Raw genomic sequence first — 63,273 nt, 5'->3', positions numbered from 1 at the left:
TAGGCTGCAGTCCGTTATGTTTATAATGTGTTTTTCCCTACTCATGCACATATCATATAAATTAAGTGAAGCCTCATCAATGGCATGTTCTATATATAATGGAACGTTTTATTTAATCACCCACATATATGATTCATTTTCATTTAATTCACCACAAAAACAAACTGAATTATTCATTTTCAGATTATTATGCATTCATGGAAGGTTTGTTCTCAAAAGTTCATATATTAGTCCTCAGCATCCATGTGTCTCCTTTTCTGTTCCTGAACACCTTCATACTTCTATTAACATATTTACTGACAAAACTGACATAAAAATTATAATTAAACTTTATCTGGAGTACTTGTGCACAATACACATTTCTTATTATTAAGCCTAAAATGTGTTTTAAAGTATCTTCTGATGAAGATTTTGTGATCTTTGAATAATATTGGTCTTTAAATGCAACATATTTATAGTCTACTGTACCTGAAGTATACCTGCAATAGTTCCACTTTAGCACAATCAATCATACAGTACTTCAGAATTTCTTTAGCTGGACATCAGTACTACTTCTGCACAATTAAAGTGCATTAAGTACAATATTAGTCGTTTCAGTTTAGCAGACTTTTTTTAGTATACTAAATGTACAATTGCATTACATTATTTGAAACAGTATAAAGCAATTCTAGCACAGCAGCAATGCTCTCTTTCTATCAACAACGCAGTTTAAGACATTCCCACCTAATCATAAATAATACAGGAGGAAACACCGGTTCTTTTAAGAAAAGTCACAGTGTTGTGATTAAGGATATGTTAGACCTCAGTGTTATGAACTACTATGAAACCAGGTCTCAGTTGTAGCGATATTGATGATACATCAGTCACAACAACAAGATTCCCTTATAAAGACTTTTTCTATAATTAGTACAGCCCCTATAATTTCCCATGAGCCTAAATGCTAGTAACACGGAGGGTCCCCAGAACATAGCGCCATTCCAATCAATAAGTCTCCACACCTGCCCTGATCACCAACAGTAATAAAAAAATGATTTATTTTAGTAACGTATTAGAAATATAATTTTCTTACCTATTACTCTAACAGACGCTGCACACTCTTGGACTGGGTCTTGATATTTGGAAGCCATCAGTATTAGGAAACTGACATCAAGCAGAGTCCGTGCAGCAACTAGACAGTTCTCTGAGTGGATGGGGTCATTGGGAAACGGGACAGTGGTTATTAATTAAACTATCTATCTGTTTCTCTTCATGAGAACTAGCCATCCCTCCCTCTCACATCAGCTCCAAACTTTAGCTTACAGGCCTACAAATGCAGCATTACCTCCTTAGTAAGAGATATCAGTACAGCACACCCTTCTTCCAATGCATTCCCCAAAGATGCACACACACATACCCTAAAACTCATGTAAACATAATTATTACTCAATGATGCTAGTCTCTCGTGTGATTTAAAGCGTTTGGACAGAAATACACCAGCTCTGCTTTAGCTCATCACTGAAAACTTTGATATCTGATACTTGTCTTTGAATAATGAGCTTGACTTTGTTAGTTTAGTTCAAAAATTATGCTTTTTGGTTACAGTACATATTGTGGGATATTAGTGTGTTTAATGTGGAGCTGAAAAGAAATGGAACCTTCTTCAGGGTCTGATTAATTGCCCAATAATCAGTTCCTGCAACCTGGCTCATGTTGTTATAAACGGGGATGATGACACATTTTGCAACACATGGCAGGCTGACATTAGTGGCAGTTCCTAGAATTAAGCTTTAAATTATCTGTTGCATAGAGTGCTACTTAAGAAACTCCCAAATAAACAGTTAAAAAGATATGATTGTCTCATTTGTGTTCCTAACTTTGAAATTGTAAGAGTATGTTATTTTAGATAAAAGGTTTAAAATCTTCATTCGGTAAAGGATTTTTAGTAATACTTCATGATTGTTATAGTAATATATAAATATTTATAAAATGTAATAACACAACTTATAATACTTGTTCATTCTAATGAATTGTTATTTTTTGGGGGGAGGGGGTAGAACTGGCAATCGTAAAATGTTTTGCACTTTTTGTGCTATGTGGGATCCTCTAAATAAATAAAAACAAAATTGACAAAAGCATATTTTTAATCACTGAAAAAAAAAACTTAAATAAAATTTAATTTAAATATCTAGATGAATAAACCTAAAGAACATATATAATTCTAGAAATGTTGCCTTGGTTACTAAATACTTTGTTTTTTAATTATATATATTTTTATTACTATTTGGAATACATAGGCAAAAACTGAAGTAACTATCTAAATAGTAGTATTAAAAAAATATTGACAAATAAATTTAATTTAAACTGAAATATATAAAAATAAAAGCTAATTACTATAATTTCAATGATATAAAAAAATGTATGTGTAAAAACACGTCACGTCACATCACAATAACTGATACTAATAATATCAACTCTTGTACCTATCGAGGAAAAACACACACCTTAATTAATATTTAAAATTTTTAATAACTGAATACAAATGATTGGTAACAGACTTAAAAAAAGTACTGAAATTGAACATTGCATGTTTAATTTGTTTGTTTACAGAACCCCTGCCATTTCCTCCTCTAAAACAGTAGCCTAGTTTAATTTTGTTGAAAAAATGAATACAACACTATAAGAAGGTTTTTGCAAAGTTAAAGATTATTGGAGTACAGTTTACACGTAAATACTTTTTCAGGTCAGTCTGCTTCGATTTTCATGTCAAATTCAGTTTTACTTGCTGTTTCTTTGTAATCATTTGTGAAATTCACTCACAATTTCTGAGTGAAAATAGTTTCAAAATCCTACACCATTTTTTCCCCAACGTAAAAATGCATAGATGATATAATGTAATTCTCTATGCCATGACATTTACATGAGTCACACCCCACTTAAAAGATGTAATTTGACCAAAACATGATGAAGACCAGCGTCTCATTGCAGATGTATCTAAAACAAGCTCTTAATCATTTACCGGCTGTTGCTCCATCCACAAAGGGCCCTTCTGAGAGTCCAACATACAGCACTCTGAAATAAACAAAACCTTTGCCGTAGGCTGGCGGCTGTTTGTGGAGCAGACATGCTGAGTTTGGAGGGTGGGGGAGGTATGGATGGCCTTGTGAGACGGACACGTTCATGGCTCCATTAAAAAACTATTATCAAACACTTCAGCTATTTTGTGGTCACACAGCACTACAGTATGTGCATTTTTTAAAAGGACATCCATTATTTGTTTACGAAATGTCATAATGCAATATATTTTACCATCATAGTGAGGTGTCTAAGTGTCCACTGCTTAGTCTTTCTCTATGTGGTTTGATAAACCCAAGCCCAAAGCAAATTAAAAGGTCTGAAATCTAAAACATTCTGAGTAATTACAGATGAAACATTGCATTTCAGAGAAGCTCATGGAGAGTTGCTGTCACCTGAAGCCCCTTTTCTTTGACATCTAGTAGTTAACCTTAAATAAAAAGTGCTTACTGTTTTAGAACCACACATCAAATCATAAAAGCAAGATGTAGAGATAAGACCATCAAACAGTAGTACAAACTGGTAAGAGGCTTCATATCAGCATGTTTAACATGAGCTGTCAAGGACTGTGGCACAAAAAATGCCATTACACAAGGTCTACAACCAACTCGAGGGGCTGAATAAGAACTACACAAAGTTTATGCTTGATTATGTTGGCACTGGAGTGTACATTTTATGATGGCAATAACATTAAATGTTCTTTTTAAACTGGATAAAATAAAATTTGAGGATCGTTAAATATATATATTTTTTTAAATAAAAAAATGGCAACCCATCAGGGTCATTTAATGTGAGTAAAACTGATTTAAAAAAAATAATTCCTTAAAATAAAAAGGAGGGGAAAAATTAATATTCTTAATATTTTAGATTCAATTTGACTTATCCTAAACAAAAAATCGGAAATGTTGCCTTGCGTGACAACTAATCGAAATAAGTGAAAGTTACTAATTGGAAAGAAAAATAAAAATAAAATATATAACTGAACTAAAACCTGCACTAAATTATTTATTAATCTTAAATAGTAATATTAAATAAATTAACAAATAAAACTAATAAAAATTTCAAAAAGCACAAAAAAAGACTAAACAGTTTATTAAAAGTAAAACACAACTGAAAAAATAAAACAATAAAATATAATTCAAAATATTATTAAACTAGTATAGTAATAAAACAACTCAGCCCGTCAGGTTTGTATATTTAGCAGTATAATAATATTTAAATAATAATATCATTGTTTTTTTAAGAATATATGATTATTATAATATTTGTATTATTGTTATATTTTGTTAATATTTAACTGGACCGTTTGTAAAGTGAATTTCTCTTTCTTTTTTCTTTCTTTTTTTTACTTTTTTTATGAAAACTGTTCAGTTTTCTGTGACAAAGTGTTTGTGTTTCATTTCAATGTCATGCCCCAATAAAGAGAATATTTGTTGCCAAGTAGTTCACAAAGCTTTGGGTGGTCTGGCTAATTTGTGGTACATTGTAAAATGCAGCTGTGAACATAGAATAGCGATAACATGAGGGATGTTTACTCATAACTGACAGAAACCAGGAGATTTCTGTCAACAGCTCCCATAATAGACAAAGTGAGCCAATTTAAGCATTCCAGCATAAACTTGCATCTATTCTCTCTGAGAAAGAACATCTCGTGAGTCAGAAGTCTCAGTTACATCTACTTCGATTTCATTTGTTCCACACTCTACTCATTAATAGTGTAAGATGCTATTTAAACAGAAGAGCAGCCACTGCTGTAATCTAATGTATGTGCCAGAGAGAATCAATTATGCATGTTATCTGAGCTATATTAAAACTCTACTATGTCAGCAATATTGTTATCACATATAAATGTTTAAGTAAAAGATCAAATGAAAGATTTTTATTATTATTATTCTCCTCCAAATAAACATTTAAAGAGACATAAGTTACAGGTAAGGTGCACATTTCAAACAATCATCTTGACATCCATGTAAGCAAGGAAGAAGAAAAAATCAGGCACATTGTGGATTGTTTTTTATGATATCCATATTCAATTTTATAAGTACTTAAATGGTTAATTTATACATATCCAACCAAATAGAAACTCCATACGACCTTCTCTACATACACATATGTAAACGATAAATTAACTATGAGATATTAATGGTGGACAAACTGCATTTTTCAAAGGCATTCCACTAAATACATATCCCTTTTCAGACCAATATTAATTTTCATGATAAAACTATATTTTCTGAGATGTGTTAAAGCAAGAGGTTTGTGGAGGCTGCACAACTGCATGCAAGAAAAGCCATGGAGGCATTGAAAATGTTTCTGACTCTTTAACCTGCACTATACGCCTGCTTTCTTTGCATAGCTGACAACAATCAAAACATAAAATCATAAAATAAAGAACTGCTGCATATTCTGTTGTCAGCCTTATAGTAGTATGGTAGACAAAATGTAAAAATAGTATGGTCTGTTTTACTGTGAGGCTTTTCAATGCATTGTTCTATTTGTTTTTTTCTTTGTTGCTAGATCAATTACAGGGTACTCAGTGTCTTAAAAGTGTATGAATGTCATTGCATAGGCACAAAATATCCAATCGAGTGGAATTTATTTTAGAAATATTTAGGAATCTAACTGAAGAAAAAAAAAATAGCTTTATGAGCTTTATGAGAATATTTGCAGTTTTGAAAAAAAGGTCTAGAAACGTTTTTTTTTAGCAAATGCCACATGGTTTGATATTTATTAATGCAATGATATTCAGACAATACGGGGCAGACGTGGCCTAATGGTTAGAGAGTTGGACTCAAAGGTTGTGGGTTCGAGTCTCAGTACTTTGGGAATACTGTAAAAATGTAATCACCAAGGCTGCATTTATCTGATCAAAAATACAGTAAAAACTATTATTTTGCAAAAATAACAAATCGCAATTTAAAGAAAGTAAGTATATATATATATATATATATATATATATATATATATATATATATATATATATATATATATTTTTTTTTTACTGAGTTTACTCCTATGATTTTTAACTCCATTACTCCACTCTTCAGTGCCACATAATCCTTCAGAAATCATTCTTATATGCTGATGGTGAATAAGAAAAACATTCTTTAGTAAATAGAAATTTTGTTTAAAAGAACAGCATTTAATAAAATAGAAATCTTTTGTAGCATTATAAATGTCATTACTGTCACTTTTGACCTATTTAATGCATCCTTGCTGAATAAAAACATGAACTTCTTTAAAAATAATGTACTGACCCTGAACTTTTAAACAGGCAGTGTAGACTGCAGTCGAAACTTCCTTCATTATGTCTGCCTACAGCCGTCAAATTAACTACTCACAGATCATTCTGGTGTGACTGTTCCAGCTTCTAAAGCAGGATGAAATCATAAAGCAAGCCATCCAAAAGATGTCTTCACAACTCAGATATACTGTTGTGTCAAATGTCAGGTGGAATGTCGTAGTCCCAGGATGGCTTACTTAAATAAATACTGCTACACCTCAGCGCTCAGTCTTGAGTGTTTGATCACCAAAATGTCATTGATACTCATTCTGATATTCCCCATTTTCGTAATGATTTGATCCGTGATCTTCATCTGCTTGCATGGTCACCCCTCTCTTCTTCTTCCAGCCTTGCTTGCGGCTTGCGGAGCTTTCTGTGGTTCCATAGGTCTTCTGCTTGGTGGCCAGGGCACTGTCACATTGGGGCTCGGTCTCATCAGCCAGCTCATCTTCCCCGATGATGCCACATTTCTCATCGCTGGTGTTCTCAGGATCAGCCCAGTCCTGCTTCTCACCAGAGGCAAAGATGGCATAGAAGATCACGCCAGTGTAATGCACCATGGAAGCAATCACAAAGACATGCTGCCACTCTAGTCGAGTCTGTTGAGGACAGAGAAAACCGATGAGGATATGCAATATATGTTTGTGTAAATAATAATAATAATAACTTCACTAAACTGTACATACATAATTGCACATAGGCAGCTGTTACCTTAAATATATATTTCTACTTGATCTTACAAATTGAAATATTTTTGCTTTTGTAACCTTTTTTTTACATTATTAAATTTACTAAAATATGATCATTTTGGTTATCTGTGAAAACATTTCTACAGTTGATCACTATAGATCAGTGGTTGTCAACTTTTTTTTCTTTATTTTCTTTAATTTTTTTTTTACTTAAAGGACTCTCATTGATCAAAACAATATTCAAAGGCTCCATGATATAGACTATTTCCAGCATTTCTGTCATAAATTATGACAAAGCTGCTCGTTTTTTAGCAGAAAGAAGGAGTATCGCTTTATTACATTGTATAACCACTATTAACTTTTGGAATTTTCAAGATCTTCAGTTAAAAACAACAGCTATTGAATAGGGGGAAATACATTGTTTTATTTAATTATTTTAATTATATTAAATTTATAGTAATATATTCAATATTGTGTTTTATTATAAATACATTTTCATTTGCATCTTTTAGCATTTAAGAGTTTATTTTAATATATTATAAAACAATTATACATTATAATGTATAATACATAATAATGTATTAATTTAAATAGTTTTTAGTCATCTTGAGGTCCCCTTAAAAGTGTGCTGAGGCCCCCCTAGTTGAGCACCACTGCTATAGATATTCATGTCATGTCAAAAATTCCCCTTATCTAATATTAGGAAAATGACTTCATATTGCAAGAAGGAAGCTATCTGCATGGGATCTCATACATAAAAAAAATCCTTGTGCATTTAGTATTATGTTTTTCTATGTACAAGAATAAGGTGATGAAGTGAATACCTTGTGTTTGGTAAGTGCTCCAACAATGAGGGGGCAAACCATGCCAGACAGGGTACCTACTCCATTAGAGATGCCCATAAGTATACTGGCATAGCGAGGAGCTATGTCCAAATGGTTTACGTTGAATCCTGTGTCACAGAAATACAGAAATACATTTAAGATATTTTCCTGTGTCATTTTAAAAACTAATACTAATACAGGTTGTATCATCATATTCTTTCCACTTTGTTCTTTTACTACAACTGAGTAACCCAAATTATTAATGCTGGAGAGGTGGCATAAGTACAAAGAAAAAGATTACAATCAAACAAAGCCAAATGAAGCAGGAATATGTTGACTGACAATCTGATGACTGACACCTGTCTCATGTGTCACCTGATATCGCAAATCCACTGAAGCCCACTGCCAGGATGAGGAATGAGATGGCCACTGCACGTGTGTGTGAGTACCCGACCACCAGCAGCAACGTGGCCTCCATGCCAAAACCTGTGGACCATGAGAGAAGTTAATGCATGATGTGCTTTAAAAACATAAAAAAGAGTTCAAAAACAACTTTTAAAACTTTTACAAATGCCTCTCACATACAATAATTTTTTGTGTAAACTGTTCCTAATTGTTTTGTTTTTTAAGCCTAATGTGTGTATTTTGGATACCTTCACTTATCCTAATTTAACATGCATATAACTAAGCTGATGGCTCTAAATCAATGGCATGAGCTTGGGACTTTGCATACCTCCACAGTTCATGATTTTGCGCACTGTTGTAGTAGAGAGGATTTTCCTACTCCTCAGATAGTCGGCCAGTTGGCCTCCTATTGGCACAATGATCGTCATCACCATGTGAGGCACCGCTGACAAAATGCCCACCTGTAACAGCCCGACATCATGTAGTTAGCCTATTAGATTGAATTGTACTGTAAAGCACTGGTAGTTAAAATCAAAGATTCTGTAACTCAAAATCCCATCACAGCCCACCTTGCTGATGGGGAAGCCAAAGACCTCTTCAAAGTAAGCTGGCTGACTAATGAGCAGGAGGTAAAAGGTCCAACTACGGCAGAAGTTTGCCACAATAATGGCATAGACAGGCATAGATGTAAAGAATTCACGCCATGGAGTTTTAAATTTCTACAAAGAGAGAAAGAAGAAGTTTTCACAAAGTAGTTTAGGATAATACATGACCATCTTTAACATTAAATGTATTGAATCAAATGCATGAAAGAAGACTTTGGACGACCTCAGTAGTGCTCATTAAACTGGCTCCTTCCCCAATAGAGGTCTCAATGTATGTCCTTTCTTCCTCACTGATGGTGGGATGGATCGCTGGACTGTTATAAGCCAGCAGAAGCCAGAAAATATACCATATTATGCCAAACACACCTGGATATGAGCACAGAACCACACATCTCTGATCATTTTCTGATCATCTGATCTGATCACTTTACACATGAACACTTTCATTCATTCATTCTTCACCAGTACATTTCAAAGGCCTATCCTAAACTCACCATATATATAGAAGACAGAGGGCCAGCCTACATACTGCACTAATATTCCAGCCAGTGGCATGGCTATCACGGCTCCTGCATAAGACCCTGTCAACCAGAACACATACACACACACACACAGGTGTAATTAAGAAAGTTAAATTAAGAGGGAGGACATTAATCAAACTGCAATATTCCCATTACATGACAGTTCAATCATTTGAAGCCATTGTGGGGGATGCCTCATAGCTGCCAGTGGAAAACTGGCATGATTGGTTTGGTTCAGCTTTGAGAGAGCAGAATCAGTGTTGTTCATTTTAATGTAGTAACTTACAAATTAACCTACAGATTCTCATATATTTGGGGGGCTTTTAAGGAATGCTTAATCCAATAATAAAGATTCTGTCATTCACCTAAGTTGTCAAGCTATTAGGACTTTTTAGCAGTAAATAGCAATGCCAGGATTCAAGCCCTTCATCAAACTTGCAGAGTAACAACGTAATCTGCTCAGTGCAGCTACTTCAGACCTCAGCGCAACATGTGCCTCCGCCTGAAGGACAGGCTGGCAGCTGCAGGAAATGAGATTTTAATGAAAAGGTGTCTTAATGTATATTTTATTACTCGGTGCACTTGTAAACCTTCCTGTTTGGCGTAGGCAAGGGTTTTCGAGTGAGGTTTTGAACACAGAAGAGGGTGCTGCTTCATTCGTGTCAACAGAAGAACGCCTCTTTCACATAAAGAAGGTGATGCTGTGTGTAGAGCGTCTTCATTTAGTGGTCACGTCAAGTGCTGTTTGAAGCACAGGTTGTCATGGCACCTGTTTGTTGTGAAAGATGGCTGTTTTAATGCATTTGAGGGGTAATGAGCATTGGAATATAGAGCAACAGACGAATGGTCAATTGGACATTAACTTAAATTGAGAATGATTTTTAAGAATCTATGTCTTGAGTGTTTACTTCTACTGCAGACACCGGTACAGACAGATTTGTATATGGAAGCATTAAATTTAGTATTGAAAGGAAAAGCAGTGAGTGATGAACATCAGGACAGTAAAATATTTTTTTATTTTTAAGTCATATTTTCTGACAGTTATATTGTTATGTTCGTTTTTATGATTGAATCACTTTATCATTTATTAAAATGATTCATTAAAAAACTGATTCATTTGATAAATAAACAAGTGAACCAGCTTAATTCAGAACTGCTCACTACTTTTACTATTCCTGCTTTAGAAATATATGGTAAAATGGTAAGAGCTAGTATGCGGTTGCAAATTCAGCATGTGGTTCTATGCGAATAACTCACTGAATCATTCACTCGAACGATTTGTTCAAACACTGCTTCAGATTTTCTTTAAAGCTATTTTGCTGGTAAAGATAAATACAATGGTAAAGTAAATATATTAAGTGTTTTTTGTAATGTCTGTTTTGTTACGTCTCCTAACCTTTTCAACAAAATATTTGGTCACAAACCTACTCACCACAGAATGAGGTAGTAGCCAGACGGCTTCTTTCCAAAGGAGGAGCCCATTTACTCCACATTCCATGGCAGGCTGGATATGTGACACCCTGAGAACATAATGCACGGTTAGTAGCTTAGTATCTGCTTTCTTTCTTTCTTTCTTTTTAATCAAAATGGGTAATCCTATAGTGACCAATTAATACTTAAAGGAATAGTTCACTCATAACAGTTCAAGTCAGTGTAGGCATTCTTTTCCCTTTTGCGTCTTAACTAAAGAATAAAGTGATGGGTTTGTAATGACATGCAAATTAGTAAATATTGACTGAATTGTCAACAGATTACCAGATTACTGCTTTAAATACACTAAGCATTAGCATACCATTGAAAATAAATATGTAAAATGTAAAGTTATGTCTCAAAAAGTAAATATTTTATGACATGTCTGAAGATGACTGGTCACTGGCGGCCGCTCACCTCCACCAGTCCCTGTAAGATTCGCACAAACAGGACACAGCCATAGTGAACCCTGGCAGCTGATGGAATAAACATGTTTAGGAGTGACGTCAAGAAAATAGCTGCTCCGAACACCCTGAGAAACAGTTCAGAGACATTTGGTAATATTAGTTAATTCTGTTATCATGGATTCCATTTGAAGCAATATAAAAGCGATGCGGTCTTTAATAACTTAGGTTTACATAATCAAGGTTTTGTGGAAAAGCATACACACTCCACACTCGGGATAGCACTTTATTATATGCACTTTATTTTAATGTGTCTTTGTTACAGTGTAATTATACATACATATAAGTACTGAGTAATATTAATTAACTACTGTAACATGGTTAGGGTTTCGATTTAGGTTTGGCTTAGGGTTACTTGCACGTAATTATGCATAATTAATTATTATTATAATAGCAAGAACATGTAACGTGTAACAAGGACACCTTTAAATAAAGTGTTACCGTTATTTTAATAACTGAATTGAATAACACTAACATCAGTTCTCATTCTGACATTAAAACATGATGCAACAGAGCCATGATGTAAAATCAAAATGCATTAGAATTGCATGGAATTGCATGAAACACAAGTGCAACATCCTATTCAATGAATATTAGTGATGTACTAAAATAACTAAACTGAAATAAAAATGAATAACAACTTATAAAAAAACAAAAATGTCAAAGCACACAACAAAATTACTAAAACATTTACTCAAATTACATTGAAAACAGAAAATATGCACACACAAAAAAACTAATAATAAAATATTTGGTAACACTTTATAATAACTGCACACTATTAATAATTAATTAAGCATTAGTAAACAGATAATTCATAATTTATAAAGCATTAATGGACAGTAATAAGCAGTTTATAAATACAGATATAAATGTTTTATTCTTGATTTAAAAGCATATCTATAATGTGTTTAATAATTGTATTTTCATACTTTATTCATGATCAATTTATCATTTCTCAATGAAGTATAGCATTATTTACAAACCAGTTATTTAGGAGTTGCCAGTGATTCATAAGATCACAAGAAATGAAGTAAATTCAGGTAGTTATAAAGCATTTAGTAGTGGTCAGTTAACTATTTATGTGAGCTCATCTAAAGTGAGGAATAGTTATGCCTTGTAAAGCATTTATAAAGGATATTTAAAGGCTGTTATCTTCTAAAAAAAAAAAAACAGAAACAAACACAACACAGTGATACAGAACGTATAAATATGAACAGCCTTTAAATCTCATTTGTAAAAGCTTTACAAGGCATAAATAGTCCTCACTTTAGATGAGCTCACAAAAATAGTTAACTAACAACTACATATGTTTTATAACTACCTGAATTAACCCTGAATTACAGTAGAAATACATGTTAATAAACCATTTATTAACACTATAAGTAACTATTACTATATGTCTGAATAAAAAGATGTATGAATGCACATTTAAATAATTTATTAATCATTTACTTACAATTTCTAAGTGATCTTATGAACCACTGACAACTCCTTAATAACTGGTGTGTAAATAATGCTATACATAATTTAGAAATGATCAATTGATCATTAATAAAGTATGAAAAAACAATTATAAAATACATTATAGATATGCTTTTAAATCAGGTATAAAGCATTTATATCTGTATTTATAAACTGCTTATAAATGTTTATTCATGCTTAATAAATGATTAATTAACTGTTTCCTAATGCTTAACTAATGATTAATAGCATGCAGTTATTATAAAGTGTTACCATGTTTATACAATCCACAGTGGTATCTCAATTATACTAAAACAACACTGTTCTTATGGAACAGATTTTATTTAGCATTTACAGTGGCATGAGTTCAATTTATGATCTTTCATAACCATTTGCAAATTTGACTGGATATCCAACTGGATTGGACTGATCAAAATAAGACATTTTTACCTTTTAAATACATTTTTGCTAATTAATGATCAAAGGTACATTTGATAGATAAGAAAATGCTAGATTTTTTTTTATTCAAAATGTACTTCCCTGAAAAACCCCATCAGTTTGAAAAGGCGTGATGCTACCTAGTGTAGCTACATCACCGGATCACACAGAAAAGAGTTATTTTGGTTCATTCAGTTGTACTTTATCTCCATTTAATCCATCAATCTACTTCCCCTTTTTCCCTCAAAACAGTGTGTAAGTGACACTTGTAATATTCCAGTGGCTGGTGTTTCAGTGAGAGATCTACTGCTGGATCTTTCATTATTAATTCTGTCAGCCACGTGTCCTCTTTTCCTGTGAGGCTTTTATTACAAGACAGCTATCGCCCTTCTAATCAACACAAGGCACAAATTTAACCCTCACAGCCCTGACCGCTGCACTCGTCTGTTCCCTTGGGTCTTCAAACACCTTTCAACAGTGAATGTGATATGAGAGCTATAATATGGCACATACTTCTGCCTTCCAACCGTGGCATGGAGCCTCACCTGTTAGCTGCTAGTTTGTTAGAGATGAAACCTCCAGGGATTTGAGTAACAATGTAGCCCCAGAAAAAAGAGCCATGTATCAATCCCACTGTCTCTGGATCCCAATTAAACTCCGCTGGCTGAAGGAGACAAGAATTAGAGGATACCACGTTATATCATTTATAAAAGACAGAAAATAATAATAATACAAAAAACTTTTGTAGACACATTTCTGTGCATATATAAATTATTTATCACAAGACATGAATAGTTAAATTACCCTTTGAATATGTGTGTGTGTGTGTGTGTGTGTGTGTGTGTGTGTGTGTGTGTGTGTGTGTGTGTGTGTGTGTGTGTGTGTGCTTGTGTGTATGTGTGTGAGTTGTGTAATCCTCCCAATATGTCTTATAACAGGAAATTACAGAAAATTTTGGCCAACTACCAAAAAAGTCACTGATGACAATTCAAGTCAGAACAAAAGAAGATAATCGGCTCTTTGACCTTGAAAGTCAAACGGACTATCTTATATATATACACCTATATACCTTTAGATATGCCCATAATTTAATACAATAATAATTTATATAATTTTATAAATATAATAATTTCTAAATGTATTGCATGTTGCATATTTTAAATGTTGTATGTTGTAAAATGAAAAATTATCTATAATGTATAGATTTGCATATATACAGTCTTAAAGGGATAGTTCACCCCAAAATGAAAATGTTGTCCTCATGTCCTCACCCTCATTTTGTTCCATGACTCCCATTAACCTCCTTTTTTTTTTTTTTTTTTTTTTTCATATTGTGGAAGTCGATAGATACTGGCAACAGTTCTTCAAAATATCTTTTGTGTGTGTGTTCAACAGAAGAAAGACAATCACACAGGTTTGGGACAACATGAGGGTGAGTAAATGATGCCAACATTTTCAATTTTGGGTAAACTATCCCTTTACCTTTGGTATTTTGAAAACCCCTTGTTCTAACTTAAAAAGAGATGAGTGCATGAGAATGGTCATATGGCATTTTCAGTTTATATGTTCCAAGTTTCACCTGCATGACGGCAGTCCCATTGATGTAGACAGTGTTGTTGTTAACCATTTCTACAATGGCTACACCGAGGTTGCAGCGGATGCCAAACGAGATGCAAAAGCCAAGGCCGCTGAGGATGGCGATGATGTAACGTTTGGGGAGGCCAAAGCAGCCACAATCGAAAATAGGTGGGCTGCGATTAGGGGCCGCCACTGGTCGACCATCTTCTGTCAGCTCAATGTTGTCCTCTTCAGCCACATTAGAGCCATCGATTTTCCTACCATAGGTTAAGAATTTGCTTTAGAAATGGCTTGCAGTGGTCAAAAAGAACAAAATAATAATTATATGACTCCATAACTGATGTATAAACCACAACTGGGCCTCTTTTTGGATTGCAAATGTATCTTTAGATTCATTTAGATTCAGTGCTGTTTGCAAGTGGTATACTCATATTTCTGAGTGATGGGTGGACTCAGTTAGAAAGGGGGCCAGAAAAGGTTGCCAGAGTGTGGCAATTGAAAAGGTCACATTGCGTTTGGTGCTCCCTCCATCTCACTGCACGCACCTGTTCCATTACTGAACCTGCATCTTTCCTCTCATCCTCCACCTCACAGGAATTACTTTCATCTGTCTATTTTGAAATGCACACCTGAGTTCTTCCACATACACAGGAAGGAGCCCACTAAAAGCTGTATACTGGAGGTTTGTGAATGGAGGATCAAGAGGAATCATTTCAAGAGCCTGTTCCTGATCTCTGTGAAGCATTATTGTTGCACATTTGAGGTGAAGTCCTGGTCTGGTACACTCTTGAAATCACACAAATAATTTTTTTCTATTGTAAACAATCAGATTAGTAAAAAACATTGTTTCCATATGTTGTTTATCTTTTCCATATCTTTGATTTTAGTAACAGCATGAATCCAGACTGTATAGATTTGTTTAAAATTTCCATAAGATAAAAAAAGGTTAAAGTCAAAAATAACCAATGAATTAAAAGATGTTATCACCTAAACATCACAAAGCCAAGGATTAACATCAACCACTAAAGATTTTACATAATAATGACCCAGTCATGTCACTTTTTACCACAAGAAAAGTAAAAAAAATAATAATAATAATTCCTATTTTATGAATATAAAATCTATTTTTAATAATATTTGTTGCTTCTGGAAATGGCATTGCTCTTAAGCAAATATTATAATACTCTACTTTGTCTTAAACAAATGATGGTGCATTTTATATCTGCTTTTATTCACAAATCTAAATTAAATCATTTGCAATTTAAACACTGAAAAATTAAGTCATTTTTAGAGGTAGGAATGAGAATAAATATTGCATGACTTGTTAAATTATTTAGTGTGCACCCATATATTAATTTTCCCTCTCTATAGTTCTACAAGCTCTAAAAGATTTCATGTCAATATTACAGACACAGGAAATTATTTACATTATCTCACATATAAAGCTGTCTAATGTGCAAGAAATATGTGACATGTATTAGGCTCTAATGTGAAATCTTAAGGTTTTTACTCTCTCCAGATGTATTAGATATTAAATATGTATGGAAAGACCTAGAAAACTAAATAACATTTTTAAATTACTGGCCAAGATACAAAATGAAAATATTAGGTTTGTTCCTGTTAATGTAGTGATATTTCAAGATGCCCATACAAGCAATGATATCCTGTGGCAACATTTAGATATGTATATTTATATAAAAATGCATGTAAGATTTAAGATTTGCTTTGTGTAGAAATACTCTGAAAACTGTTTTTGCAAACATTAAAATATAATATAATCTTTCATAAAATTATACCAGCATCTCTCATCACAATTCTTTGAAAACATAATATAACTCTATATATTGTTCTATATATTCGATTTTATAGTCTTGTACTTTATATGTATAATAAATAAATATATATATATATATATATATATATATATATATATATATATATATATATACATCACAGTCTATTCTTTGCCATTCCTTTTTCAATTATATTTTATGTGGAATATTATTTCTCCCAAAAATTAGCAGCTCAATAAATTTTAAGTTGATTTCACAATTCTAAATCACTTCCCATAATTTAATTCAATTTAATTAAATACCAAAAGCATGATGCAGCACATATATGCAAGCAATCTCCTCATATCTTCCACTTAGTGCTTAGACTCCAGTTCAACTGCCTTCACACTTACTTCTGCAGGTTCCCCAGAGAGTCGCCAACATTGTTCTTCAACTCCTCCTTCCCTGGTTTAAACCTCTCCTTTAGACCCGCAAACCCCCCCAGTGGCATTTCTCCTTCCCTTGCTCTTCTGTCCCTCAAACACTTGTCTTCTCACTCTTCTGCTTTTGCAGAAAAAAAGGAGCAGGATATCCACTAGGCGCTGGTGTGCATCCTCTCCTGTGCTGGACTGAGATGGTCTAGGTGTGCTGGAGGGGAGGAGGAGAGATGCTGAGCCAGAGACGGAACAGAGAGAATGAAGAGGAGGGACTTTAGTTTGGACGGTCTGGGTACAATACTTCATGCGGTTTGGGCTGAGAACATCCAGAAACAAGGCACTAGTTGAAAATGGGGTGAATCCGGTCTTTGGTTCAGTGTATCGGCATTGGGAAAGTTATGCTGGCATACATCAATAATGGAAACTCCGGCGTTCTCCTCTGCTCCCTCACAGACAGTGACAGAAGATGCCAAACACCTGCCTCTTCTCCAACCCCTCCCTTCTTGGTCTTACCCATACGAAAGCAGGGCAAAGAGAGTGACTAGCAGAATTCATTAAATATTGACAGCGAAGTCAAGGATCGCAGGCTCAGGGTTGTATGATATGAGCAGGTGTAACAAGACACTGCGTCTTCTAGTCCCAGTCTAACCCTTATCCCGAGGAACAGTTCTTGGGGTTCATGGATCAAACGTATTACCGTCAACAACCAGAAACTGACATAAAGGTTCAAACTGTGAGGGCCGTTGCACTGTAGCTGATGCACAAAAGTCACACTTGCAATTTAATTCTATTGCTTTTAGAAGTAAAGGGCTGCACCTTTTCCCCGTGAAAGCCTCTTTTACGCAATAATCATCAAAAATGCAGTGTGCTTTAAAAATTCAGATATTGAGGTCTAAAAAATTCATTGGTAGTCTGCACGGCTCGCAGGCTGTGTTTCACTGATGCCTGTTATAGAGCCTCAATAGTATGTTTGAATAAAATCTGAACCTTCCTCAATGAAGGTCTGCCATTCGGTGCAAGGGCCTGAATAACTGAGAGAAACAAGGACTTAGTATTTTCCACAATCAAAATGAAGATATGCATCATGCAAATTAAGGTTCTTGACCTACAAAATGTGAAGCAAAATAATAATAATTATACTAATAACAATAAAAAATATATAAAATATAATTATAATAAAAATGTAATGTTAAAGTGTTGGTTTGGAATAAACTCTACACTGTGGGTTGGTTTAACACCTGCAATTTTAATTTACGGTAGAGTGGGGGAAAACGCCCCCTACTGTTTTTCCCCAAAATAACCACTGGATAAAGTCAAGATACATTTTTGTTGTAACAAGAGTGATGTTGAAGTATTCATCATGAAGCTTACACTGCTGATATATACCTGAGAGAAAATGGATTCCACAGTAAATTATCTCATTCTCAACTGAAGGAAAAAATGCTGTGGAATATCACAGTTTATATGATATGAGAATAGTAAGGCCTGTAGATATTAAGTTTAGATACTATGTTATAAAAAAAAATAGATTTTTTTTTCAAAGCCATTGTTTTTCCATCAAATGTATTTTAACTAGTTTGATGAATACAAATATTTGGAATTTAATAAATTACTCGAAGTTAGCATCAGGTAGCTAGTTAGCTTGCCAGATAGCATAAGCTAAAACATTTTTGTAATTCAGAATATTTTGAAATTGATAATTATAGTATATATTATTAATATTAAGCTAAAACTGCCTGTACTCTGGTTTTGCTGTAAATGTATAAAGCAAATTGTTTGTCAGTCTAGGGGCATTTTATCCCACCAAGTCACATACTTTTTTTAATCTGCTGATTTAAAAAAAAAAAAAAAAAAATTATGAAAAGGTGCCACATCACTGACCCATAAACTTTTATTAAAGTTGTATATTACATATCGATAGTATTGTATCTTAAAAGCAAAGACTGGTCCAAGGCACTTCTGTTTTTAAAGAGTAGAGTGACATCTAGTGGATCACAGGAGCCAATGTGCAGCTGCCAATGTGATTTAAAATGTAAACATCACACACACACACGTATGTAAATCTTTGCTGCCCAGCCTGTTTTCCTCTTTGCTAATGCATCATACAGGTCGAATTAATGGAGCAGTCGCCACATAAAGTATTCAACTACATTATTGAATATTATGTTTTCTGTTTGTAATATCTTTCCGTGTGAGTTTGCTTTTCCTGTTTCTCAGTTTCCACAACTTATGCTTATGGTTGTATGATTCTCAGGGTTTATGATTCGTCATTATGAGGGCTTTTTAAAAAATAACAATAATTAGTATAGAAATAAGGGAAGCTGAGCAAATGTATATTGAAAACATTTGAATGACTTCTCTAAAACTGGAAATAATCCTTTTTTTAAATCACTTATAAGCTACTTCTGTGTTTCATAGAAATACAGTGTTAATAATAAAACATTGCTTTTCAAAGCACAGTTGTGTTGTTATAATACAGTCCGTTGCAGCTACATTAATGAGATTAGATTACCTGCGATCTTTAGACACCAATATAGGAAAATAAAAATGATTAAGATGCGCAAGTCTTGTCCACTAGCTGGCGATAGTGTTTGTCTTTTTCTTTCAGAGTTGGTTACTCAAAAGTTTCGATGCAAACAGGTGAAAGTAATCAGGACAGATAAAAAGTTTTTGGATTCAACCAGCATATATATATATATATATATATATATATATATATATATATATATATATATATATATATATAAAATAAAAAATATTAAAAAAAAAAAAAAAATTGCAAAGACACATTCATAAAATGTACCCATACAATATATCAAACAGAAAAGAGACCATACATTTACAATGGTGATTAAAGTCAGTATAAAAACAGATGCCACTTTTGAGAACAGTCTTTTTTTTTTTTTTTTTTTTCACGTGACAAAAAATACATATACAGTTTCTCTAAGCAAAATAATTAAAGGCCGCCATTGTGGTTTATGGACCAATATACTTATTATTTAAAAGTTATTATCATTAAATTAATAAAAGAAGGATAGCGTAATTCAGTTTAGTCTGTTACAACATGAAATAGTTCATGTCTGACTGGCAAGCTTCTTAAAAATAAATATTTAGGCTACCAGTAAAAGTAGTTTCATTTGTACAATATGATCGGTTTACTCAAAATAAACCGGTAAAACTGATTGCCACAACGAATAAAATAATATTTGAAAAGTCATTCACGAAATTTAAAACGTCATTGTGACTTCCTTTTGGAATTATATATATATATATATATATATATATATATATAAAATTATTATTTTTTTTTTTGTAGTCTACTTGACACACATTTACACGGTATGTGTAGCCTAGACTGCAACTGCAAGTATTTCTAAACTATCTGAAATTGTTGAAGACAGACAAATATGGGAATTTTAGAGATACTGAAACAAAATTATTAAGACTAAATCTATTTAAAATATATCAAATATTTTGACACTTTTAAACAAATCAAATAGCCTAATAGTTTTTGGTATGTTTTTTTTTTTTTTTTTTGTAATATAATTTACTTATTTCAACAAATCAAGTACATAGCTCATGCCTCATTATAAGACATAGCCCTATATATATATATATATATATATATATATATATATATATATATATATATATATATATATATATATATATATATATATATATATATATATATATATATATATATATATATATATGATGGTGCACGAACTGAATGCGATCTGGTCGCATTACATTGCTGCAATCGAGAAGATGACTGACCAGCAGCCGTTCCGTTCAGTACCGCATACCGCCATCGCATCGGTGACCGCATTTTTCTCGGCTTGCATAACATATCGCGTGACTTACTAGGTTAGTAACGTGAGGGAACGGACAACAGAGAAGGCGGTGTTGATGGTAGGAGGAGATTGTGCGTCGACGTCTTCCGCGTTTCCCCGGATTTCAACCACTGTCCTGATTCCATCGTGTCTTCTCCTTGCACGTTTTACGCTCAGCCCACCCTCCCAATTGAGTTAGTTGTAAAGAAAAAAAAAACAATTAAATAAATTATACAGGACTCAACGCCCCCCCTTTCCCTTCACCTCTCCTCTTTCTCTCCCCACTTCGCAAATAACTAACATTACCACCGCCTTCGTTCTCCACATGCAGCATCGGAGTCCAGGGCCCCGGCGCACCGGCTCCAGCCATGTCGGCGAGGAATACAGCGGCTGGCGGCGGTGACGGAGCGGTAGGGGAAAAGACAGGTAACTCGCCGCTTAGAACAACAGAATAAACAAGTTAGCCCACCCTCGACGGGTCCGCTTGAAGCGGAGAGAGCTGCTGCAGATTGCGCTGAGTGCCGGTGGAGGAGAGGGAGCTCTCGGTGTTCCCCGCTGATTGGTTTGCACACTCGCGTTCGCAGCGAAACTAGGTCAGTAGTTCAGTAGAAGCGAACTCTAGCAAACACGAGCAGAAGGCGCGTTGGAACCGCTCACAGTGGCATATTTGCGGCTTTAACTCGGCATTTAACCCTATATTCAGTTTTTTATGTGACTGACAAATGCGTTTTTAAGACGTAGTATGTAGTATGTTGGGGTGTAGGTATTTTTAGGAGGCCTTTGGCGGATTGTTTGCCGTCACATTCAGTCAGATGTAGCTATGCTAGGATACTTCTTTATATGTTTTTATTGGTGTATTCGTTGCTACTGTTAACTTTTTCTTTTGTATGTTTTGGGGAACTGTCTTGACATGCTAATTTTTGTTTGTGCCATGTGTTGTTCCTGGTCAAAAGTGACCAAACACCTAAAATATTATTTATATATATATATATATATATATATTAGTAAAATAGACCTGTTTATTTTTATAATTTGTTCAATCATATTTTTTTATTTTGAGAGTATTTTATGATGCTAATTAATATTCATGCAATAATTAGGCTAAATTATAATGTTTTCCCATTTAATTTTATAAATAAAATAATATTTTTGTATTATTTTTCAATTATGGCAGTATTTCATGTTAAAATAGAGACAATTTTTGAAAGGAGAAATTTAGACTTTCTCAAAGTTAACTTTTTGTAAAGGTTTAGATTCTTCTGTTTGAGATGTCAGTTTTTGCTTTTACATTACAAAAACATTTTGCGATACAGGTCAAACCAGAACGCAGAGAAAAACATTTTATTACACACAGCATAAAAATTAAACAAACATGTAACAAAGTGAACTGGAATGCTTTATCAGAGGATAATCAAACTGATTTCAAACTCTTATTTGAGGCTTCTGGAGTGTGTCTGTTTTGCAATCTTGATATTTTAGAGTGTCACCCTTTCTTTGCTGTGCACTATTTTTCTGCATCGATAATGATTTGTAGATTGTACACTCAGAAAATTATCTGTATTTTTATATATTTCCCATTTATTTCCAACGGTGGTCATTTCTGACCATGAACAACAAAGGTATGACATAGCACATAGACAGCTATAAGTAATTGAGTTTCGTACCACTCCGATGAAGTAGCAAAACATTTTTTTATTTTTTTTTATCTAAAATGACAGAACAGCACCACAGGGTTAAATATATTTTTCTAAACCTCCACTGATGATCAAGATAACATTTGATCTCCGAAAAAATGCATCAAATCAATGGTTTATTGTTTTTACCGTCATGGCCAAAAGTTTTGGCAGTGATTTAAATTTTGTGTTTTGCAAAGTTTGCTGCTTAAGCTGTTGTGGTGTTCATTCACATTGCTTCGAGATTGTGTAGAGTGATCAGATGCATTTTAAATGACTACTGAAAAAAATAACTTTTCACAAAAAAAATAATTTCACTGTTTTTGATCCGGACACAAAATGACCAGCTAACATTAATTGACTAATAATATCGGCAGCAAATGGTGAAAGTGTGCATGAGAACTAATTAGGTAAAATCACTAACATACTAATTAGATTGAAAGAGCAGACTGAATGCTATACAAGGAGGGAAGAAGGGCTTCTAGTCATTGTGTTCTTGTTAGCATTTATTACCTCCAAAGAAACGTGCAGCCATCATCGCTTTGCATCAAAATGGCCTCACATGCAAGGAAAATGCTACAAAGAATATTGCACCTGAAAGAACCATTTACCGGATCATCCAGAACTTCGAGGAGAGAGGTTCGACTGCAGTGATAAAATCTTCAGGACATCCCAGAGTGTCTAGCAAATGCTAGGACCGTCTCTCCTGAGGGGTCAGCTACACAATCGTGTCTCCAGCAGCGCAGAGCTTGCTCAGGAATTGCAGCAGGTTGGTGTGAAAGCATCTGCACATGCAGTGACGCCAAGACTTTTGGACAACAGCCTGGTGTGAAGAAGTGCAGCAAAGAAGCCACTTCTCTCCAAGAAAAACCTCAAAGTCGGACTGAAACTGCAGGAAGCGCACAGATTGGAGGGCAGGGGCTGGATTCACAAATAAATTCCACTAAGTTTGTAAGAAAGTTCTTAAGTGCAGTTCTTATAAAATTCTTAAGTTGTCTTATTTGTTTTCTTAAGAAGATAAGTCGTTATCTGAGTAAATACATGATGCACTGATAAACTCGCACTTTATTGTCTTTTAGCACTTCCTGCAGATTACCCTCATAATTAAAATAAGCATGCACATTATTTTCCTCATGAGGTTTACTGGCACTCAGCTATATGTTTCCACTCATTTTTGTGCTCCCATCCCAGTGAACGCTTCAGAAAAACTGGTGCATATCCTATTATGTGTTGCGTAGCTAGTGTTGTTGTAATGCTTAAATATAACAATAAATTTGAAATAACACCAATACATTCATTAAAATAATTATTACTGTTTGGAATTTAAGACAAATCTGGGGCTGTCCTAAATTTTAGAAGTTATTTACGATGATTTTTAAGAAGATTCTTTTCAAGAATTTGAATTCTTTTCAAGCTTTGTCTTAAGGGCAAGAAAAAAAAAGATAAGAATATTCTTAAGAAGATTTTATAGGAATACAAAATATTCTTAACTTTTTTTTTCTCAAGTTAAAAATGAATAAGAAAATGGCAGTTGAGAATAAATTTCTTCAAGAATGTGAATCTGGCCTAAAAGACTGGTGCAAAGTTATTTTCTCTCATGAGGCTCCCTTCTGACTGTTTGGGACATCTGGAAAATCGATTGTTCTGAGAAAAGGTTAATGCTACTGTGACGTGCCAACATTGAAGCATCCTGAGACCATCCATGTGTGGGGTTGCTTTATAATAATAATGTTATAAAAACGTCCTGCAAGAGGAACTTCCTCCAACAATCCATGATCAATTTGGTGGTGATCCATGCAATTTCCAGCATTATGGAGCACCATGTCACATAGCAAGAGTGATAAAGAAGTGGCTCGAAGATCATTACATTGAATTTTTGGATCTGTGGCCAGGCAACTCCCCGGATCTCATTCCCATAGTGAACCTGTGGTCAGTATTCAAAAGTCAAGTGGACAAGCATAAGCCAACAAATTGTGATCAACTCCGGATTTAATAAGGCAAGAATGGGTCGCCATCAGTCAGGATTTATTATATATAATAATGCTTATATGCTTATCATTGTTTTTTTAGTACCATAGACACGTGGGAAAAATATTCTACGAATACTGAAGCAGCAAACTTTGCAAATCACAAAATTTGTCACTGATAAAACTTTTGCTCATGACTGTACACTTGCGTATAATGGTGGAAATGATAAAGAATATTACTGTTCTGTTTTTTATTAATTTTTTTGGTTGTTCAGGTTCCTTAACAAAGTTAGCCACGCTTTTAGTAATTTTGAGTGTAAAATATATAGAAATACAATTAAATATTTATTGTATGTACGGTATGCTCTCAGAATTCTGTTCAACACAAAAACGCAGGAATTATTCATTACAATTGTAGTGACTATTTAGATAATACCTAAATGCTGTTGGGCATACCTGTATATTAAAGGGGTGCTATTACGCTTTTTTCACTTTTTCAACTTTAGTTAGCCTGTAATGTTGCTGTTTGAGCATAAACAGATCAGCGAAGTTACAAAACTCAGTCCAATTTAAAAGGATAGATTTTATTTGACAGAAATCACTTTTCAAAAACTACAATGAACGACTAATTTGTACTACAACGCATATTTTCCTGGATTTGTGATCTCACAAAGATCGACGAATGAGATGCGACCTGGTTGAGCTGCACTAGAGAAGGCAACGGGTGTTTTGACTATGTCGGAGACCACAAGTCTTTCCAAGACAGACGAGCTTAGAGTTGTTACAATCGCCTGCTTTAAATCATGCTCAAATTGATTTGATTATGAGGCAATATTTACACTGAAGCTTGCAGCAGGCTGCTTTGGTAAGAGGCAGAACATTTCCCGACCTGGTGTCTAGTGCCAAGTATAGGTCTCTGCAGGAAAGTAATGGGAGTTACCAGATCAGGGTGTTTTTAGACCATGATACCTGATTGGCTGACGTAATAGTGATGGTAGGTTTAGGGGTGGGGTAAGGTAAGGGGGATCATTTTGATTGCATGATTTAGAAACACCCAGCAGTTTGAAAACACCCACAAGGTCATAAACGCCCACTTTTGCTCTGCAGAGACTTAAGTCTCCCAAGTGCTGTCAATCACAACACTGACTGACCCAGCTAGCCAATCACAGCACAGACTGGCCCAGCTAACCAATCACGACACATCTCGTATTCCAGAATCCGGGCCTTCATTTGATACAGGAACTATTTGAGCCTTTCATGCCAGACAGGGGAGAGAGGTATTGTAATAATGTAAAATATGTGAAAAATAATGTGTTTTTCGAACAACCTAGTATGAGAGCCTGTTCTAGTACACCTCCAAAACATATAGGAGCCAAAACATGAATAAAAATAGTAAACCAACATGAAATGTTATTTAAGATATTTAATCAAATTACTCCTATCATTTATGTATTACCACAAATTTAAATGTGTATCTTTAACACATTGCAATGACCAACTTATCAGAACAAGTATTTTAAGACCTGACAAAATGAACAACTTGCAATTTCAGGTAAGCGAGTCAATTAATCAATTGATCAGATCATAAGTGCTTTAAATTTCCAAAACATCGGTTCACAAGTAATTCGTTCGGAAATCAGAAGTTTTTGGTTCTCAGACATGTATACATTAATGAATGCCAAACTTTTAATTTATGCATTTAGCAGAATAAATCATAATTTATTTTGTTTATTCTTGTTCTTTAATATATGTATTAATATAAACTCTATTGTTCTACTTCAGAAAGTTTATTCTATGTATTAACTTTACTGTATGTATTGTATGTGACAGTCAGTGTTTTTTTTTTTTTTTTGGAGGTTACAAATACATTGTCTAGTACAGATGCCTTTTCCTTCGTGAATTCAGCCTCGTTTTTAATGAGTGAAACTGCCTGCTGTGACGTAAATGGGAATCATAAGCATTGTGAGGTCATAGTGCTGCCTGATCTAGTCTGATTTCTTGTAACGTGACTGTTGTGTAATATGTAGGTCAAACTCGGCACACTTGTAGGCCAGAGCTGTGATGGCCTCCTCTTGCTCGGCGTTCCTTTCTCTCTTCAGCCTAACTCAATCAGTCAACCTTTGCATAACTAGCCTATAAACACTCTGAAACAAAGCTGTTCACTGTTATAGGGGTAGTTGTGCTTTTAATTCTTGTTAAAGTGTGTAACCTAAATCTGCTGTCAGTTTGGTTCGTCTCGTGACAGACTCCCCCCTCCCCCCAACACTGAAAAACGTGACTGGAATTTATGGACTCATCTGGAAAGTATGTCTCTTAGGTAACTGGCCTTTTGGGTTACAGATTCCAGTCCATTCAGTGATAGGTGTTTTTTCAGGTCAATTATTTACTTTCTGACCCGTCTGGTAAATTCTGGCAAAGCTGATAAATAAAATGCACTTGTCCTGGTAAATTATCTGTGGAAATTATTTGTAGGTGGGAAAAGACAGCATTGTATGTTAACACGTTCTTCATTTATTTATTAATGTGAGTCTTACCTCTGATATAAATATATGTTATAACGGAGATTATAAAGTTTATCAATTGCTATTAAAATGTAAAAAATGGAGTAAATAATAATAAAATAATAAAAACATTGAATGAAATTCAAAAGTCTATGCCAGTTTTGCTTATGAGTGGTAAGTAAACGAAGATAGTTTGTTGCACGAGATTGAAACTTATGTTTATGTATCAACTTATGTATCACTTTTATTTTTACATTTAGATAAATCAAGAGACATTAATATTGAATTAACAACAAGTATTTTTTTTCTTTAAAGTGCCACTATTATGCCATTTCTAAGATTCATAATATTGTTTTGGGAGTACAATACGTTTACATGCATGCAATGTCAAAAAACACTTATTTTCTCAGAATATGCATTTAATATCACCTCATTTTCCAACAATTCTTAAACGACTCGTTCAAAGCAGTTCAAAGATTCAATCTCTCTAATCCTATCCTTTCTGTGAGCCTACTCTGCTTTGATTGGTCAGATGGCCCAGTCTGTTGTGATTGGTCTACTGCTTAAAGCATTTGTCGCCCATTGCCATAGTTCCGTTTTTCGCCCCAGTGGAGCCAGCTGGGCCAAATAAACTCAGGCTGAACCGTCTTTCAAGAGCAAGTGTTTTGTGAATTCTGCGTTGAACTCCTCGAGTAAAATGATGGGAACACAAGAAAGATTGAGGAGGTTCTGCTGAGGTACAATGGAAAAAATGAGTTTTAACCACTGATTCTTTACACCCTCATCTTTCGAAAGTGAAAATAAAGCAAATTTACTTTCAGAGCATGGGAAACAGCTTCTTCTCCACATAATGTTAACCACACAAACAGGAAACTGTGTTTTAGGGAGGGTCAAGCTGTTCGCAGCCCTCCAACGTAAAACATTGTGTAAAACAACGTTGCCCTGTGATGTTTAGCCATCACAGAAGTGGGATTTAAAGTACTGATGACTCATTTAGGCTGTTTAGGGTCGATTCTTTTTTTTAGGAGACAATTGTGTTTATTGTGCAACTTTGCAGATTATTTACATTCACATGTAGCCACATTATATACTGCATGAAAGTGAAATGGTATAATAGGGGCATTTTAAATGGGAGAATTATAAGTTTATAGCTTATGTTTGTAGTGGTTATAGCCATTAATTAATTGCCTAATTTTTAAAATAATTAAGTGTTCTTTTAAAGCAGTCAGTTGATAAATTGCCAGCTGCTGAGGCAAGGCACTTTTGTAATTTTTTGGAAAAATGAGGTCACTTGTTTTTTTTTTTTTGTTTTTTTTACTAATTTGTCATGGCTAGAGATTTTTATATTTAAGACAAATTTCTTGAGTGATTCAGTCTAAAACTGAACTGAAAAATAGAACTTATCATGACATTGAGTCATTTTCACTACATTAATATGGAGAAGTCTGAAATTAACATTATTGCTGCGTTGCTTTTGTTGTACAGAAAATCCACCATTCAATGCCACGATGCTTCAACCGAAATCATTTGTGGTTTTTAATAACCTAGACATTAGTAATTGACATTCATGCTTTAGTAAAAGGACAGTACCAGTGCTTAACTATGGGAAGAATGAACATGGTTTTTCATCTGAATCATCAATCATTTGATGTGAAATGTTAAAAAGGCACAATGCCATTGTCAGCTGCACAATTTATTAGCAACCATAGCCATTTCTTTTTTGAGCTTAAACCAATAATGTAAATGCAGACATAATAAATGTAGTATATATTGGTTGTCTTTTTGGAAAAATTGATTGTGATTGGCCAATCGCACAATATTTTTGTATGATAAGTGCCAAACTTGTTTTTAACATAATTTCAGCTGAAATCAATATTTGATGTCTATTTACTCTATATTTCATTTATTATTATATATTTGTTTTTGTAAGTAGCAATTTAAAGGTGCGGTAGGGAACTTTTGACGCTCTAGCGGTTAATAAACAGAACTGCTTGCGTCTTGCAGAAGAACATCGTAGCCGGAACTACTTCTCTCTGTTTATGTCTATGAAGAATCACAAAGGTACTGGGTTAATCCGCCGCGGTACCCCCGAAGCAATCTAAAATAGTCCGAATATAAACACTTATTATAGGTGCACCCTAGTGATTCAGGACAAGCCAAAAACACGGTTTGGAAAATGGATTCATGGTGTACTCGCTTATTATATAAATTTTTCTACATTTTGAACACTAACAAAGTTACGGACCACAGCTCTGATTGGTTGTTTCTTACCGGGAGCGGTCTGTAACTACAAATGGCAATATGACCACTGGGGGGAGCCAGAGGATTTTTTTTCACAGATTATCGGTCTCATATTCTACTGTCAGGACATAATGACAGGTTTAACAAATATGTAAAAAATATATATTTACAAAAGTTACCTACTGCAGCTTTAATAATTAGAATAATCTGCAGTCAGCCAGGCAAAAATAAACACCTCCAGGCTGAAACCAGACCCTCTGCTTTATGTTGACGTCTTTAGTTTAGTGACTGAATGATTGTATGCAATTTCATACTTAAGTTTTTGTGTCACAGATGATAAAATACTTATTTTAAAATAAGTTACAGCAGCTGAGGCGATGTAACTGCTATCGTGATGTCCCATTTTGAAGATAGAGAAGAGGACTGATAGCATGGCGTTATGGGCTGTTTAAGGTCAGGCTGCATATCATAAATCATTCTCTACTCGCAAACCTCATATATGCCTTGGTGAGACATTTAAATAATAGAATTTGCTAGAGCATGCAATAGATCACAGAAAACGCTCTTATAATTTTACAGGAGACATAAGAAATTGTGACATCAGTAGTTACAATTAAACCCTGTATTCAACTATTTGTCCAACATTTCACTTAACAATAAATTTAATACTTAACAAAGAGATGTAAAATACAATTAAAGTGTTGTGCCACAAGTGTGCAAAAGCTAAATTCAGTGGAATCACTGACCTACTTTCACACTCTTTTGTCACGTTTTTTTATTGCACAGCGTTTGACGTAAATAAATTGAGTTTGGACATGTTTCTCGTGCTGCTCTATGGTAACAGCGCAAAGTGTCATGAATATTTACCTCACCCAATGACATGATAATTCATCTCTGTGATAACAAGTAGTGCTCACATCAACTGTCTTTCCAAGTTATTTAGACAGATTATCTATTAACATGTGGGTGCGTATTGCTTTCAAAGACATTTAAAGCGTATAATTACACTTTAAATGCACTTGTTTTGAGAAAGAAGTAGGTAAGGTTCAGGTGTTGAGTGCATGGCTGTAGCCAGGGTTTGGAAATTATTGAGGGGTGGGGTACAAATACAACTCATTTTATCCACAAAATACTTAAGAGACAAACATGTAGATGTTTGTGAAATACCTTTTATCTGTTTTGGGGGGATGAACATTGTACCACAATTATACCATATTTATTGCATCAAAATTAGTTTATACTTTATAGGATGGGGTGGATCATTTTATCAGTTGTTTATTATTCATGCAACAGTACATATAACTGTAATCGTTTTCATCAATAATCATTGCTATATAGATAATAACTTTATCTAGTGCACTTATGAATGCCTGACTTTGTAAAAATGTAACTACTATACTGAATGCAATAGCATAGACTTAAGTTCTTCATGACTAGTGTTTTCACATTTAATTTCATTCTCTAACCCATAGACTAGTGTAGCCTACTTATTTATTATTTATTATTTATTTTATTTAAAGTTTATTTGACGGGGACAAACGCTTAGAACATTGCTTAATAAAATACAAAGTAGATGCCATGCATACAGGTTTATAGCCATGACTAATTTGCAACCCCCGTACCTGTTAAGGCATGTAAAATTCAAACAGAAATTACAGAGTAATTGAATTAAAAATTATAACTATTAAAATACTGTACATACAATAAATACATCCCATACATAAAATAAGATATGGGCTTAAATAGATGTAGAAATCTTTATAAAACAGAGTCTAGACACATTTAACTATATATATATATATATATATATATATATATATATATATATATATATATATATATATATATATATATATATATATATATATATATATATATATATATAGTTATATATATATATATATATATATATATAGTTATATATATATGTGCATGCTATGTCTGTGCACGCTAACATATGCAACTCTATGTTTGTATGCATTGACTGTACAGGATAAAACAAAATGTTCACAGAGTTGTTTCAGTTTCAGCCATTGCTTTAAATGTGTATTAAAAACCTTGAGTTCTGCCAGTGTTTTAATTTCTGCTGAAAATGATGTCTGACCAAATGTTGTTCTACGTTTTGCGGCTATACAGTTTCCACTTGCTGTGCCTCTGGTTCTTATTCCACTCTTTTGTTTCTAAACTAGGATCTAAACACACTAGGATTGTGCAGATAGACAGTAGTATCGTGTATCGCCTTTGACGATAGCAAGATGATTATTATTATTATTCTTATCACCAGGCTAATATTATAATCTAATAATAAATATTGTGGCCATTTTTATTCCATATTTTTTCCTGCGTTTTTACAGTGTTGCATGTTATAACCAATTACACACAATTACGTTGGGTTTATGAATGCAGTGGCCAATCAGAGGCATTCAGATTAGTCATTGTTGAAACACCTGAGCAGTGTTGCCAGGTCCAATGTTTTCCCCTGACATTTGCCTACTTTAACACTTCTGCCGTGGGTTGTTTTTCTTGTCCGCGGGTTGAAGCAACTTCAATAACGTGGTATTTAGCCCCTACGGGATTTTTATAGATGGAAACCCACCATCTACCCCGGAAACACAATTGGGCTGGTTTTGGGGCTGGGTTTCTTGTGAAAAAATGGCATCTAAACAACAAGGTGCCGATGTACATGTGATTTAAATATAGGTTTATTCATCATAATGTGTAGACCGTTTCACTGATTATAATAGGAGTGTTTTTTTTTTAAATGCATTAAGTCACTCTAGACTGAATTTAGTGTTGTTCTGTGATAATGTAACTTTAAATGTTATTTGCTTGTTTTGTGTAGCTGCTTTTTGAATAACCAAGTAAGCATATAATTAGTAACTTACAATGTTTTTATTAAGTTACGTTAAATAAAAATTCACTAATATAAAAATAATTGATATGACATCCATATTCTGCTTGACTAATGTGTTGTTAACAAATAACTCTAACATACATTAGGCTGCTTTTAGTCTTACCCAGATGTTGGTCCACTATCACTATGTTAGGATATGGCCGAGCACTAATGTGTGTACACACGGCAGTCAGAGGAGGATGTGCAGATCCAGTTCAGGGCCTGATGATTAATATAAACCAAAACTGAAATTGAACTGACAATTTTTCTTCCATCATTCATTTGACAAAGTCATTTGCCTTTATATGCAACAATAACTATGAATGCGGTTCAGTGATTTTTGCCAAAAACCAAAAGCCTTTTTAACCAAATGGATGCATGATCTGATCTTAGTTTTTGACAGTGCTGTTTTGTCCTCAATAATGGAGGCTGGATATTATGTAAATATAAATAGATACACCTCTACAAAGGCTTCTTTTAAAGCTTTGTTTGTACAGAAAGCCGAAGACCATACCGTATATTAAAACGAAGTCTTGTACTCCTTGTCTGAGCAGGCCTATAGATGTGCATAAAGGAAGTTCTTGCGAAGGTGAATTAGGTTTTCTGTATTGTGCTCGTGGTCAGAAAGCCTTAATGAGGCAAGTAGTTCACCGTAAAGAACCAGGTGTAAACTGGGTTTCTGGGTTTTAAGATTACACTTTTAAGACTACTTTCACAAGATAAGACATAATTTCCTGTAGTATCACTCTGAATTCACACAAAAATCCTTTGTTTGTGCGCCGATTACAGATGGTCTGATTCTTCAGATGTCTGTTATGAAATCTATTCCACGGTGCCCTGGTTCCAATATGTAGCACATTGTTGTGTTTTGGCACGTTTCTTTTTGTCACTTTACTCTAATAAATCCCTCCCACCATTGGCAGGAGACGCATTAGAGGAAGAACCCCAGGGCCTCTCTGTCTCTCTGTTTGGTTTGATGACCCCCTCCTCAGCCGCCGGCATGGCCTCGGGCATAGAGATGCCCAGGAAACGGAAAGGCAGCATGGACAACCTGTGAGTATATTTATACGTTTACATATTTACATTTGTCTCTAGAAGCTGGCTGGTTGACAAAAAAAAAAGACAGTAACTGTAAATATCACAATATTGTTGTTTTTGTAGTAAGAATAAATTAAAGATTGAATGGTTTATATATTAAACAACAGTTTGGTAATGCATATTTGTATATAATCTATTTATATACATAAATCTTATGCTAAAGAATAAAAAACTATTTTTTAATAATTATTCAGAAAAATTAAAAATAATTACTTAAATGATTGAAAAGTTATTTACATTTATTTGTTCAAGTGTGTGTGTGCGTGCGTGTGTGCATGTAAAATTAATACTGTTATTTGCCATAGACAAGAATGTTAAATTAGTAAAAATTGACATTTCTAATGTTCAAAAGATTTTTCAAATAAATCCTGGTATTTTGAACTTTACATCAAAGAATCCTGGAAAAATATATCACAAAATGTATATTAAGAAAAATAAGAAATCATTCTTGAGGACCAAATCAGCACATTTGAATGATTTCTGATGGATTATATGGAACTGGAGACTGGCGTTATGACTGCTGGAAATTCAGCTTTGGCATTACAGGAATATACTATAATATAAAATAGAAAAATCATTTTAAATTAATAATATTTCACAATTACTGTTTTTACTGAAATAAATGCAGCTTTAAAATTTTAGGTTTTTCATTATTATCTAAAATTGAAATGATTATTCTCAGAAATCATTTATTTTCTCTTTTTATTTGGAACCTGTTTGACACAAATCAAAAGTGATATTTTATTCTAAATAAGTCAGAGTATTGAATAAGTGTGATTTTATTTCTATATATATATTAATATATATATATATATATACACACACTTGCCTGTGACCACCTAGGCTTAATTCTTATTGATGTGACAAGTGATTTTGTACAGCCGTATTATTTGCCTATCTTTGCTGCTTTGATTTTTGCATTAATTCCATGTTTCTTTGTGATTAAAGTAAAATCCTTCCCACATAAATGTCTATGTATGCTATATGTCCTCATACCACCCAGCCCTAGTGTCTTGAAAAAGTTTGTGTGTGGGTAAGAGAATGTAGCACATAAATAGTTGATATTGGTATTTCATAGCTCGTTTGTATGACTAATATCCTCTTGTTTGGCCTGTAGGCCCATGTCCTGCTTTTCTGAATGAGTCTAGATGCGTTGGGAAGGAAAGTGCGTGGTCTGTGTTTAACGTCCTGTGATAATCATGGCAGCATTTCATTCGTCACTTTAATCATCTCGCCGCTTTGTTTCCAGGGAAACAAAATCTGCATCAAATCTAGAGGAGGATATGGAGGACGATCAGGGAAGGTACTGAGCCCATTACTATACTCCGTATGGCTCTCCTTATATTTATTACTTCTAACACATCTGTATGTGTTTTATTATTATGTTTTCTTAGATCGGAAGGAGATGACCAACAATTAAAAATTAAGTGTATCAGGTACTTATTGTCACTAAATGTAATTTAATTTATTAAAATTTAAGTTTAAATGTACATTTATTATTTCATTTGATTTGATTAAATCTGAAGTTTACACTGTCATTGAAACTGAAATCTTCAATTTCATCTTGTAGAGAACCTCACAGTCAGATTGAGAAACGGCGGCGAGATAAGATGAATAACTTGATTGACGAGTTGGCAGCGATGATACCCACCTGTAACCCCATGTCCCGCAAACTTGACAAACTCACTGTGTTACGAATGGCTGTCCAGCACCTCAAATCACTCAAAGGTACCGGACACCTCGCAAATGCCTTAACAATTAGCTAGCATGCACAAAGACTAATATTGGACTTGTAAATGTATTTTTCTTCATGAATTAATTTCTTCATTAGGTCTAAACAAACAGTGATGAATGTTCCTTAATGTATGTGGGGTAATGGAGTGCCTGTTTTTCAGGAGCGACCAGCTCATTTGCAGAAGCCAATTACAAACCTGCTTTCCTCCCAGACGATGAGCTCAAACACCTTGTCCTAAAGGTAAATCAGATCATTTACAGCATTGTGACTTAAAGCTATTTGTTACATAGCAGAATAAACATCAAAACAAATTATTGATGATGTGGGTAGAAGAGGCTCCAAAAATACTGTAGCTTTTGTTAAAACGGGGCAGCTTCACTGTTTGCGATTTTTGAATTTACAACATCAACCCTCTTGTCCAGGCTGCGGATGGATTTCTCTTTGTGGTTGGCTGTGACCGTGGAAAAATAATCTTTGCATCAGAATCAGTTTCAAAAATCCTGAGCTACAGTCGGGTAGGGACAGTTCGACTATATAAAAAAAACTAAACAGAGAATGTTTTATATTAAAGGGACAGTTCAGCCAAAAATGAAAATTAGGCTTCGTTTTACTTGCATTATGTTGTCTACAAAACTAAAGTCAAGCCTTTTAAGCATAATATTTCCAGTTAATAGTAGGTTTTAGGATAAATCAGTCTTGGATGTCCAAACATTACTGTTCATATATTTTGGAGTATTTTAAGGGCTGTTTCAAAAGCTGCATTTGTTTACTTGGTGATAAACGATTAGGTTTATAATGTGACTTGTTAGCATACCATATTAGTTCAATCATGCCTCATTTGAATGGTTTTCTCCGCAGACGGAGTTAATTGGACAGAGCCTGTTTGATTATGTTCATCCAAAGGACATTGGTAAAGTGAAGGAACAGCTGTCCGCCACTGAACTCTACCCACGGGAGCGCCTCATCGACGCCAAAAGTAAACATATTTCGACTGTAATATAATTTTTATTTTTATTTTTCAGTGTTAAGTTTGAGTGCATGTTGAATGCTTTTCTGAAGTGTGCACAATGTACTCAGTCTGCTTAATAAATATACAATATACAGTACAGTTCAAATGTTTGGGGTTTGTAAGATTTTTAAATTCTGAAAGAAGTATCGTATTATCACCATTTATTTGTTCAAAAATAAATTAGAAACGGTAATATTCCTGTAATATTATTAATATTTTAAATGACTGCTTTTTATTTTATTTATATATATATATATATATATATATATATATATATTCCTGTGATGCAAAGCTGAATTGTCAGCAGCCATTACTCTAGTCAGTGTCAGCGGTTTCTGAAGAAATCATATGGTGTTCAAATAACATTTATTATTATTATGATGAACAATGTTGAAAATAATGGTTCTGCTTAATATTTCTGTGGAAACCGTGATACATTCTTGAGTAATATAATGTAATATGTAAAATAATATAATCTTCCGTAACATTATAAATGTCTTTACTGTCACATTTGATCAGTTTGTTGTGTCTTTGTTTAATACAAGTATTCATTTCTTTAAAAGAAAATCTTACCAACCCCAAACCTTTTTTTTATTATTATTAAGTTGGCTTGAAAAAGCCAACTTACTGATCTACTATTTAATCTTATTAAGTTGGCTTGAAAAAGCCAACTTACTGATCTACTATTTAATCTTATTAGTGGTGCTTGCCGGAGGCAAGGCATCACTATTATTATCTCACATACTTATTATTAGTGGTGCTTGCCGGAGGCAAAGCATCACTATTATTATCTCACATACTTATTATTATTCTTATTCTTCTTCCGCCAAAATTTCGGCGCGTAACTAGTCCCGCAGTTTTTGACACAGACCAACGAAACAGGCGTCAAATCGTGCGGCCTAATCGGGAATGGTGTGCTATGACTTTTATAAGCGATCGGGCGTACGATGTTCGTACACCGTGCGAAATAACGGCCGAAAAATCGCATAGACAATGCATTACGGCCAACTTTGACGGATCGTAGCTCCGAGAGAGAAATTCGCAGAAACATGTGAATCACCACATTTGGAGAGGCTATCAGGCTGTGCGAGAACATACCTCGCAGAGGGGTACAAGTTGTACCCCTGGGGCGCTAGAGACCCCCAAAGTTGCCCCATACTAAGTCAATGGTGAGGGATCGCCCATGAAACAATGTATTTTTCCTACTGTGGGAAATTGCATAGGGATATTGCATTGAGCATAACTATGGATCACATAGTCATAGAGACAAGGGGGTGGGCTCATTTGAATCAGGCAACCAATCAGACTCTCGTGATCATTATGAAGCTATCAAGCCACGCCCTAGCAACCATATAGAGCACCATAGCAACAAGCTCCATAGACTTCCATTGAAAAATAAAAAATTAATAACTTTGGATAGAAGTGTCATAGAAACATGAGGGTGGGCTCGTTTGACTCGGGCAGCAAACGACCAATCATGTATCTCCTTCAAGACAACCTAGCCACGCCCTAGCAACCATTAAGAGCTACCTAGCAACCCACAGTATAGAGAGATATCTTAACATCTGAAAGACATAGAAGCATGGGGGTTGGTTTATATTAGCAAGCAACCATTGGAGTATCATCATTGGCAGCTGCCAGGCCACTCCCTAGCAACCAAACACAGTACCCTAGCAACCGTTTTGCAAGATCTATATCTCTGCATCAGAACATCGTAGAGGCATGGGGGTTGGTTTATATTGGCGAGCAGCCTTTGGAGTATCACCATTGGCAGCTGCCAAGCCACTTCATAGCAACCAAACGGAGTACCCTAGCAACCGTTTTGCACGACCTATATCTCTGCATCAGAACATCGTACAGACATGGCGGTTGGATTTTTTGACTCATGCTAGCACACTGGACTTCCAACATGCTAGTCATGCTAGCAGTGATTAGCTACATGCTAATAGTGATTAGCTAGGTGCTCAAATGGGCTAAGAACTCTATAATAACTACATAGTGACCATCTGTGACAACTACCATCCAGCTAGTAACATCATAGCAACCACCCAGGAGACCATAGCAACTGCCTAGCAACCACCCCGGAAACCCTAGCAACCACATAGCAACACCCTAGCAACCGCCCCGATTACCCTAGCAACCACCCCGGGTACCCTAGCAACCACATAGCAACACCCTAGCAACCGCCCCAATCACCCTAGCAACCACCCTGGGTACCTTAGCAACGGCCCTAGCAACCATCACGGGGACCCTAGCAACCGCCCTAGCAACCACCCCGGGTACCCTAGCAACCACATAGCAACACCCTAGCAACCGCCCCAATCACCCTAGCAACCACCCTGGGTACCTTAGCAACGGCCCTAGCAACCATCACGGGGACCCTAGCAACCGCCCTAGCAACCACCCCGGGTACCCTAGCAACCACATAGCAACACCCTAGCAACCACCCCGATTACCCTAGCAACCACCCTGAGTACTCTAGCAACGGCCCTAGCAACCATCATGGGGACCCTAGCAACCGCCCTAGCAACCACCCCGATTACCCTAGCAACCACCCTGAGTACTCTAGCAACGGCCCTAGCAACCATCATGGGGACCCTAGCAACCGCCCTAGCAACCACCCCTGGTACCCTAGCAACCACATAGCAACACCCTAGCAACCACCCCGATTACCCTAGCAACCACCCTGAGTACCCTAGCAATGGCCCTAGCAACCATCATGGGGACCCTAGCAACCGCCCTAGCAACCACCCCGGGTACCCTAGCAACCACACCCTAGCAACAGAGGGGCGAGTTTTGCCACTGCAAGCACCACTCACATTTTCTTCAGGAAATGTACTTATTATTATTATTCTTCCGTACAAATTTCGGCGCGTAACTAGTCCCGCAGTTTTCGTCACAGACCAACGAAACAGGCGTCAAATCGTGCGGCCTATTCGGGAATGGTGTGCTATGACTTTTATAAGCGATCGGGCGTACGATGTTCGTACACCGGGCGAAAAAACGGCCGAAAAATCGCATAGACAATGCATTACGGCCAACTTTGACGAATCGTAGCGCAGAGAGAGAATTTCGCAGAAACATGTGAATCACCACATTTGGAGAGGCTATCAGGCTGTGCGCGATCATACCCCGCAATGGGGTATAAGTTGTACCCCTGGGGCGCAAGAGCCCCCCAAAGTTGCCCCATTCTAAGCCAATGGGGAGGGATCGCCCATGAAACAATGTGTTTTTCCTACTGTGGAAATTACATAGGGATTTTGCATTGAACATAACTATGGATCACATAGTCATAGAGACAAGGGGGTGGGCTCATTTGAATCAGGCAACCAATCAGACTCTCATGATCATTATGAAGCTATCAAGCCACGCCCCTAGCAACCATATAGAGCACCATAGCAACAAGCTCCATAGACTTCCATTGAAAAATATAAAATGAATAACTTTGGATAGAAGTGTCATAGAAACATGAGGGTTGGCTCGTTTGACTCGGGGCAGCAAATGGCCAATCACGAATCACCTTCAACACTTCATAGCCACGCCCTAGCAACCATTTGGACCTCCCTAGCGACCAAAAGCATACAGAGATATCTTCAAATCTGAATATCATAAAGGCATGGGAGTTGGTTTATATCATTCATACTAGCAAGCAGACTTCGGAGTATCATCATTGGCAGCTGCCAGGCCACTCCCTGGCAACCAAACACAGTACCCTAGCAACCGTTTTGCAAGATCTATATCTCTGCATCAGAACATCGTAGAGGCATGGGGGTTGGTTTATATTGGCGAGCAGCCTTTGGAGTATCACCATTGGCAGCTGCCAAGCCACTCCATAGCAACCAAACGGAGTACCCTAGCAACCGTTTTGCACGACCTATATCTCGGCATCAGAACATCGTACAGACATGGCGGTTGGATTTTTTGACTCATGCTAGCACACTGGACTTCCAACATGCTAGTCATGCTAGCAGTGATTAGCTACATGCTAATAGTGATTAGCTAAGTGCTCAAATGGGCTAAGAACTCTATAATAACTACATAGTGACCATCTGTGACAACAGCCAACCACCTAGTAACATCATAGCAACCACCTAGGAGACCATAGCAACTGCCTAGCAACCAGCCAAAACACCCTAGCAACCGCCTAGCAACACCTTAGCAACCACCCCAAGTACCGTAGCAACTGCCTAGCAACCACCCAGGTTACCATAGCAACCGCCCTAGCAACCACCCCGGGTACCCTAGCAACCACATAGCAACACCCTAGCAACCAATCCGATTACCCTAGCAACCACCCTGGGTACCTTAGCAACGGCCCTAGCAACCATCATGGGGACCCTAGCAACCACCCTAGCAACCACCCCGGGTACCCTAGCAACCACATAGCAACACCCTAGCAACCAATCCGATTACCCTAGCAACCACCCTGGGTACCTTAGCAACGGCCCTAGCAACCATCATGGGGACCCTAGCAACCGCCCTAGCAACCACCCCGGGTACCCTAGCAACCACATAGCAACACCCTAGCAACCACCCCGATTACCCTAGCAACCACCCTGGGTACCCTAGCAACGGCCCTAGCAACCATCCTGGGGACCCTAGCAACCACCCAGATTACCCTAGCAACCACCGAGGGTACCTTAGCAACCATCATGGGGACCCTAGCAACCGCCCTAGCAACCACCCAGGGTACCTTAGCAACCACCGTAGCAACCTCATTGCAACAGCCTAGCAACAGAGGGGCGAGTTTTGCCACTGCAAGCACCACTCACATTTTCTTCAGGAAATGTACCTTCTAGTTATTCTTATTCTTCTTCCGCCAAAATTTCGGCGCGTAACTTGTCCCGCAGTTTTTGACACAGACCAACGAAACAGGCGTCAAATCGTGCGGCCTAATCGGGAATGGTGTGCTATGACTTTTATAAGCGATCGGGCGTACGATGTTCGTACACCGGGCGAAAAAACGGGCGAAAAATCGCATAGACAATGCATTACGGCCAACTTTGACGGATCGTAGCTCCGAGAGAGAATTTCGCAGAAACATGTGAATCACCACATTTGGAGAGGCTATCAGGCTGTGCGCGATCATACCCCGCAATGGGGTATAAGTTGTACCCCTGGGGCGCAAGAGCCCCCCAAAGTTGCCCCATACTAAGCCAATGGGGAGGGATCGCCCATGAAACAATGTGTTTTTCCTACTGTGGGAAATTACATAGGGATTTTGCATTGAACATAACTATGGATCACATAGTCATAGAGACAAGGGGGTGGGCTCATTTGAATCAGGCAACCAATCAGTCTCTCATGATCATTATGAAGCTATCAAGCCACGCCCTAGCAACCATATAGAGCATCATAGCAACAAGCTCCATAGACTTCCATTGAAAAAGTTAAAATGAATAACTTTGGATAGAAGTGTCATAGAAACATGAGGGTGGGCTCGTTTGACTCGGGGCGGCAAATGGCCAATCACGAATCACCTTCAGCACTTCATAGCCACGCCCTAGCAACCATTTGGACCTCCCTAGCGACCAAAAGCATAGAGAGATATCTTCAAATCTGAATATCATAAAGGCATGGGGGTTGGTTTATATCATTCATACTAGCAAGCAGACTTCGGAGTATCATCATTGGCAGCTGCCAGGCCACTCCCTAGCAACCAAACACAGTACCCTAGCAACCGTTTTGCAAGATATATATCTCTTCATCAGAACATCGTAGAGGCATGGGGGTTGGTTTATATTGGCGAGCAGCCTTTGGAGTATCACCATTGGCAGCTGCCAAGCCACTCCATAGCAACCAAACGGAGTACCCTAGCAACCGTTTTGCACGACCTATATCTCTGCATCAGAACATCGTACAGACATGGCGGTTGGATTTTTTGACTCATGCTAGCACACTGGACTTCCAACATGCTAGTCATGCTAGCAGTGATTAGCTACATGCTAATAGTGATTAGCTAGGTGCTCAAATGGGCTAAGAACTCTATAATAACTACATAGTGACCATCTGTGACAACTACCAACCACCTAGTAACATCATAGCAACCACCCAGGAGACCATAGCAACTGCCTAGCAACCAGCCAAAACACCCTAGCAACCACCTAGCAACACCTTAGCAACCACCCCAAGTACCGTAGCAACTGCCTAGCAACCACCCAGGTTACCATAGCAACCGCCCTAGCAACCACCCCGGGTACCCTAGCAACCACCCTGGATACCCTAGCAACGGCCCTAGCAACCACCCCGGGTACCCTAGCAACCACATAGCAACACCCTAGCAACCACCCCGATTACCCTAGCAACCACCCTGGGTACCCTAGCAACGGCCCTAGCAACCATCATAGGGACCCTAGCAACCGCTCTAGCAACCACCCCGGGTACCCTAGCAACCACACCCTAGCAACAGAGGGGCGAGTTTTGCCACTGCAAGCACCACTCACATTTTCTTCAGGAAATGTACCTTCTAGTTCTTCTTCTTCTTCTTACTTCTTCCGTACAAAACTTCGGCGCGTAACTCGTCCCGCAGTTTTTGTCACAGACCAACGAAACAGGCGTCAAATCGTGCGCCCTATTGAGGAGAGGTGTGCTATGACTTTTATAAGCGATCGGGCGTACGATGTTCGTACAGCGGGCGAAAAATCGGCCGAAAAACGTCCCATAGGAAATGCATTAAAAAAAAATTTGACGGAGCATAGCTCTGAGAGAGAATTTCGCAGAAACACGTGAATCACCACATTTGGAGAGGCTATCAGGCTGTGCGAGAACATACCCCGCAGTGGGGTATAAGTTGTACCCCTGGGGCGCAAGAGCCCCCCAAATTTGCCCCCAATACAAAGTATAGGGAGGGCTTCTCCAACTATGGGAAATTACATAGGGATTTTGTATTGAACATAACTCTGGATCACAGTGTCATAGAGACAAGGGGGTGGGCTCATTTGAATCAGGCAACCAATCAGTCTCTCAGGATCACTGTAAATCTATCAAGCCACGCCCTAGCAACCATATAGAGCTCCATAGCAACAAGCCCCATAGACTTCCATTGAAAAAGATCAAATTAATAACTTTGGATAGAAGTGTGATAGAAACATGAGGGTGGGCTCGTTTGACTCGGGCAGCAAACGGCCAATCATGTATCTCCTTCAAGACAACCTAGCCACGCCCTAGCAACCATTTAGAGCAACCTAGCAACCCAAAGTATAGAGAGATATCTTAACATCTGAAAGACATAGAAGCATGGGGGTTGGTTCATATTAGCAAGCGACCATTGGAGTATCATCATTGGCAGCTGCCAGGCCACTCCCTAGCAACCAAACACAGTACCCTAGCAACCGTTTTGCAAGATCTATATCTCTGCATCAGAACATCGTACAGACATGGGGGTTGGTTTATATTGGCGAGCAGCCTTTGGAGTATCACCATTGGCAGCTGCCAAGCCACTCCATAGCAACCAAACGGAGTACCCTAGCAACCGTTTTGCACGACCTATATCTCTGCATCAGAACATCGTACAGACATGGCGGTTGGATTTTTTGACTCATGCTAGCACACTGGACTTCCAACATGCTAGTCATGCTAGCAGTGATTAGCTACATGCTAATAGTGATTAGCTAAGTGCTCAAATGGGCTAAGAACTCTATAATAAGTACATAGTGACCATCTGTGACAACTACCAACCACCTAGTAACATCATAGCAACCACCCAGGAGACCATAGCAACAGCCTAGCAACCAGCCAAAACACCCTAGCAACCGCCTAGCAACACCTTAGCAACCACCCCAAGTACCGTAGCAACTGCCTAGCAACCACCCAGGTTACCATAGCAACCGCCCTAGCAACCACCCCGGGTACCCTAGCAACCACATAGCAACACCCTAGCAACCGCCCCAATTACCCTAGCAACCACCCTGGGTACCTTAGCAACGGCCCTAGCAACCATCATGGGGACCCTAGCAAGCGCCCTAGCAACCACCCCGGGTACCCTAGCAACCACATAGCAACACCCTAGCAACCATCCCGATTACCCTAGCAACCACCCTGGGTACCTTAGCAACGGCCCTAGCAACCATCATGGGGACCCTAGCAACCGCCCTAGCAACCACCCCGGGTACCCAAGCAACCACATAGCAACACCCTAGCAACCACCCCGATTACCCTAGCAACCACCCTGAGTACCCTAGCAACAGCCCTAGCAACCATCATGGGGACCCTAGCAAACGCCCTAGCAACCACCCCGGGTACCCTAGCAACCCCATAGCAACACCCTAGCAACCGCCCCGATTACCCTAGCAACCACCCTGGTTACCCTAGCAACTGCCCTAGCAACCATCATAGGGACCCTAGCAACCACCCCGGGTACCCTACCAACCACACCTTAGCAACATAGGGGCAAGTTTTGCCACTGCAAGCACCACTCACATTTTCTTCAGGAAATGTACCTTCTAGTTATGTTGGCTTGGCAACAAGCCAACATACTGTTATGCTATTTAAACTTCTTCTTCTTCTTCTTCTTTTTTTTCTTATTATTATTTTTCTGACAGAAATTCTGAACGCTACTCCTCCTAGGGCTTTAAAGCCACAAGCCCCAAACTCGGCAGACACCTGCGGGATAGAGCGGTGCTGGTTGCTATATCTTTTCAGACTGATCAGACTTAAAGTTTTTTTTTTATTAATTTTTAAATGTCAAATACATTACCCATAGACTTACATTAACTGAGAAAAAATGCGCCCCTAGTTGCAATAACCGAGATTAAAGGGAGGAGTCGGGTTTCGTTTCACTTTTAAACCGGTTAAAAATACCAAGTAAATAATACAATTTCCCTCAAACTGACAAGCTAAACCAACATATCTGATTATTACAGGGGTCAGGGCTCATTAATAATTTATTTCTGGGCAGAGAGCAGTCAGAAAGACGAGAGAAGAATCACTGCTGCTCAGCTCAGTCTGTCTCCACGGAGCTCACAACGAGCGAATTCATTCTAATTTAAGACCTTTTAAAACGGCGATTGCACGCAATCCACACGTTAGAACACACCAAGAGCTAAATTCAGATGTTTCTGAACTGTTTAAAGTAATAACATGATATATTCGCGGCAGCCAAATGTCCGCGAGCTGGCGATGTATTTCTCTGAACACTTGAAGTCCACAGAGAATTTACAGCCTTTCGCATTAAAACACTGCAGCGAAACGGCACAAAACAATTAGAATAATATATTATATGGTTTTAAAGTAGTTTTGGCCACTGTCACGCTGGTCTTAGCTGGTTTCTAACTGAATCATCATGCTGAACGTCACAGATGAGCTCGGGATGTATTCCTCTGAACACTTGAAGTACACATTTACAGCCTTTCACATTAAAACACTGCAGCGAAACGGCACAAAACAATTAGAAGAATATATTACACATATGAAAATGAGTGTTTATATGTGCTTGTGAGATTTCTCTGTCAGGCTTAACGTCCAATTGCTCAGCGTTGCATAACATGGTAAAGCAGGGAGCTACACTGAGACCAAAAGGGTCGCATGCATCACTGATTATTTTTGTACCTACTTATGTGTTATGCTATGATTTAATATGACCATTTATTAAAACAGAAATGTGTATTTTAAGAATACGTTTTATAACGTGCTCCGAGCATTCAACACATCAAGTTGGCTTCAGCCCCGCGCTGCGGGAAACTGAACTGAGCAGCTGATGGCGCGTGTGCACGAGAGAGAGCCGCGCGTATCGCGGACAGGGACAGCAACACTGAACAGAGCTGTCGTTCAGGACGTTCACTTCCTCCTGGACCTGAACGAACAAATTCAAATCGCAGTTTAAATAAACAGAAAAAAGAGCGAAAAGCAAAAGAGCTCAATTCAGCAGCGCGGTGTTGTTCAGGGAGCAAGCAGAGACGCGTCTCAAAGTCTTCTTGCTTTTGTACCGACAACAAATACATACAAAATATGTCGAAATACCCGTGTTGGAAAGTGTGTTCGAATAAGTATGTGGTTATGTCTTAAGTGAAAGTAAAGATTTGCACAAAAAAAAAATCGGATGTGTATCATCATAATGGATGCGTTTGTCTCTTAAAGGGACCGCGCCTAATTTACTAGCTCTGCTGTCAGAGTCTTTAATGTATGAAAATGAAAGTAAATCACTCACTGCTCTTGACTGAATTACCTTGTAGTACAAGAATTTATCCAAAGTCAATCCAAAAATAAGATAGAATTGTTTTACTAGTGGGTGCAGGCCACTAGTTCATTTATGTAAGTGAGTATGGCAAAATAGTGATCTGTGAAATATTATACCCACTAATTCTTCATACAGTAGGCTACCAGTGAAATTGATTTAAAAAAATAATAATTATGGACCTGCCCATGTTTTGCTTAAGTGTTTCTTTCTTTAATTGTTAATGCAACCTTTTCACACCACAGACTGAACCAAATTAAGCATTTTTTGCTTGGTAACTGTTCAACAAAGTATTGATAGTTGTGTAAATATTGTCATACTGACAGTCTGAAGTTTTGGTTGATTCCATTACATATCTTTTTATCAAAGTTATCCGAAATTATCAAGATGAATTTGTTCTGAGTTATTGTCATATATTATTACCAGTTTCTAAACTACAGCAAATAAACTGTGATTATGTGAGAAATGTTGAAGGTGTCTGAATACATTTTGGTTTGATTGTGTATTTTATCTTACAGTGAAGACTATGCAGTGCTATTTTACATTAACAAAAACAAACTTAAAAAAAGTAAACATTATGTAAATAGCACAAATAAATAAATAGAATGAACATACAGTACAAATTAAACAATTTTAAACAGTGTGTAACTGCATCATCTATACAAACCATTGTGCTTGGACCCCTTATGATCTCCTTGATTTAAAATGCATTGTTTCAGTAATCTTGTGTGTCGTTGCCCACAACGCAACGGTGGCAGGACTGTGAAATACATACACGAGAAAAATAGGCATGACTTATTTCACATCCAGCTAGACAACCCTGTCATAGCTGTTATCATAGCCCAGGCTTTTTATTAAAAAAAGAAAACAGCAAGGGAGCATGGAAAAAGACTGTTGCAGGTGTATTTTTTTATGGCATTATTATGTGTATTAATTTTGCAGCGGGGCAACTCAATGTTGGGCACACAAGTACTTTGGCTCTTTTGCTCCATGGCCAAGATGGCCAAGCCAACATCAAAGTTAGTTCACTAACTTTTAATTCTAGTTATTATTATTATTCTTCTGAGCCAAATTTTAAACACTATCTCCTCCTAGAGCTTTCAAGCTAGAACCACCAAACTCGGGTCAGACCTTCAGACTGGTCTGACTCGGGTTGCTATATCTTTTCTAACTGATTCTGCTTATGGTTTTCGTAAACCAGACTACCAAAACCACCTTAAATCCCATAGACTTTCATTGCGGGGGTACAAACTTTTGAAAAATAAGGCTTATAATATATTTAAGCTGTCTACTACCAGGGCAAACCTTAAAAACTCTCTACTGAGAATACAGCTAAAACCAGCCTAAGCTGATCAGTTGTTTTGGCTAGTCTCCCAAACTGGTTTTTAAGTGGTTTTGACCACTCTCACGCTGGTCTTAGCTGGGTTTTAGCTGGTTTTTACTGAATCCACTGTTTTTAGCTGGTTTTTGCCAGATTCGCATAGAAACATGCTAACAACATGCTAGTTACTCACTAATCAGACTAGAAACATACTTCTAACAAGTTTTAAAGTGGTTTTGGCCACTGTCACGCTGGCCTTAGCTGGTCTTAGCTGGTTTTAGGTGGTTTTCTTTACTGAATCAACTGGTTTTAGCTAGATTATCATAGAAACATGTTAATACCATGTTAGTAACTTGCTAATCAGACTAGAAACATACTTCTAACATGGTTTAAAGTGGTTTTGGCCACTGTCAAGCTGGCTTTAGCTGGTCTTAGCTGGTTTAAGGTGGTTTTCTTTAATGAATCAACTGGTTTTAGCTAGATTATCATAAAAACATATTAACAACATGTTAGTAATTTGCTAATCAGTCTAGAAACATACTTCTAACATGGTTTAAAGTGGTTTTGGCCACTGTCAAGCTGGCTTTAGCTGGTCTTAGCTGGTTTTAGGTGGTTTTCTTTACTGAATCAACTGGTTTTAGCTAGATTATCATAGAAACATGTTAACAACATGTTAGTAACTTGATAATCAGACTAGAAACATACTTCTAACATGGTTTAAAGTGGTTTTGGCCACTGTCAAGCTGGCTTTAGCTGGTCTTAGCTGGTTTTAGGTGGTTTTCTTTACTGAATCAACTGGTTTTAACTAGATTATCATAGAAACATGTTAATAACATGCTAGTAACTTGCTAATCAGACTAGAAACATACTTCTAACATGGTTTAAAGTGGTTTTGGCCACTGTCAAGCTGGTCTTAGCTGGTTTCTAACTGAATCAACTGGTTTTAGCTCGATTATCATAGAAACATGTTAGTCACTTGCTAGCCATGCTAGCCACATGCTAGTCACATTTTAATCATGCTAGCAACATGCTAGTTGTATACTAATCATTCTAAAAACATGCTAGAGACATACTAGCAACATGCTAATCATGCTACAAACATGCTAACGACATGCTAGTCACTTGCTAATCATGTTAATAAAATGCTAGCAACATGAAAATCATGCTAGAGACATGCTAGCCACATGCTTATCATGCTACTAAAATGTTAACAACATGCTAATCATGCTACAAACATGCTAGCAACATGCTAATCATGCTAGCAAAATGTTAGCGACATGCTAACAACATGCTAATCATGCTAGAAACATGCTAATCATGCTAGAAACATGCTAACAACATGCTAGAGACATGCTAGCCACATGCTAATCATGCTAGAAACATGTTAGCAACATGCTAATCATGCTACAAACATGCTAGCAACATGTTAATCATGCTAGCAAAATGTTAGCGACATGCTAGCAACATGCTAATCATGCTAGAAACATGCTAACAACATGCTAGAGACATGCTAGCCACATGCTAATCATGCTACTAAAATGTTAACAACATGCTAATCATGCTACAAACATGCTAGCAACATGCTAATCATGCTAGCAAAATGTTAGCGACATGCTAGCAACATGCTAATCATGCTAGAAAAATGCTAACAACATGCTAGAGACATGCTAGCCACATGCTAATCATGCTAGAAACATGTTAGCAACATGCTAATCATGCTACAAACATGCTAGCAACATGCTAATCATGCTAGCAAAATGTTAGCGACATGCTAGCAACATGCTAGTCATGCTAGAAACATGCTAACAACATGCTAGAGACATGCTAGCAACATGCTAATCATGCTAGCAAAATGTTAGCGACATGCTAGCAACATGCTAATCATGCTAGAAAAATGCTAACAACATGCTAGAGACATGCTAGCCACATGCTAATCATGCTAGAAACATGTTAGCAACATGCTAATCATGCTACAAACATGCTAGCAACATGCTAATCATGCTAGCAAAATGTTAGCGACATGCTAGCGACATGCTAGTCATGCTAGAAACATGCTAACAACATGCTAGAGACATGCTAGCCACATGCTAATCATGCTAGAAACATGTTAGCAACATGCTAATCATGCTACAAACATGCTAGCAACATGCTAATCATGCTAGCAAAATGTTAGCGACATGCTAGCAACATGCTAATCATGCTCGAAACATGTTAACAACATGCTAGCCACATGCTAATCATGCTAGAAACATGCTAGCAACATGCTAATCATGCTAGAAACATGCTAGCAAAATGCTAATCATGCTAGCAAAATGTTAGTTACATGCTAACAACATGCTAATCATGCTACAAAAATGCTAGCAACATGCTAGCAACATGCTAATCATACTAGAAACATGTTAGCAAAATGCTAATAATGCTACAAACATGCTAGCGACATGCTAGCAACATGCTAATCATGCTACAAACATATTAGCAACATGCTAATCATGCTAACAAAATGCTAGCGAAATGTTAACAACATGCTAATCATTCTACAAACATGCTAGTGGAATGCTAGCAACATGCTAATCATGCTAGCAAAATGCTAGCAAAATGCTAATCGTGCTACAAACATGCTAACGACATGCTAGTCACTTGCTAATCATGTTAATAAAATGCTAGCAACATGAAAATCATGCTAGAGACATGTTAGCCACATGCTAATCATGCTACTAAAATGTTAACAACATGCTAATCATGCTACAAACATGCTAGCAACATGCTAATCATGCTAGCAAAATGTTAGCGACATACTAGCAACATGCTAATCATGCTCGAAACATGCTAATCATGCTAGAAACATGTTAGCAACATGCTAATAATGCTACAAACATGCTAGCAACATGCTAATCATGTTAGCAAAATGTTAGCGACATGCTAACAACATGTTAATCATGCTAGAAACATGCTAGTCACATGCTAGAAACATGCTAGCAAAATGCTAATCATGCTAAAATCATGCTCTCAACATGCTAGAAACATGTTAACAACTTTGCTAATCATGCTAACGACATGGTAGTCACTTGCTTATAATGCTAGTAATATGTTAATCACTTTCTTTTTTAAACTTCTTAACTTTTCAAACTTTTAAATTTTTAAAACTTTTTAAGCTTTTCAAACTTTCTACATTTTTCTAACTTTCTGGCCAGGCTTTTTCAAGCCAACTTAAAGTTTGAAAACAAACTTTACTATCTAGTTATTATTATTATTCTTCTGAGCCAAATTTTAAACACTATCTCCTCCTAGAGCTTTCAAGCTAGAACCACCAAACTCGGGTCAGACCTTCAGACTGGTCTGACTCGGGTTGCTATATCTTTTCTAACTGATTCTGCTTATGGTTTTCGTAAACCAGACTACCAAAACCACCTTAAATCCCATAGACTTTCATTGCGGGGGTACAAACTTTTGAAAAATAAGGCTTATAATATATTTAAGCTGTCTACTACCAGGGCAAACCTTAAAAACTCTCTACTGAGAATACAGCTAAAACCAGCCTAAGCTGATCAGTTGTTTTGGCTAGTCTCCCAAACTGGTTTTTAAGTGGTTTTGACCACTTTCACGCTGGTCTTAGCTGGGTTTTAGCTGGTTTTTACTGAATCCACTGTTTTTAGCTGGTTTTTGCCAGATTCGCATAGAAACATGCTAACAACATGCTAGTTACTCACTAATCAGACTAGAAACATACTTCTAACAAGTTTTAAAGTGGTTTTGGCCACTGTCACGCTGGCCTTAGCTGGTCTTAGCTGGTTTTAGGTGGTTTTCTTTACTGAATCAACTGGTTTTAGCTAGATTATCATAGAAACATGTTAATACCATGTTAGTAACTTGCTAATCAGACTAGAAACATACTTCTAACATGGTTTAAAGTGGTTTTGGCCACTGTCAAGCTGGCTTTAGCTGGTCTTAGCTGGTTTAAGGTGGTTTTCTTTAATGAATCAACTGGTTTTAGCTAGATTATCATAAAAACATATTAACAACATGTTAGTAATTTGCTAATCAGTCTAGAAACATACTTCTAACATGGTTTAAAGTGGTTTTGGCCACTGTCAAGCTGGCTTTAGCTGGTCTTAGCTGGTTTTAGGTGGTTTTCTTTACTGAATCAACTGGTTTTAGCTAGATTATCATAGAAACATGTTAACAACATGTTAGTAACTTGATAATCAGACTAGAAACATACTTCTAACATGGTTTAAAGTGGTTTTGGCCACTGTCAAGCTGGCTTTAGCTGGTCTTAGCTGGTTTTAGGTGGTTTTCTTTACTGAATCAACTGGTTTTAGCTAGATTATCATAGAAACATGTTAATAACATGCTAGTAACTTGCTAATCAGACTAGAAACATACTTCTAACATGGTTTAAAGTGGTTTTGGCCACTGTCAAGCTGGTCTTAGCTGGTTTCTAACTGAATCAACTGGTTTTAGCTCGATTATCATAGAAACATGTTAACAACATGTTAGTAACTTGATAATCATGTCAAAAACATGCTTTTAACATGGTTTTAAAGTAGTTTCGGCCACTGTCACGCTGGTCTTAGCTGGTTTCTAACTGAATCAACTGGTTTTACCTGGATTAGCATAGAAACATGTTAGTCACTTGCTAGCCATGCTAGCCACATGCTAGTCACATTTTAATCATGCTAGCAACATGCTAGTTGTATACTAATCATTCTAAAAACATGCTAGAGACATACTAGCAACATGCTAATCATGCTACAAACATGCTAACGACATGCTAGTCACTTGCTAATCATGTTAATAAAATGCTAGCAACATGAAAATCATGCTAGAGACATGCTAGCCACATGCTTATCATGCTACTAAAATGTTAACAACATGCTAATCATGCTACAAACATGCTAGCAACATGCTAATCATGCTAGCAAAATGTTAGCAACATGCTAGCAAATGCTAATCATGCTAGAAACATGATAACAACATGCTAGAGACATGCTAGCCACATGCTAATCATGCTAGGAACATGTTAGCAACATGCTAATCATGCTACAAACATGTTAGCAACATGCTAATCATGCTACAAACATGCTAGCAACATGCTAATCATGCTAGCAAAATGTTAGCGACATGCTAGCAACATGCTAATCATGCTAGAAACATGCTAACAACATGCTAGAGACATGCTAGCCACATGCTAATCATGCTAGAAACATGTTAGCAACATGCTAATCATGCTACAAACATGTTAGCAACATGCTAATCATGCTACAAACATGCTTGCAACATGTTAATCATGCTAGCAAAATGTTAGCGACATGCTAGCAACATGCTAATCATGCTAGAAACATGCTAACAACATGCTAGAGACATGCTAGCCACATGCTAATCATGCTACTAAAATGTTAACAACATGCTAATCATGCTACAAACATGCTAGCAACATGCTAATCATGCTAGCAAAATGTTAGCGACATGCTAGCAACATGCTAATCATGCTAGAAACATGCTAACAACATGCTAGCCACATGCTAATCATGCTAGAAACATGTTAGCAAAATGCTAATCATGCTACAAACATGCTAGCAACATGCTAATCATGCTAGCAAAATGTTAGCGACATGCTAGCAACATGCTAATCATGCTAGAAACATGGTAACAACATGCTAGCCACATGCTAATCATGCTAGAAACATGCTAGCAACGTGCTAATCATGCTAGAAACATGCTAGCAACATGCTAATCATGCTAGCAAAATGTTAGTTACATGCTAACAACATGCTAATCATGCTACAAAAATGCTAGCAACATGCTAGCAACATGCTAATCATACTAGAAACATGTTAGCAAAATGCTAATAATGCTACAAACATGCTAGCGACATGCTAGCAACATGCTAATCATGCTACAAACATATTAGCAACATGCTAATCATGCTAACAAAATGCTAGCGAAATGTTAACAACATGCTAATCATGCTACAAACATGTTAGCAACATGCTAATCATGCTAGCAAAATGTTAGCGACATACTAGCAACATGCTAATCATGCTCGAAACATGCTAACAACATGCTAGCCACATGCTAATCATGCTAGAAACATGCTAGTCACATGCTAGAAACATGCTAGCAAAATGCTAATCATGCTAAAATCATGCTCTCAACATGCTAGAAACATGTTAACAACTTTGCTAATCATGCTAACAACATGGTAGTCACTTGCATATAATGCTAGTAATATGTTAATCACTTTCTTTTTTAAACTTCTTAACTTTTCAAACTTTTACATTTTCAAAACTTTTTAAGCTTTTCAAACTTTCTACATTTTTCTAACTTTCTGGCCAGGCTTTTTCAAGCCAACTTAAAGTTTGAAAACAAACTTTACTATCTAGTTATTATTCATTGCTAGTTGATTATTTACTCTCCCAAATGTTTCAAAACCATTTCCTAGCACAAAGCACAATAAATGTAGTCCAGGTTTTCTGAAACCATAGAATTGCTTTTGTTAAAAAAAAAAAAAAAAAAAAACATGTCTTCAACCAGTCTGACTTTCTCTGGTGTTTGTGTGTAGCGGGATTGCAGGTGCAGGCTGAGATCCCCGTCGGAGCAGCTCGACTTTGCTCTGGAGCCCGGCGTTCATTCTTCTGCCGAATGAAGTACAACAAAGTTACCATCAAAGAGGAGAAAGTCTTTCTGGCTGGGGCCTCAAAAAAGAAAGGTCAGGATACAGTCAAGAGCTTAATTAAGTTGCTAAAGATGCTTCTCAAATTCTAATGATGACATTAAGTGAATCAGAAGAGCCTTGTGTTCATGCAATCAAATGCACTGTGATGGAACCTATTACTGACATTTGTTACGATTGCTCTGTAACAAAAAAAGAAAATAGAAGTTAACTAAAAGTTCTATTTCCTTGGCTTCAGACTGGCAATGTCTCTCATCTGGCAGAGAACCAAAGGTCCAAGATTCATTTGTGACGTGGTCTGCATATTTACTCCATTACACATGTCATCTCTTCTTCTTTCTTCTCGCCACATGCAGTGGTTTAAGCTCAGCTTGTGGGATTTCATTCCAACAGCTTTATTCCTACAAAGTTGTTGGATAGTGACTTCACTTTGGAAAGTGTTTTGCTGTGCTGTCTGGACTTGGACAGCATTGACGTTTCTGTTCTTGGTGAGCATGGCCTTTTCCAAACTGCCCAGAGCAGTTAGTTGTTCAGGCAAGCCATGCATTGATTTTTATGCATTGAACATTCATTATAAGCTAGCTTTTCAAAATTACAGTATGTTCAGCATGTTGAGCAAAAGCTTGTATTCAAGCTTTGCTGCATATCACATTTGGCACAGTTTGTGAGGTGTTTGTCAAAGCACGTTTTTAGATTTAAATCAAGCAAAAAAAAAAACGAAAAAGGAATGAAACGTGCACCTTTGTGTTCCTCTTTAACAGCATATGGTGGAACATTTGGCTTGCAGCTCACCTGTAAATTGACTCTGTTTTGATTGACTGTCCCACCAGAGTCACAGCGGTACTGCACTGTGCACTGCACGGGCTACATGCGTACCTGGCCCAAGCGCCAGCTGGGCACGGAGGGGGAGGCTGAGGCGGATAAAGAGAGCTCCCATTTCAGCTGCCTGGTAGCAGTGGGCCGCATGCACCCCCACACCCTCCCGCAGGCCAACGGAGAGATCCAAGTCAAGCCCACCGAATTTGTCACCCGCTACGCCATGGACGGCAAATTCACCTTTGTGGATCAACGGTAAGTTGACTTTTTTGGGAGGGAATAACTATATGTGAACTTTTGTTATTCACAATTATTTTGTAGGCATTCATTTTTATTTAATCAGGCAAATTAATTAAGATCAAGTTCTTATTTCAATAACAGCCTGGCAGGAGAATTAATATCTCCTGAGAAACATACAAACATATACTACAATACATAAAACACACAAAAAAATAAAAGAAAAATCTCAGTTACAGGTCGAGGTCAGAGCACTTACTAGTAATTTTTTTAAATGTACATACAGGAATATGTGTCTCTAATTTCAATAACTTTTGTAGCACATTACAATCATTCTTTTCTGTAGTCATAGTCATTTATGCAAACTAGCTCAACATGGAATTACCCTCATATAACTTCTTCCAGTACCATTCGGTAGTAAGTTAATTGTACATGGACACTTCATTCTCACTAGAGGGCAGCATGGGTTTTCTTTTCAAAACTTGTATTTAGTTTACCACTTGTTATGGGAGTGAGGACAACATTTGTTGTTCAGATAGTAGTTAACTATTTGTCAGTATTCTGATGGGCAGTAATTAATTTCAAAAAGGATTTCTTTAGTAGTCTATATAAATTACATAAAAATAATTATTATTTACATTATTTTATAAAATTTTATTATATATATATATATATATATATATATATATATATATATATATATATATATATATATATATATATATATATAATGACAAATATCATTATTTAATCTCCCATTGGTCAGGCATTGGTGCAGATTTGCCACTAAATCTTACCACTGGTATAGCCGAAGTTGTCATGTCAGGATAGCCTGGATGTTCAAATAAAAAGAGTAAAGTTTTGATAGTGTAATTACTTTGTCTGGGAAATCAACTTATCAATGGCTTAGTTAGTTTTCTCAAAAAAAATTACCATCTTGTAAGTTTCATAGTAAGAAAAGCTATTTTTTTAAATACTGCTTTCTATTTATATTGTGCATACAGAGCCACCACCATTCTGGGTTACTTACCCCAGGAGCTGCTAGGCACATCCTGCTATGAATACTTCCATCTGGATGACCTGCCTCATTTGGCAGATAGACACCGGAAAGGTACAGTGCATCCAGATTCTTATTTTAAGGAGCACTGGAGCTCTATACAGGTTTTGTTGAAAGCAGATTCCAAGAAACTGGGCAGATTGCCCGAGACATTTGCACAAAGAAGGACACGAGTAGCCAAATACTCATCATCCATCATTAATCATTAGTCTTACTTCTAAAGAACATTAGCACAGCTTTCAGTGGAAGACGCACAAGGCCAGTGCCTCAGAGAGTTCTATTAGATTACATGCAGATGAATGTGAAAAAAATTGTTGTGTGCACATTTTCTTATTTTTTTTATCTTGATCACCTCTTTTCACAGTGTTGAGAAGTAAAGAGAAGATTGAGACAAACTGCTATAAGTTTAAAACGAAATATGGCTCTTTCGTCACCTTACAAAGTCAGTGGTTTAGTTTTATAAATCCCTGGACCAAAGAAGTAGAATACATAGTGTCAACCAACACGGTTATATCGTAAGTACCAGCATTTCATCTTGTTTTTCTACTACTGCATATCAATGTCATAATTCAACCTGTCGCACACAAATTCTGTGATCAATGAGATGATAGATTATTTCTCGACACTCTTTCTGCCTGACTCAGTGGTAAAAGTAATCCAGGTGGATCAGGGGATAAAGCTGAGCAGCCAAGCAGTTCCAAGGCCTCGGAGGGTGAGTATTGAGATTTACGAATGTTATAAATATGTTTTGTTTCTAGGCATGTGCCTATATTTGCATACTGTATTGTGAAACCACATATAGAGGAAAAGACAGGACAGGAGAAACTCATTATTCAGTGTTTGTTTATGCTTGGTTGGGGTGTTATGTTTGTGTTTGACATGGATGCATGTCCTTTTATTTTTTGTTTTGTTTCCTCCTTTTGGTTTGGTGGTTTATTTTGGTATGTTTTTTTTTGTGCATCAGCTGAAACCACCTGAATTTTGTATACATGATTTATCTTAAAATCGATAAAATGTGCAAAATCACTGTCAGATTTGACTCACTATCACTGTCCACTTGCTAAGGATATCAACCAAAATCTGTTGTCAGGAATTCGAAATATTTCCAACTCTTAAGTAATTTTGTATATTTCGTTTTGTAGATGATGCTAAGAAGTCCCAACAAGTTCCTATCATCCCAGGAATCTCCAGTGCATCAGGAATGATTTACGCTGGGTGCATAGGGACCCAAATTGCTAATGAGATTATGGACTATAATAGGTAAACCAATTATGTTGCTTCCTTTCTGTTATTATATTTGGTGTTATTTACAGTGAAGTATCACAAGTGAAGAAAATTAAGAAATGTAATTTAGATTTAGGATGAGTTGTCATCCAACAAACTACTAGTTAATTAGTGATGTTGGCTAGTTTACCATTTTTCTTTCAAATATTACTTTTGATATTGTTAGCAGCTGTGTTTTATCCTGCTCTGCTTTAGCTGTCAGACAGTTTGCATGACAGAATGTTCTTGGAAACATTGTGTTATTTAGTTGATTTTGAAAATTTTTTAGTTCTGCGCATTCCTAAAGCAAAGATTTTTGAATTCTGAATATCTGCTGTTTTCTTAAGGATGAACTCCTCACCATCCAGCGGTAATACAAGTCCATTCAGTGTGCCGCAGGAAAAGTCTCCACTGGCCCTTGCGCAGGCCAGCAGCAACGTGAGTCTGTCAAAAAACGATGTCTGTGTGTTTAGAAATTAGTTTACTAGTTTTGTGGTTTCTTGCATTCTAACTTGCGTTCTAACAGCACTCCTCATGCTTTCAGGTGCCAAATGGGGAAGCAACAGATGTGGAGATGACTGGCAAGTCAGGCTCAGTGGAGGAAGCGAGGGGTGGGGCCTTCACAGCGGGAGAAAATCTGATGGGTAGATGTCACAGCATTATATTACATTGACCATGCCGTAGTAAGATGCTAAACCTTGTCAAGTTCATGTCTGGGTTTTTTCCTGGGAAAAAAAATTTGAATATTGAAAATTAAGCCTGCTTTTGGAACGTTAAAGTCTTTTTGTATTGTGACATTATTTTCGTAAAAAAAAATTTGTCCAGACATTTTCTACATTGTTTAAACTTGTATTTTACTTTTTATAATACAGAAATATATGGATTACAAGAGTCATGCATGTATTATTAATATTATTATTATTAAGTATACTTAATTTAATTAGTAAATGATGATAATTATTTAATAACAGATGTAATGTTATTTTTCTAAAAATAAATCCATTTTAATTCAACTAAAATCTATACTTCCATGTTCTGTAATTTTTCTTAAATTTAAATATTTTTGTCCTTTTATTATTGTATTTATTTATATTATTATTATTTTTTTTTTATTTTTTTTTAAATATTGTACTATTTTTGTTCATTCTCTGCCTCTCTTCCTGCCCTTCAGAGGGGAGCTCTCAGTTGGATCTGGAGAGTGTTCCTGGTTTGGGTGCTCTGAGCACCGACGAGGCAGCCATGGCAGTCATTATGAGCTTACTGGAAACAGATGCCAACCTGGGTGAGGCCGTGGATTTTGACGAGTTGCACTGGTCTCTTTGAACATACTCCAATTAATTTTTTAGTTTTTTTTTTTTTAAGACCCATCTTATCTGGAGCTTTTTAAAATGAACCATCCATTCATTTTCAAGGGGGCCGTAAGCCTTTGACAAATCTTTGTATTTTATGTTTTTAATTTATTAGTGTTTTTAAATGCATTTGGACAAGCTGCATGGCATATTATCTGATGTCTGCCCTTGGTGAAGGAGAACCGAAGGGGATGGCCGTCTCTCTTAGTACCTTAAGCTGAGTACCTTAAGCAACAGGACCAGGTTTTATATGGTCTGGTGTGCATTTCTTTATCCTTGGCATGGATCAGAACAGAGAGACGTTCTTGGCCTGCTTTGCCATGTTGAGAAACACATGCCTCAGCCAGGGCATAAGGCAAGAACCCAAATGGTCCACTGTGATCCAGTGGCATAAGGATTTCAAAACTATTTCCTCAGTCATTCAACACTTGAACTGATGCTTTGAGGCAAAGCTGGACTCAAATTTTTTTTAATAAAAAGGTAAAGGGATTCCTTTGGCAAGGGAAGCCTGATAGTTATTTTACCCTTTTAGAGCAGAAATCGTCTGGAGTTCAATGTTGTTGTTTTTTTTCCAGAGTGGAACAACAGGGAGGGGTATTGGTAAAAGCGCTTGTGGTCAGTTGTCAAACAGAATTACTTGAAAAGACTGGAAAAATCAGAAAATAGAGGATCACAGTTAGGCCTGACATTAGTTTTTTTTTCTCTCTCTCTAGTCTACAAACCTGTGTGAATGTGTACTTTTCCTTCAGACACATTCTGTGCTTCTCTTGAAACTGGGCTGTCATTAAGATTTACAACTCCTGGGACAACATTTTTACCGTTGAGTAAGCTGTATTATAGAGGTCCTGGGACAATGTTCCTGGTTTTTTGCCCCCTTAGTTAGATGTATTAGATCTGCTGTTCTTAAAGATTTTCTGGATGGAGATCAGCGACATGTATTATGGTGATTGGAAACTAATAAGGGCAGGGTCTCTCAGGGAACAATTTGTGGAAACCCCTTCTCAATATCCTTTAGCGGATCAGCAAAGTACCACTTTTTAGACACTCAAGTTAAGGTGGTGTTTAAGACTTATACATTGTTCAGGGCTCCATTCTTTCATTAGTTCTTTTTGTTCAGTTATGTGCAAGAAGTATAACATGCTTATGTGATCAACATCTAGTAGATGATTGTTGTTTAAACTGTATTTTGGAATTGTGTAATAAGTTAATCTCTACTCCACTTCAAAATACTAACAAAATCACTTTTTATAAAGTAAAACATTAACAAAGTAATGGGGAGATGTATTTTAACTTTCTTCCTGCTTAATGAAGGTATTTAATACAAATCCAACCATGAAGTCACTTTTAAATATACTGTATAATGTGACCTAAAGTGAACAGTCTGTTTATGATTTACTCACCCTCATGTCTTTCCAAACCTGTATGATTGTGTCTCATGGAACACACAAATGGAGATGTTTTAAAAGAATGTTCACGCTGTTCTTTTCCGTGTAATGAAAGTCAATGGTGACCATATGGGCTTTCAAGCTTCAGTAAGGACTAAAAAGCACCTTAGAAGTAGTTCATAAGATTTGTGTGCTATTTTGCAATTCCAGTTTCATAGATCTCCAATTTATTTTACTCCATTTTCTCGGTTTCAGTGTTGCGTTTCACCTTAAGGCTGGAATACACTACTAATAGACTTTTTCCCAGATTTTTACTCTGATTTACAGTTTCAATGAGTCTATTCTAGTTGCAGATTTTGTAGATTCACATGAAATCATGTGTTATATGATACAGATATAGATTATCTAGCATCATCAGGCTATGATTCCATGCATTTGGAAGATATTGAACATTTTAGAATACATCGTTTTAACTTGTCATAAGTTTAAAAGTCTTCCGGTGCATTTCAGTCATAAGGAAGAAAGTAAGTCATACAGGTTTGAACAACATGAGAAAATAATGCTGTAAATTGTATTTTTGGCTGAACTATAACTTTAACTGAAGAACAGATTTTAATCATTTTTAAATGCTGTTAAATGAGCTTTTGAATAGATAAATCAAAAGGTAACGTCCAATGTAGTTTTAAGCCAGTTTTTTTAAAGGGCTAAAATCTTAGAAACATCACCTCTTTTTGGGAAAATGAACTTCATAGGCTGTTAAATTATGCTATCAGATGCCATTTCTTGAAATGATTCCCTATTTTATATAATTGAGATTTTATTCTATGTGCACATCCCTGGTATACTGGTTCTCTGTTTTTCTCTTTCTAAATTTCTCACTCTCTTAAAACAAGTCATCTGAATCCTCTGGGTAATAATTCACCTCATTTCAACATGGCTTTGTATCTAATTTAGCAAATTTTCTTCCAAAATGTTGCTTCCCTTTATACTGGTGACCTTTCATACAGATGATCAGTGTATTGAACTGCTTTATTGTGACCGTGCACACGTGCCCCAATTGTCTCATGGTCATGCGTGATGGTAACGGACAATTTTGACCAATTGTACCAAAGCACATTGACCGAAGACATATTTAAAGTACCCATAACCCTATGCTGTCAGATGTTCTGTAATTCTGTGACTGTGGTGTGAGCTGCTTTTAAAAAAATGTTTTCATATCATTGTCTGCTGTCACATGCTTCCAAGAGCTTACTTGAAGGGAGGATGCCACCGACCCAATCAACTGAAATACTGCTGGATGATATGCACATTAATGGTTTTTAGTGTAAAATAATCTTGCCATGATTCATTATTCATCCAACGCTTGGCTTTGCAAACGTAACATACTACCTAGAAATATAGGTGGGGTAATTTCTTTAAACCTAACTGAAATTTCATGGGATCAACTGCAAGTGCCTTGTCCACACAGGTGGTTAGATGTGTTAGCCAATCATAATTGGGCTAAGATGCTCTAGTTAGGGATTTTGATTGGGCAGTTGTAGCCTTAAGCACGGGAAACAGCTTCTTTGTTTACCCCAATGTACAAACGTTGACCTGTGCCATAACTGCAGGCTGGTCCTAAAATATGTACAAAAGACTTCTTCTGGTTCTGTTTCCCTCTCCCCCACATAGCTTCACTGTTCGTTTTTTTTTACCCTAGAATGAAAAAATTCCTTAATTCCACTCACCCTCAGGCCACCCAAGAGGTCATTCATCAGAAAATTTAGCATCACATTACCTGCTCACAATGGGTCTTCTGCACTGAATGGGTGCCGTCAGAAAGTCCAAACAGCTGATAAAAGCATCAAATAATCAACAAATAATTGATACAAACTCAGTCAGAGATTCGGCGTCTTGTGAAGTAAAAAGTTGTGTGAATGTTTAAAAAAATATTTAAATTAAGGTGTTTTAACTTTAAACTCTTGCTTCAGAACACGATGCGAGTCCATAATCAATAATAATGCTTCCTTATGGTGGAAAAAGTCCATCTCCTGTTGTCCTCCCTCAGTAAAACATACCAACATATTCGTTTAGAACAGTTTTTGGACTGTACTGTAAACAGTGCTTCATCTGTGCACATTTCTCTCCTGATTCAGATGAGATTGACACTTTCACTGGGAAGACAACGTTATTTATAGAAGGATTATTGGATTATACATGAGTTATTACAAACATGCAGCTTTTCACTTCACAAGATGTTAGTTGATGGACTGGAGTCATGTAAATTTCTTATGGATTATTGTGATGTTTCATTCATCTCATTTTGATGGCACCCATTCAGAGGATCCATTGGTGAGCCAATGATGTAATGCCAAACTCTCCAAATCTTTTCCGATGAAGAAATAAGCTCTGAGGGGTGAGTACATTTTCAGCAAATGTAAATTTTTTGAGTGCCCCATTCCTTTGTGACTGTTCTGTTTGGAGTGTCATTCTGCAGTTGCACATGGCAAAAATCAAGTACTGTAAGTAGGTTAGAAACCTTTTCTTATCTCTCTTTTGTCCTAATTTCAGCTCTCACTCCTATGTAGACTGAACATTTCTTGATTTTATTATTGTTCCGTTAATATTCATTCATGAATTGCCTTTTTGTGTCCCCTTTGCTTTTCTTTACTACTTTTTTTGTTCTGTTAGCTATCTAAGGGTATTGGGATAAAGGTTTTTGCCTTATAAAAGAGACAAAGACTTGCTCATTGTTCTATTTCCCTTTGTTCTGTCTGTCTTGAGTGAGTGGTTTGGATATCCCTGAAGACTGTTCATCATTTCTGTGAATATCACAGTCGGGGAGCAGCTGTTGGGTCGAGCCTCCCAAGATCTGCCTTGCACCTCCTCGTCGCTTTGACCAGGGCTGTTATTGAACGGGTGTCTTGTTCAGGCACACAGGCCCCTTTACTGTTTTTTTTTGCTCTCTCCTCTGTTTGTCAATGCCATCGCTGCTACTATCAACAGGTCTGGTTACTAGCAAAGGATCTGTCTGTCCAGGCTGACATGTAAAACGATTCTTAAATAAA

General features: G+C 36.7%; 2 protein-coding genes across 4 annotated transcripts; one reads left to right on the top strand and one right to left on the bottom strand.

Annotated features, from left to right (window-relative positions):
- Positions 1-6,305: 6,305 nt before the first annotated feature.
- LOC113071842 (vesicular glutamate transporter 3) lies at positions 6,306-17,803 on the bottom strand. The gene is made up of 12 exons (XM_026245143.1): positions 16,978-17,803; positions 14,794-15,049; positions 13,760-13,878; positions 11,266-11,380; positions 10,811-10,898; positions 9,352-9,438; positions 9,081-9,223; positions 8,822-8,971; positions 8,581-8,713; positions 8,223-8,333; positions 7,848-7,975; positions 6,306-6,933 (listed from the first exon to the last, which is right to left on the bottom strand). Exons 1-12 carry the CDS (start codon positions 17,073-17,075, stop codon positions 6,589-6,591), a joined length of 1,773 nt encoding a protein of 590 aa, XP_026100928.1. The 5' UTR covers positions 17,076-17,803; the 3' UTR covers positions 6,306-6,588.
- Positions 17,804-20,798: 2,995 nt separating this feature from the next.
- LOC113071843 (aryl hydrocarbon receptor nuclear translocator-like protein 1) lies at positions 20,799-61,547 on the top strand. 3 transcript variants are annotated; one of them, XM_026245144.1, is made up of 17 exons: positions 20,802-21,263; positions 33,036-33,165; positions 34,460-34,513; positions 34,605-34,646; positions 34,781-34,938; positions 35,106-35,185; positions 35,368-35,460; positions 35,804-35,921; positions 54,009-54,155; positions 54,950-55,190; positions 56,177-56,283; positions 56,594-56,744; positions 56,874-56,941; positions 57,372-57,489; positions 57,840-57,930; positions 58,037-58,136; positions 58,664-61,547. In XM_026245144.1, the coding sequence occupies exons 1-17, from the start codon at positions 21,206-21,208 to the stop codon at positions 58,813-58,815; spliced, it is 1,908 nt and encodes a 635-aa protein (XP_026100929.1). In that variant the 5' UTR covers positions 20,802-21,205; the 3' UTR covers positions 58,816-61,547. The 3 variants fall into 3 exon arrangements, with proteins under 3 accessions (XP_026100931.1, XP_026100929.1, XP_026100930.1); XM_026245146.1 differs by lacking the exon at positions 35,368-35,460 and having other exon boundaries at positions 20,799-21,263; XM_026245145.1 differs by lacking the exon at positions 34,605-34,646 and having other exon boundaries at positions 20,803-21,263.
- The last annotated feature ends 1,726 nt before the right edge of the window (positions 61,548-63,273 follow it).

This window comes from Carassius auratus, unplaced genomic scaffold (assembly GCF_003368295.1).
Source record: "Carassius auratus strain Wakin unplaced genomic scaffold, ASM336829v1 scaf_tig00008312, whole genome shotgun sequence".
Lineage (NCBI taxonomy): Eukaryota > Metazoa > Chordata > Actinopteri > Cypriniformes > Cyprinidae > Carassius > Carassius auratus.
Note: the sequence above shows the minus strand (reverse complement) of the source record. Positions and strands in the feature narration are given on the sequence as shown.

Bases quoted from the DNA above. Each gene is read 5' to 3' on its own strand.
- LOC113071842 (XM_026245143.1), bottom strand. From the start codon at position 17,075: ATGCCACTGGGGGGGTTTGCGGGTCTAAAGGAGAGGTTTAAACCAGGG. The intron at 10,899-11,265 runs GTGAGCGGCCGC...TTATGTTCTCAG, and splicing joins TCTTACAGGGACTGGTGGAG to GGTGTCACATATCCAGCCTG. The intron at 8,714-8,821 runs GTGGGCTGTGAT...GGGCTGTTACAG, and splicing joins TTGGCTTCCCCATCAGCAAG to GTGGGCATTTTGTCAGCGGT.
- LOC113071843 (XM_026245144.1), top strand. From the start codon at position 21,206: ATGTCGGCGAGGAATACAGCGGCTGGCGGCGGTGACGGAGCGGTAGGG. The intron at 34,939-35,105 runs GTACCGGACACC...CCTGTTTTTCAG, and splicing joins GCACCTCAAATCACTCAAAG to GAGCGACCAGCTCATTTGCA. The intron at 58,137-58,663 runs GTAGATGTCACA...CCTGCCCTTCAG, and splicing joins AGCGGGAGAAAATCTGATGG to AGGGGAGCTCTCAGTTGGAT.